The sequence below is a fragment of the Coregonus lavaretus genome, assembly GCF_964263955.1.
Source record: "Coregonus lavaretus genome assembly, chromosome: 26".
In the NCBI taxonomy this organism is placed as follows: domain Eukaryota; kingdom Metazoa; phylum Chordata; class Actinopteri; order Salmoniformes; family Salmonidae; genus Coregonus; species Coregonus lavaretus.
In genome coordinates this window covers 28,553,737-28,625,825 of record NC_140013.1, presented here as the reverse complement: position 1 = coordinate 28,625,825, position 72,089 = coordinate 28,553,737, and the positions used below count along the sequence as shown (strand labels likewise).

The following is a 72,089-nucleotide window of genomic DNA, read 5'->3' as shown; positions in this document are numbered from 1 at the left end:
TCAAAGGGATGATGGACGGGGCCATGTACCATCAAATCTTGGGTGAGAACCTCCTTCCCTCAGCCAGGGCATTGGAAATCGTGGATGGGTATTCCAGCATGACATTGACCCAAAACACACGGCCAAGGCAACAAAGGAGTGGCTCAAGAAGAAGCACATTAAGGTCCTGGAGTGGCCTAGCCAGTCTCCAGACCTTAATCCCATAGAAAAATTAAAATGCAAATCAATTTATAACATTTTTGACATGCGTTTTTCTGGATTTTTTTGTTGTTATTCTGTCTCTCACTGTTCAAATAAAACTACCATTAAAATTATAGACTGATCATGTCTTTGTCAGTGGGCAAACGTACAAAATCAGCAGGGGATCAAATACTTTTTTCCCTCACTGTATTTCAGTTCACACATCAGCAAGTGCGGTTGAGATTATAATGAAGATGAAACCAGACCGAAAGTATCTGTGTTATTTGGAGCTGTGTGCCAATTGACACATTACGACTAAGGGAAGACAACACTGCCTATTTGACACGTGCAATTCAACAGGTCATCCAAATAACTCTAGCATAATAGAGTTAGTCCAAATAACTCCAGTCTAATCCAATTGTTTGTTTAAAAATCATGGCCAAAATAAGGCCATATGTCATTTGGACATTTTGGAAATATGAAATAGACGAGTGAAAACGTGTAGCCTACGTGCAGGAAACAATATACTTGGTAACCAAAGTAACAAGCCCAGTATTGACAGATAGAGCCATAGGACACCCTTTTTATCCTGTTTCACACTCTTAAGACCTGTATTGAGGTAAACAATATATAGTTCAGGGCCTTGCATAGAGCAATTATTCTTACCACACACCTCATGGTAATAGCTGCAGGTAAAACTATTGCAACTGCAAGATTGAGGGCTTTGAAACCAGTTGATTCACCACAGACCTTAAGCATGCTCCTATCTATAAAGCAACGGGCTAAAATGTATAGAGCTTGTTCATTTAAAGATGGAGTGGTTGTGGATCCAAGTGCTGTGCTTTCTAGTGCTCACAGACCTGTTGTGGACTTTACCCATCTCTAAGGAACAATGGCCAAGGCCTGAGGACATGGAACTGGCTGAGGTTTGTGTTTTCATCCAATCTTTAGAAAATCTTCGGGAAAATCCTATATTCATTTTAAAAAACTGTATTGGAGTACATTGATTGTGTTTTGACTAATTGCCCATGTATTGCAGTTCTAGTTATTGTCTGTTTTTCAATGGAGTGTCACGATCGTCATTTGAAGAAACGGGCCAATGCGCAGCGTGGAATGCGAACATCTTTTATTTCTATTTCACCACACGAACAAAAACAACAAAACGATACGTGAAGTCCTTGGGTACATACACAAACCAACACGGAACAAGATACCACACCACACAAATGCCAAACGACTACCTAAGTATGGTTCCCAATCAGAGACAACAAGCAACAGCTGATTCACGTTGCCTCTGATTGAGAACCACCCCGGCCAACATAGAAACACATCAACTAGATCCTGAACATGGAAACACAAAACATAGACTCTACACACCCTGGCTCAGCCTAACAGAGTCCCCAGAGCCAGGGCGTGACATGGAGTATATTTAAGAGGTGGACTTTAGGACAACTAAAAGTTATGACTACTTTAGGTCAAGCAAAAGCTCTCGTTTTCTGGACAACTTAAAGTGACTAGTGTGGAAGCTGGCTAGTGATGGCTTCACCAACACACCTTAAGCACACACACACACTTTTTGTAATATAACATGAATCTTGACTGGGAGTGAATCTTGGTGGAATAGTACTTGTTTTACTCCGAATGAATTCTGGTTCTAAAAGGCAAAAACATACAGTATCTGTAAAGTGTCATAAATCTGTAAAATGAATAAGCATAATATTACACTATTATAACACAGCTATAAACAGGGCTATAAGCTTAGCAGCATACACATGAACCTAAAGATGAACCTCTTGTCGGAGAGAGAGAAACCAATTACTGAGACTGACAAGATAAAGATTTATGGCAATCTCTCTCTGGCCTGGGGCGAGAGCCTGCCCTGCTGAGGTCTTATCTGATTTGCCTCAGTGCCAAAGGGTCGTAAATTACTCTGCGCATGAGCAAGCTCCAAGACCCTTCTGGGAGGGTTCTAGAAGCTCGCCCATGGCAGCGCAATAACCACTTTAATGAAGGCCACTATGAAAAGCGCTTCCCTTCTTTCTTTTCTCTCCAAAACTCTTGAGCGTGCCGTCTCTAGCCAACTCTCCTGCTATCTCTCTCAGAATGACCTTCTTGATCCAAACCAGTCAGGTTTCAAGACTGGTCATTCAACTGAGACTGCTCTTCTCTGTGTCACGGAGGCTCTCCGCACTGCTAAAGCTAACTCTCTCTCCTCTGCTCTTATCCTTCTAGACCTATCCGCTGCCTTTGATACTGTGAACCATCAGATCCTCCTCTCCACCCTCTCCGAGTTGGGCATCTCCGGCGCTGCTCACTCTTGGATTGCGTCCTACCTGACAGGTCGCTCCTACCAGGTGGCATGGCGAGAATCTGTCTCCGCACCACGTGCTCTCACCACTGGTGTCCCCCAGGACGCAGTTCTAGGCCCTCTCCTATTCTCTCTATACACCAAGTCACTTGGCTCTGTCATATCCTCACATGGTCACTCCTATCATTGCTACGCAGACGACACACAATTCATTTTCTCCTTTCCCCCTTCTGATAACCAGGTGGCGAATCGCATCTCTGCATGTCTGGCAGACATATCAGTGTGGATGTCAGATCACCACCTCAAGCTGAACCTCGGCAAGACGAAGCTGCTCTTCCTCCCGGGGAAGGACTGCCCGCTCCATGATCTCGCCATCATGGTTGACAACTCCATTGTGTCCTCCTCCCAGAGTGCAAAGAACCTTGGCGTGACCCTGGACAACACCCTGTCATTCTCCGCTAACATCAAAGAGGTGACCCGATCCTGCAGGTTCATGCTCTACAACATTCACAGAGTACGACCCTACCTTACACAGAAAGCGGCACAGGTCCTAATCCAGGCACTTGTCATCTCCCGTCTGGATTACTGCAACTCGCTGTTGGCTGGGCTTCCTGCCTGTGCCATTAAACCCCTACAACTTATCCAGAACGCCGCAGCCCGTCTGGTGTTCGACCTTCCCAAGTTCTCTCATGTCACCCCGCTCCTCCGCACACTCCACTGGCTTCCAGTTGAGGCTTGCATCTACTACAAGACCATGGTGCTTGCCTACGGAGCTGTGAGGGGAACGGCACCTCCTTACCTTCAGGCTCTGATCAGACCCTACACCCAAATGAGGGCACTACGTTCATCCACCTCTGGCCTGCTAGCTCCCCTACCTCTACGAAAGCACAGTTCCCGCTCAGCCCAGTCAAAGCTATTTGCTGCTCTGGCACCCCAATGGTGGAACAAGCTCCCCCACGACGCCAGGACAGCGGAGTCACTGACCACCTTCCGGAGACACTTGAAACCCTACCTCTTTAAGGAATACCTGGAATAGTATAAAGTAATCCTTCTACCTCCCCCCCTCTCCCCCATAAAAAAATAAAAATAAAAGTGGTTGTCCCACTGGCTATCATAAGTTGAATGCACCAATTTGTGAGTCGCTCTGGATAAGAGTGTCTGTTAAATGATGTAAATGTAATGTAAATGCAGTATCATGCGCATATGAAAACTATGTGTACCAATAAAACAAAGACACCTACACTGCCGGTCAAAAGTTTTAGAACACCTACTCATTCAAGGGTTTTTCTTTAATTTTTGCTATTTTATACATTGTAGAATAATAGTAAAGACATCAAAACTATTAAATAACATATGGAATCATGTAGTAACCAAAAAAGTGTGAAACAAATCAAAACATATTTTATATTTGAGATTCTACAAATAGCCACCCTTTGCTTTGAAGACAGCTTTGCACACTCTTGGCATTCTCTCAACCAGCTTCACCTGGAATGCTTTTCCAACAGTCTTGATGGAGTTCCTACATATGCTGTGCACTTTTCCTTCACTCTGCGGTCCGACTCATCCCAAACCATGTCAATTTGGTTGAGGTCGGGGGATTGTGGAGGCCAGGTCATCTGATGCAGCATTCCATCACTCTCCTTCTTGGTAAAACAGCCCTTACACTGCCTGGAGGTGTGTTGGGTCATTGTCCTGTTGAAAAACAAATTATAGTCCCACTAAGCCCAAACCAGATGGGATGGTGTTTCGCTGCAGAATGCTGTGGTAGCCATGCTGGTTAAGTGTGCCTTGAATTCTAAATAAATCACAGACAGTGTCACCAGCAAAGCACCCCCACACCATAACACCTCCTCCTCCATGCTTTACGGTGGGAAATAAACATGTGGAGATCATCCGTTCACCCACACCACGTCTCACAGCCCTGCAAACAGCGGTTTGAACCAAAAATCTCCAATTTGGACAAATTTCCACCGGTCTAATGTCCATTGCTCGTGTTTCTTGGCCCAAGCAAGTCTCTTCTTCTTATTGGTGTTTTTTAGTTGTGGTTTCTTTGCAGCAATTCGACCATGAAATCCTGATTCACACAATCTCCTCTGAACAGTTGATGTTGAGATGTGTCAGTTACTTGAACTCTGTGAAGCATTTATTTGGGCTGCAATTTCTGAGGCTGGTAACTCTAATTAACTTATCCTCTGCTGCAGAGGTAACTCTGGGTCTTCCATTCCTGTGGCAGTCCTCATGAGAGCCAGTTTCATCATAGCGCTTGATGGTTTTTGCGACTGCACTTGAAGAAACTTTCAAAGTTCTTGAAATTCTCCATATTGACTGACCTTCATGTCTTAAAGTAATGTACTGTCGTTTCTCTTTGCTTCTTTGAGCTGTTCTTGCCATAATATGGACTTGATCTTTTACCAAATAGGGCTATCTTCTGTATACTCCCCCCCCCCCCACCCACCCCCACCTTCTCACAACACAACTGATTGGCTCAAAAGCATTATGAAGGAAAGAAACTCCACAAATTAACATTTAAGAAGGCATACCTGTTAATTGAAATGCATTCCAGGTGACTACCTCATGAAGCTGGTTGAGAGAATGCCAAGAGTGTGCAAAGCTGTCATCAAGGCAAAGGGTGGCTATTTGAAGAATCTGAAATATAAAATATATTTGGATTTGTTTAACACTTTTTTGGTTACTACATGATTCCATATGTGTTATTTCATAGTTTTGATGTCTTCACTATTATTCTACAATGCAGAAAATAGTAAAAATTAAGAAAAACCCATGAATGAGTAGGTGTTCTTGTAGCGGGTGATTTGGACGGAGTCAGGCGCAGGAGGGTAAATCACAGAATAAATGGTTTATTTGGCAGTACAGCGATACGCAGCAATACGTAAAACACTCCACTGGAGAAACAAGGCACACGGGTGAATATCCCGGCGACACAAAATACAATATAGCTCCACCGAGCTATAGTAACCTCCACAATAAACAATCACACACAAAGACAGGGGGGGCAGAGGGAATACTGATACAGGTACTGATGAGGGGATATGAACCAGGTGTGTGTAATAAACAAGACAAAACAAATGAAATGATGAGATGAGGAGCGGCAGAGGCTAGAAGGCCGGTGACGACGAACAAGGAGAGGAGGCAGCTTCGAAGGAAGTCGTGACAGTTCTAAAAGTTTTGACCGGTAGTGTATGGCAACTGGCACAACGCTATATACTATAAACAGCATGCCAAGCAGTATTGGCAACTCCAAATATGCAAGAATAGTAATAGCGGTACAATAGAACATATGGCTGCAAACTTATCAAAGTTACTAAGTAATTTGTGGTAATTACCCATTAATACAGAACATGTAAAAAGAAACCTAATAAACGCCCCTGCAACTTACATTTCGATGTACGCACCACATTCGGGTACTCTTGTTACTGTCCACAATAAAAATAGTTATTTATTCGGACAACGATAACACTCTGACCTGAGTGGGTGGGTGCAGTGTCCAGATGCGCCTTTCCAAACACTCTGATTGGTTGGGAATGGCAGGGCTGATGGGTGATGGATAACTAAGGTAGGCTAAACAGCCAAACTAACGGGACTCAACAGACACTGAAGGGACTGTGAGGGAAATGTAGGTAGAGAGGAGGGGATCAGGATGCCCTTTTTTTACAGTCTCAAAGGTCTCCCTTAGGACTTGCAGCATGACAAGGCTAGATTTGAAACAGAAAACTGTTTCAAAAAACCACTGGACCTAAATTATAGCCCTTCGTCAAAATTGTCGCACTTGCAAAGTTAATTGGCATCTGGCAGTTCTTGTGGTATGCTTTTCATAGTGTTCCAAATGCAGTGGCGTTGCTCTGTGTTTCAGGTCCTAAGTACTGGGTGGTTCGACAGCTTAAGATGAAAAGCCACTTTGGCTCCATATATGACTTTGGATTCCCAGACAGAGTAAGGAACATTGACGCTGCTATCCATATCAGTGAATATGGAAAAACCTTCTTCAAAGATCACGATTACTACATGTAAACATAGCCTCTAACAAACTGGTTTTTGGTAAATGACAAACCTAAAGTGAATGGTTATTACAGTATAATACAATATTCTGTTGCAGAAAATATACTGTTTCCAAAATCCACTGTTTTGGTAAGAGCAGTATGCTTTGACTAACAGTGTTTTGATGAATAGGCATTCCAGCTCCTGAGAGGCAAAACCTGCCATCTAGTGTTCAACAATGAGACATTTGTTAGAAAGCAACTGCATATAAGCTATACATTATTTATAAGTTCAATGTTTATTTGTTATACGTTATATAGATACGATGAACACAGACATAGGATGGATCCAGGATTTCCAAGAAATATCAAAACAGACTGGCCAGGTATTGGGAGGAGGGTTGATGCTGCATTTGAGTTATGTCGCCATGTCACCTTGCCTTCAATTGCATAAATGTTGATATCATGACATGTTTGTGTTATCTTGATTAGCAGGCCCACTTTAACAAAACATTATCATGTTTTCTTATTAACAGGTACTATCTACCTCTTCAGTGGAACAAAGGCATACAACTATGACTACAGACAGAACTGGGTGCTGAGTCGAATCCTAGCGAATGCATGGCTGGGCTGCTAACATATCTGTCAAAGACACTAGATGTGACCCTACACTCCTTCATGAAAAAGAATACTACCTACAGACATTTTACACTTAAGTCATTTAGCAGACACTGTTATCCAGAGTGACTTACAGAAGCAATTAGGGTTAAATGCCTTGTTGGGCACAGACAGATTTTTTTCACCTTGTTGGGTCAGGGAGTCGAACCTACGACCTTTCGGTAACTGTCCCAATCTGTCACCACCTCCCTCCCTGGCAGCTACCATCTAGCTAACTAACTAGATTGCTAGGCTACCTGCTGCCGTTACAATGTTTGTTTCTTTAGTTATGAAACTTAATAGTATTGATTGATACAGTACTTAATAATTTCTGTTAATTCATATACAATTGTGATTACAGTTAATTTAAAGTAATTAGAATTATTAACTTTATTACTATGATCTACAGTAACTTAAAATGTATATAGATTTAACTCATTATGTTTGTCACCTTCGTTTAAGGACGGGTCAGACCAAGGCGCAGCGTGAAAGGCATACATGTTTATTACACTGATAAACACGCGAACAAAACAACAAACAAACGAAACGTGAAGTCCTAAGGCTAAACACAATACAAGCCTCAAACACGGAACAAGATCCCACAACTAATGATAGCAAACAGGCTGCTTAAGTATGATCCCCAATCAGAGACAACGAGCGACAGCTGCCTCTGATTGGGAATCACACCCGGCCAAACATAGACATACAACACCTAGAACTAAACATAGAAAATACAACATAGAATACCCACACCCTGACTCAACATACAAGAGTCAGGGCGTGACAGTACCCCCACCCAAAGGTGCGGACTCTGACCGCACCAACCTGACATGCCAGGGAAGGGTCCGGGTGGGCATTCCTCCTCGGAGGCGGATCCGGCTCCGGGCGTGACGACCACATACTTTCAGCCTCCCTGTTGCGCCCCTGGTCTGGTCTGGACCTCGGCGCGCTGCTTCCCCTCTCCTTCCTCCCACGATGTACCAAGCCCAGTCTGGACCCTGGTGTGGGAGACCCCGAACCTGGAGAGGGGCTGACGTCTGGGTGTGGACTGGAGCCGCTGACCGGAGCTGGACCGGGCACCGGTGGAGCGGACTACTCCGGCTCCGGACTGGAGCCGCTAACCGGAGCTGGACTGGGCACCAGTGGCGCGGACTGCTCTGGCTCCGGACTGGAGCTGCTGACCGGAGCTGGACTGGACCCAGGTGGAGCGGACTGCTCTGGTTCCAGACTGGATCCGCTGACCGGAGCTGGATCAGGCACCGGTGGAGCGGACTGCTCTGGCTCCGGAGTGGATCCGCTGACCGGAGCTGGATCAGGCACCGGTGGAGCGGACTGCTCTAGCTCCGGAGTGGAGCAGCTGACCGGAGCTGGACTTGACATCGGTGGAGCGGACTGCTCTGGCTCCGGAGTGGAGCAGCTGACCGGAGCTGGATCAGGCACCGGTGGAGCAGACTGCTCTGGCTCCGGAGTGGAGCAGCTGACCGGAGCTGGATCAGGCACCGGTGGAGCGGACTGCTCTGGCTCCGGAGTGGAGCAGCCGTGCCATACTGGACACACGCACCACTGGTCTGGTGCAAGGAGCAGGCACGGGCCGGACCGGACTAGGAACACGCACCACTGGCTTGGTGCGAAGAGGAGGATCGGGCCGGGCCGGACTGGCGACACGCACCACTGGCTTGGTGCGAGGAGCAGGAACAGGCCGGGCCGGACTGGGAACATGCACCACTGGCTTGGTGCGGGGAGCAGGCACGGGCCGGGCCGGACTGGGAACACGCACCACTGGCTTGGTGTGGGGAGCAGGAACGGGCCGGGCCAGACTGGGGACACACACCACTGGCTTGGTGCGGGGAGCAGGTACGGGGCGTACCGGGCTGGCAACACGCACCACTGGCTTGGAGTGGGGAGCAGGGACGGGCCGTACCGGACTGGGAACACGCACCACTGGCTTGGTGCGAGGAACAGGAACGGGCCGGGCCGGACTGTGGAGGCGGACTGGAGGTCTGGAGCGGAGAGCTGGCACAACCCGTCCTGGCTGGATGCCTACTTCCGCACAGTACGTGTATGGCATTAGCACAGGACGCACTGGGCTGTGCACGCGCACTGGCGATACAGTACGTGGAACCGGCGCAGGATATGCGGGACAACATACAAGAGTCCCATGAGTCAGGGCGTGACAATGTTTACGTAAACGTAACACACCCCTTTCAAGTAGTTTTACTTGTGTTTTGCTTACTCCCTAGCCATTAACCTGTAATCAATTATTGTAAGTTACGACAACTAATATGCAAATTAAAAACGATAACTTACTTAAATCAAAAGGTAGTTGTACATCTAATCAAAAACGTTGTGGCAATTGATTGCGTAGGTTTTTTTTAGTAGCACCAAGTCAAACAAAATAATTGGCATGTTAATAGAACTAGAAAAACAAAAAAAACATGTACAAATTAATGCTTTTAAACCAGGAATAATATGGATTTATTGTTGCAGTAACAATAACACATTTCCTGAAGAAAAGACTCCTGATCAGAGTACATTTAAAGAGAATACAGTAAAAGGTTCACATGTTAGAGAACATAGTGCAAGGTTCACAATTAAAGAGCACAGATTGGGGTCAATATGGCAATGTCTCAGTGGAGGTCAGGTTTGAGTCAGTCATTTTCAATTCAGTCAATTTGGTAAGTAAACTGAAATTCTAATATTTTCCTCATTGCCTCCTTTGAGGAAAATATTAGAATTTCTGTTTACTTCCTGAATTGACTGAATTTTAAATGGAATTGACCCGACCCTGACCTCCACTGAGACATTGCCCCATATGTAAGCCCCAAAATCAACTTGTCAGTGCTAGGCCTATTCAAGTGCCGTGTTACAAACAGTGGACAAAATGTTTGAAAAAAGTAACAGTGGTAGACCTATTCAAGTGCCGTGTTAATAACGGTGGACAACATGCTTAGAAAAAGTCATCTCAATGCATTTGAGCAATGAAATAATAAGTTAAGGAAAATGTCAGATCTAAGAAACACCATGACCTACAATTATTAACCTACATACTGCAAAGGTTCACTTTTAAAGAGAACACTTCCACTATGGTTGGGGTCAATTCCTTTTTAATTCAGGAAAGTAAACTAACATTTCAATATCAATTCCAATTTTTGATATGAAATTAGAACTGGAATTTCAGTTTACTTCCTGAATTGAAATGGAATTGACCCCAACCCTGGGGAAGGTGCTACTACAATGATGATTAGGGGGGGTTCCTTTACTAAACAATAACAATTTTTCAACAATGTCAACAACTAATAATGTTGAGGTCAGTTTGGGATTATAAAATAGTTAATTATTTAAAGTAAACTGAAATTCCAATATCAGTTGAGACAGCTCAACAGGCACAATACCTTTTAAAATATCATCAAAAACCTGTGATGGGGTGGAAATACTGTAGTGAAGCAACAGTATCACTTTACAGAACATTTTGTGCATTAAAGGCATAGCTGGCTTTTGTTCTCAGGCTAAACTCTTTGCGGATGTGTAGTGACTTGGCTCAGTATTTGGTTCTGAGATTTTGCTTAGAATATCAATGTTATTAAACAGTTCTTGAATCTAAAGTATTGGAACATACACCGTTGTGTGTCCAGGTTGCTCTAAGTCTAAAACATATTGTACTGGCATTACCATGGGATAGTTTCTCAAAATATCTCAGTTTTAGCTGATAAAACAGCTTATATAAAAATGAAATGCATATTAACGATAAAACCAAATGCTATGGAAACTATAACATGAAATAAATATAAGTGTACAGGTGAAGACACAGGAGTACAGTTGAAGAAGGAAGTTTACATACACTTAGGTTGGAGTCATTAAAACTTGTTTTCCAACCACTCCACAAATTTCTTGTTAACAAACTATAGATTTGGCAAGTTGGTTAGGACATCTACTTTGTGCATGACACAAGTAATTTTTCCAAAAATTGTTTATAGACAGATTATTTCACTTATAATTCAGAGTATCACAATTCCAGTGCGTCAGAAGTTTACATATACTAAGTTGACTGTGCTTTTAAACAGCTTGGCAAATTTCAGATAATGATGTCATGGCTTTAGAAGCTTCTGATAGGCTAATTGACATCATTTGAGTAAATTGGAGGTGTAACTGTGGATGTATTTCAAGGCCTACCTTCAAACTCAGTGCCTCTTTGCTTGACATAATGGGAAAATCAAAAGAAATCAGCCAAGACAACAATCCCAGAACAACAGCAAAGGACCTTGTGAAGATGCTGGAGGAAACAGGTACAAAAGTATCTATATCCACAGTAAAACAAGTCCTATATCGACATAACCTGAAAGGCCGCTCAGCAAGGAAGAAGCCACTTCTCCAAAACCGCCATAAAAAAGCCAGACTACGGTTTGCAACTGCACATGGGGACAAAGATCGTAATTTTTTGAGAAATGTCCTCTGGTCTGATGAAACAAAAATAGAACTGTTTGGCCATAATGACCATCGTTATGTTTGGAGGAAAAAGGGGGTGCCTTGCAAGCCGAAGAACACCATCCCAACCGTGAAGCACGGGGGTGGCAGCATCATGCTGTGGGGGTGCTTTGCTGCAGGAGGGACTGGTGCACTTCACAAAATAGATGGCATCATGAGGAAGGAAATGTATGTGGATATATTGAAGCAACATCTCAAGACATCAGTCAGGAAGTTTTAAAACTTGGTCGCAAATGGGTCTTCCAAATGGACAATGACCCCAAGCATACTTCCAAAGTTGTGGCAAAATGTTTTAAGGACAACAAAGTCAAGGTATTGGAGTGGCCATCACAAAGCCCTGACCTCAATCCTATAGAAAAGTTGTGGGCAGAACTGAAAAAGCGTGTGCGAGCAAGGAGGCCTACAAACCGGACTCAGTTACACCAGCTCTGTCAGGAGGAATGGGCCAAAATTCACCCAACTTACTGTGGGATGCTTGTGGAAGGCTACCCGAGACGTTTGACCCAAGTTAAACAATTTAAAGGCAATGCTACCAAATACTAATTGAGTGTATGTAAACTTCTGACCCACTGGGAATGTGATGAAAGAAAGAAAAGCTTAAATAAATAATTCTCTCTACTATTATTCTGACATTTCACATTCTCAAAATAAAGTGGTGATCCTAGCTGACCTAAGACAGGACATTTTTTACTAGAATTAAATGTCAGGAATTGTGAAGAACTGAGTTTAAATGTATATGGCTAAGGTGTATGTAAACTTCCGACTTCAACTGTACATAAATGTGAATTTTATGACATAGGCTTACTAATCTAAGCTAGTACCAGAGTAAGATTTGAATACTTAGCCTTAAATCACTTGTGATTTAAGTAGGAACCTGGTTTAAGTAGGAACCTGGTACAATGGAACCAACGGAATAGTCCCAAAAGGGCAAACTCTCAGGTGCCTTTTAAATACTTACTAAGCCGAGTCCTGGACTATAAAGCAAGCTCAATGGAGAATCCCCATAGAAATGCATTTTAGTCCAGGACTAGGCTTAATCTGTGTCTGGGAAATCTCCCCTCAAGGTTCATTAAGTAGTTGATATTTTTATTGGACCAAGATCTGATTCCAGTGCAATGAACAGTGCCATAATGATCAGAGTCCTTTGTCTTACCTGTAGATCATGACACCTCAGAATGTCAACCAAAACGCTTTGGTTGACATTCTGAGGTGTCATGATCTACAGGTAAGACAAAGGACTCTGATCATTATGGCACTGTTCATTGCACTGGAATCAGATCTTGGTCTAATGCAAATCAGCAGTCCTTCCAGTCTTCGATGCCCTCTGTGTATACAAGGTCATCAACCGAGGGGTGTGACGGTCAATCTCAGCATAGAAGATGTTTAGCAGGTTCTGTTTTGTAATTCTCTGGAACTCTGCATACACCTACATTTGGAATAGACAGACAACAAAGGACAGTATTTAGAAGTTATCACAAGTTTGGAACACAGTATCACAATTTAATTCAGTATAACTACTATAATAAAGCAGGATACATTTCTGTAAAAACAGCATTGCAATTTTACCTATGACTCCATGCGCAGAGCAGGCCAGAGATCAAGGAAGTCCTTTACTGGTGGAGTGTCGGTGACTATACCCTGGCGCCGCAGGGCGAATGTGGTCTGCATCTTCCTATCGATCAGGGGTAAGTTCCTTTCAGTCTTCTGAACTTCTTGGACCCTTTCCTGCCTCAGCGTTTCAAGACTCAGAGTCCTCTCCAAGGGGGAAGTTTGGCAGAAAGTTAACATCAGCCCGCTTAGGTCTCTTTATGTTTGAGTGCAGTGGTTCATTTTCTGGATTGCTTCTTATTATTATTCCTGCGTTTACGGAGACCTCCTGACATCCTGCTCTCCTCAACTTGGTTCTGTAGTTACCCATCTTGAATGTTATGCTGTTCCTCCATCCATTACACCCAGTGTCAGATCCTGCCTCTTTCAGACAGGGGTGTTTCATAACAAGTGCTTCAGCTGCCTTTCCTATCTCTCGGTCATTTGGGTAAGCTTTGAAACTGTACACAGTAGTAGCAACTTTCTCTCAAATGTAATATTTTTGGTCTCTAGACAACTGAATATATTTTCCATTCCTTTCAAAGGCAGCATTTCCTTCTCTAAGCTTCAACTCTACCTCTAATGCAAAAGTAGGCACGGGAAAAACATCTAGCGGCCACCTACTGAGGCGCTCTGCGGAAGACACATCTGAAAGTATTTCTGTGTCAGCTGTAGAACTTGTATCTCCTCCTTCCACTAAAAGGTGTAGTGTTATCTTTTGTGGCAACTCCTCAATGTCCATCAAGCAGGTAAGTTGTCCATCAAAGTCTGTGTCTTCATACTGCAAGTGGAAGTCGTCGTCAAACTCAGCCTTCAAAATGTTTATCAAGTCATCAACAGATGCTGGACGGGAGCTGAGGTTTATCTTCCTTGTATGGTCAGCATCAACAAAGCGAAGTATCATGGCTTGAGGAGCTGCAGCTGCCATTGCTGAGGAAGAATACAACATTGAGAGATTGCACCTGGAATATCAAAACAATACAAATGGTAACACTAGGTACATAATGGCTTCATTAAACAAATAATGACTCACCATAACATGTTCAACTCTGTCTCACTCTAATTAACCTCTTGGGGGTCAATAGCAGCTGGCCATCAATGTTATGTGCAGAAAAGGTGACAGTGTCGTTGAGCTCAGATTGCAATTGGACAGGCTAACTTGTGTAGATAGCTCGTAGGAAATAAAATATGTTCTACATACCATGACTCAAAGTGACTGCAGAGAAAATAAATATATATCTGAGCAATTTTGCAGAACTGAGGCATCCCCCTACTGACTCCAACTGACAAAAACATTTTATGTTGTCCATCTCAGGTAATTTCAACATAAGCTTACCTTTAACTACTGGCCTACTGTCTAGAGCACCAACATCCTTCAGTCAGGCCTGTAGAGAAAGTATCAATAAAGAATTAGTATTACAATTTGTAGTGGTAACATTCTTAGGGTTGGAAACTAGTCTTTACGTCAAAGTATGTAGGCCTACTACTGTTCATTCAGAGAATTACAGAAAATGATATTCATAACTTTAGATTTATGTTTCACACCCAAGCCAAACATCAACGTCAGAAAATAAACATATGTTATTTGAATAGTACATAACTAATTCAGAATTCGTTTTAACTTTCAAAAATCTAAGTACTGCACTGTAATTAGGCAGCATGCCATTGAATCAAACTTAAGCTGCGCCATTTTGTGCACCTGTCACGTTGCACTCAGCAATTGCAGACATGCGCCAAATGAGGTAGCTAGCTAGCTACCTCAGCTAGCAAGCTAGACAAGTAGCGTAGCTAGCAAGCCAACATAGCTCCACATAACCAGGAAACATGGCGTAGCTAATAAGGACATTTTACAAAATATGCTTCAGAAAAAAAATCGCGACACCAAAATCCTTATGTTTAAGCAACTAGCTAGTTAACATTATCCAGCAACGCTTTTTTACAGCGTGTTGGTGAGTTAACTAGCTAGCTAACGTGTTTTACAATTAGGATAGGGATAGAGATCTTGACAATGGATATATTCTCCAAAGAAACACTACCACAAAAATTATGTTCAAACATGAAAATGTATAGCTACCGTTAGCTATCGAAGCAAAGTAATGAACTTACCGCATGAACCCTCATGCCTTGGATAGATTAGTACACTGTAAATTGCTGCATGCCGCACCGGCCGCCCAGAGTGGCTCGCTTTTGGGTGTGCTGGCAGCATATAGCAACACGTTTGAATGTGCGTCAATAATTCAGCATAGCAAATTTGTCTGAAGGTCTGGTTATTAAATGGGTAAATAGTTTAATCCATTCTCCATTTCATGAATTTATTTACAGGTAAAGAGTAATATGCTCTAAACTGCTCTGGTGACAAACAAACTTTGCTGCCCTGTTTCCAATCATCTACATGGCTGGGAGAACCTATTTAAGTAAGTAAATAAATTTCTAAAATGTAAAAAACAACAATGTATTATTAGCTAACTAGCTACAATGCATGCTAACTCAAATGAGCTGCTAATGTAGCTATCTAGCCAACTTTACATACCGTATAGCTAGCTAGCTAAGTTAATTCAATTTCCCCAGCTACCTAACTTCATATAAGCTAGCTATCTTGCATTTGTAGGTAGCTAGCTAACAGCCATGGAGGAGGGTGAAAGGATAGCAGCCCCAACTGTCAAAGTGAGAGAGTAGGCTATTCTGGATAGGGCAGGTACTTTTGTGTAGTTCCAGTACCTAGAAGTGAGGACAGAGATAATAGTAACATAATATTCAGTGCTGTCTAACGAAGTCCGTTTCTTGTGATGTTTTCTGCTCTCAGATACAAAGACCTGTGAAAGCCTGTCTGCAGATGAAGAGGTCCCAAGGAAGAGCAGTGGTTCTCGGTCCTGGTCCTGGGGACTCAAAGGGGTGCACATTTTTGTTTTTGCCATCGCACTACACAGCTGATTCAAATGATCAACTCATCATCAAGCTTCAAGTGGTATTTATGTATTCATTTGTGATGCTAACCTTGATATGAACCTTCTGTTGTCACATGCTACACATGCATGTGTGCACATGCATCTACAGTGCATTCGGAAAGTATTCAGACCCCTCGACTTTTCCACAATTTGTTAGGTTACAGGCCTTATTCTAAAATTGATTATTTTCCCTCATCAATCTACACACAATACCCCACAATGACAAAGCAAAAACAGTTATTTCTTTATTTTTCGATAATTTATTTAAAAAAAAATAATAATAATAATATCACAATTACGAAAGTATTCAGACCCTTTACTCAGTACTTTGTTGAAGCACCTTTGGCAGCAATTACAGCCTTGCGTCTTCTTGGGTATGATGCTACAAGCTGGCACACCTGTATTTGAGGAGTTTCTCCCATTATTCTCCGCAGATCCTCTCAAGCTCTGTCAGGTTGGATAGGGAGCATTGCTGCACAGCTATTTTCAGGTCTCACCAGAGATGTTCGATCGGGTTCAAGTCCAGGCTCTGGCTGGGCCACTCAAGGATATTCAGAGACTTATCCCGAAGCCACTCTTGCGTTGTCTTGGCTGTGTGCTTAGGGTCATTGTCCTGTTGGAAGGTGAACCGTCGCCCCAGTCTGAGGTCCTGAACACTCTGGAGCAGGTTTTCATCAAGGATCTCTCTGTACTTTGCTCCATTCATCTTTGCTTCGATCCTGACTAGTCTCCCAGTCCCTGGCGCTGAAAAACACCCCCACAGCATGATGCTGCCACCACCATGCTTCACCGTAGGGATGGTGCCAGGTTTCCTCCAGACGTTACGCTTGACATTCAGACCAAAGAGTTGAATATTGGTTTCATCAGACCAGAGAATCTTGTTTCTCATGGTCTGAGAGTTTCTAGGTGCCTTTTGGCAAACTCCAAGCAGGAGTCAACTGTGGGACCTTATATAGACAGGTGTGTGCCTTTCCAACTCATGTCCAATCAATTCAATTTAAAACAGATGGACTCCAATCAAGTTGAAGAAACATCTCAAGGATGATCAATGGAAACAGGATGCACCTGAGCTCAATTTCGAGTCTCATAGCAAAGGGTCTGAATACTTATGTAAATAAGGTATTACTGTTTTTAAAAAATTTTAAAAATTTGCAAACATTTCTAAAAACCTGTTTTCACTTGGTCATTATGGGGAATTATGTGTAGATTGCTGAGTATAAAAAAATTATAATAATCCATTTTAGAATAAGGCTGCAATGTAACAAAATGTGGAAAAGGTCAAGTGGTCTGAATACTTTCCGAAGGCACTGTATCTATCCAATGTTATCATAATTTGTTATAAGAGTTATTATACTTCAGTAATCCACAATGACCGATGATGTAAAAGTCTAATAATGACATTATCTTCCATATTCCTACAGATACCTTGCAACTGGAGATTCCTTCAAAATGATTGCCTACAGTTACCGTGTAGTGCACTGCAAGGTTGGGTGACCAGGGCCATCTGGGACTGCCTCCTAGCAGAATTCAGGCGTGTCAAGGCTATCTGTGTCCTGCATAACTTCACGAGGATGTACATGAGGACCAGGAGGGGATCTGCAGAGGAGAGGTCTGCTGCTCTGCAGGATGTTTCAAGGATGGGGGCCAACAACGCAGCATGGGAGGCAATCCATGTGCGGGAGATCTTCACCTCCTACTTATTCGAAGAGGGTGCTGTTCCCTGGCAACACCATAGATTACACTATACACAACCAAAGGCTCTTATAAGAGCCATCCACATTGCAATAAAAGTATTCTTCCATTTACTTAGCTATGTCAACTGCAGTTATTCATTTCCGAGTTTCTCTCCCTTTGATTTCTACTTCTCAGGTGATGGTGCTGTTTAGCTATGGGTGATGTCTGTACAAAAACAAAACAGGCTCTTCTTTAAGAGTCACCGATAGTGACATTTTTTGGAACAATTAGACACCCTATAACCAACACCTACACACTCGTGTATCAATATGATTGATGGATTGTGTTGTGCAGTAAGGACTGTGTATTACTGTGGCTCCTTCCACCTTCAAAGAATAGGCAAGAGGACCAACCATGGAGAATAGTAAGACACTATAACTACGCTATATTGTTTGTCAGTGCATGTTTTTCAGTATAAAGTACTCTGCAGCCACTTAGTGTGGACACCAAGTGAGGCCAAACACACAGATTCCTGTTGAACACTGTCTCTTTAACTACCTAATTTTCTCAATAACAGTCTCTCTCCTTCACTTTATCCCCCCCCCCCCCCTTCTCCCTAAATCCTCTAGGTTAAATCAGCTGTGTCGGTGAACCCCTCCCACATCGGAACAGGCTACCTAGAGAGCACAGCATAATCAGAGGTGAGAGGTCACTTGGTCGGGTCAATGGGAAGTATTATTAAAGAGATGCTTACATTGAAATACAGATAGATGTAGTAGTCCCAGAGTTAATGATCCAAGGTCAGTTTTGCATTTCACCTCCTGATGATTAAGATAACTGACAGTGTTAGAATTAAAAAAACACAAGGCTTAATCATGCTCTCTCGCTCTCCATCTGTCTCTCGTCTGCAGGTCTGTTTTGATGTGAGAGAGGATGCCAACCCCCAGTCCCGTCATCGCCACCTCACCCGCTCTTAAGATAACCTTCGGGCCAACTGGGGGCCCAAGGCTGGTTAGGAGACACAGCTAGAGACACTATTATATAATTGTGATGAACTGAGATAATGTTTTAGTTTAGTAGCACTGTAATTCATTAATCATATACAGTCTTCCCTGCTCCTCTGTTCCTTCCTCTTTCCCTTTCTGTCTTTTACACTCTATCACACCTCTCGCCCCACCTACTCTTTCTTCCTCTGTTTATATAATGGACACCAGATGTGCATTGAAGTACAGATTGAACTTTTATTTATAATATTACAATTATAATATGTATAATGCATATATTATGTGTTTATAACACTTGGATAATGAACTTCTTTCAATAAAGCGTTTCACATTTCTATACTGGTTGAAATTAAGTCTCATTTGATGAAATGCTACACCTATCCTGTGTCCTCAGATCAGTGCAGATGAAGGAAATTAGATATTGAGATGAACCGGTTTTAGAATATTTACATGATGCATAGGAAGTGTAGTGTACTGTTTTTTAAAATTCTGTTTCGGTATATATAAAATACAAATAAGCCTTTAACTAGTTAAATCACGTTTCTAGTCTATTGCATAGTTACAATGTGTAACCATTGATGTCCCAGAAGCAGGATTGGTAAACACTGTTGAAGTGAATAATTTTAATACATACATGCAGACACAGCATCATTCAAAGACTGGAGTTTGATACTCCTGGTATTGGATATGACTGAAAAAGAATGTCTCACAGACTTTCATACCTGAACTGCACCTTTATTTGCCAAGGTAGAGTACATGATCAGTGAATATATTCACTGTACAGGCTACAATGTGGGGATCTCATGCTTGGTAATAACTACATGTACAGTTGAAGTCGTAATTTTACATACACCTTAGCCAAATACATTTAAACTCAGTTTATCACAATTCCTGACATTTAATCATAGTAAAAATTCCCTGTCTGAGGTCAGTTTGGATCACTACTTTATTTTAAGAATGTGAAATGTCAGAATAATAGTAGAGAGAATGATTTATTTAAGCTTTTTTTTCTTTCATCACATTCCCAGTAGGTCAGAAGTCTACATACACACAATTAGTATTTGGTAGCATTGCCTTTAAATTGTTTAACTTGGGTCAAACGTTTCGGGTAGCCTTCCACAAGTTTCCCACAATAAGTTGGGTGAATTTTGGCCCATTCCTCCTGACAGAGCTGGTGTAACTGAGTCAGGTTTGTAGGCCTCCTTGCTCGCACACGCTTTTCAGTTCTGCCCACACATTTTCTATAGGATTGAGGTCAGGGCTTTGTGATGGCCACTCCAATACCTTGACTTTGTTGTCCTTAAGCCATTTTGCCACAAATTTGGAAGTATGCTTGGGGTCATTGTCCATTTGGAAGACCCATTTGCGACCAAGCTTTAACTTCCTGACTGATGTCTTGAGATGTTGCTTCAATATATCCACATCATTTTCCTTCCTAATGATGCCATCTATTTTGTGAAGTGCACCAGTCCCTCCTGCAGCAAAGCATCCCCAAAGTATGATGCTGCCACCCCCGTGCTTCACGGTTAGGATGGTGTTCTTCGGGCTTGCAAGCCTTCCCATTTTTCCTCCAAACATAACAATGGTCATTATGGCCAAACAGTTCAATTTTTGTTTCATCAGACCAGAGGACATTTCTCCAAAAAGTACGATCTTTGTCCCCATGTGCAGTTGCAAACCGTAGTCTGGCTTTTTTATGGTGGTTTTGGAGCAGTGGCTTCTTCGTTGCTGAGCAGCCTTTCAGGTTATGTCACGACTTCCGCCGGCACCGGCTTACTAGCTACTGCCGATCCATTTATCATCACTCCATTTGTCTTGTCTTCAATCACACACACCTGGTCCTTATTCCCTCATTAGTCATGGTATAAGTGTTCCCTCTGCTTCCTTGTCTGTGTGGGTGATTGTTTATTGTGGAGGTTAGTGAAGCTTGTGTATTTTGTATCGACGGGAGTATTTCCTGTGTGCCTTGTATTTTCCAGTGCGCCTGTTTTGTGCCCTGGAGTGTGTTTGACGCATTTCTGTGTAAACCTGTATTTTGCGGATTAAAGCCTGTTATTCTGTGATTTACCCTCCTGCGCCTGACTCCTTCAACACTACCTCATCACAGGTTATGTTGATATAGGACTAATTTACTGTGGATATAGATCCCTTTGTACCTGTTTCCTCCAGCATCTTCACAAGGTCCTTTGCTGTTGTTCTGGGATTGATTTGCACTTTTCGCACCAAAGTACGTTCATCTCTAGGAGACAGAATGCGTCTCCTTCCTGAGCGGTATGATGGCTGAGTGGTCCCATGGTGTTTATACTTGAGTACTATTGTTTGTACAGATGAACGTGGTACTTTCAGGCGTTTGGAAATTGCTCCCAAGGATGAACCAGACCTGTGGAGGTCATGAAGTTATGCAGGACACAGATAGCCTTCACACGCCTGAATTCCGCTAGGAGGCAGTCCCAGATGGCCCCGGTCACCCAACCTTGCAGTGCACTACACGGTAACTGTAGGCAATCAATTTGAAGGAATCTCCAGTTGCAAGGTATCTGTAGGAATATGGAAGATAATGTCATTATTAGGACCTCTTTTTTATGAGGTCTTGGCTGATTTCTTTTGATTTTCCCATGATGTCAAGCAAAGAGGCACTGAGTTTGAAGGTAGGCCTTGAAATGCATCCACAGGTACACATCCAATTGACTCGAATGATGTCAATTAGCCTATCAGAAGTTTCTAAAGCTATGACATCATTTTCTGGAATTTGCCAAGCTGTTTAAAGGCACAGTCAACTTAGTGTATGTAAACTTCTGACCCACTGGAAATGTGATACAGTGAATTATATGTAATACCTTGCTAAAACCAAGTATAGAGTTTATTTGTTATAATTCATTGGTATTAGATGTAAAGGTGATCGAATAGCTCCTGATTTGTAATGTCATTAATGCATTTATTTTGAAGCAATGTTTTAAAAAAATGTACAAGTGAATAGGTTGGTTTACTTTTAAGTTTAAGTTTCCCCACGTATCTCGTTAAAGTTTTGACCAATGAGGTAACTTGTTAAGTTGTGGCCAATGGGAGAGTGGACTGGTTGCTGGGAAAGAAAAGAGAGGAAAAGGTTGAAAGAAGGGAGAGGAGAGAAGTTAGTGTGGTTGGTGAAGGAAAAACGACCAAAGGAAACGATAAAGAGAGAACAAAACCATACCTACAGAGTTTTTTTGAAGGGAAATCCTGATTTTATTTCTATAAGAGAGTGTTTATTATTTCGTTAAGAAAGACCTAGTGGAGACTGAAGCTGCCGTCGCATTGTGGAGACATTCGACATCCTAGAGGTTAGCCTAGCATCGTGCAAGACTTGGAGAGAATTGCTTGTGACGATCAACGAGTTCGGGTTTCCAACGGATGTCTGTTGCTGCTACGGAGTACTGGCTGCATTGATAGCTGTGTTCGCTGTGGATCTTGTGAGGACACCTGCACGGAACTACTATATTTTGCTGAGGCATTATCTACAAGTAGTGCGTAACTACAAATGTGGGGTGGACTTCGGGACTTTATGTATGTCGTCATTTTTTAATGAGCTCCAACGCGCGCCCAGGGTTTAAGCAAGCTTGCAAATAATTTGGACATGGGTTGTGGAAAAATCATTGGGGTTTCTTATTTTTATTTCCTTTGATGTGATACATTGAAAATTTGATTAATATAGATCTTGAACCTTATGTATGTATGTTGTATTGGTGGAGTCATTTACTGTTTCAGTTTCATTTAATGCATGGGAAAGCATATCCTTATAATAATAACCAAGTCTATAATAATTATATCTGAAGTTAATACCCTATTTGTCATTCACCCTAGCAAGTTTACAATAGGGATTCTTATTGGAGATGTCCTTCTCACCTAATATCCCATGCTGTTCAGATATTCTAAATAAGCTAATATTGTGAGAGTCAAATTCGAGCCTGGTGAGAGGGTTACATTTAAGTGAAATAATCTGTCTGTAAACAATTGTTGGACTTGACTTGACATGACATTACTTGTGTCATGCACAATGTAGATGTCCTAACCGACTTGCCAAAACTATAGTTTGTTAACAAGCAATTTGTGGAGTGGTTGAAAAACTAGTTTTAATGACTCCAACCTAAGTGTATGTAAACTTCCGACTTCAACTGTATATACAACTTGCATCCTTGGCACAAAGTTATATTATATTCTACTCAATCCATAGGCTTCATTAATGTCATTCAGACTGTTTTGAAGTTGATACAACCGGCATTGATAGCTGAGGTTCATTTCTAGGTTCTGAACTAATATTTATACCAAACGTTTTAGGGTCCATACACAGATCGGCTACATAGCCAGCTACACATCCATAGGCATACAGGTATTTTTATCCTCCACTGCACAATAAGCAAGAAAATAGCTAGCTATGTTACTTTAGCTGCCTTGCATTGCAAATATCAGCAAGGCAAGCTTACAACATTTTACATTCAATTTGCAGTAAATGCTTTAGCTAGCTAGATTTATTACATCCACTGTTTCACAAGATGACAGCCTGGTTTGCTGGTTGTTTCAGGAGTCCCTAAAACATTTAACAACCAGAATTACAATTTCATACTCATGTCACAATGCCCATAAAGCTAGCCAGGTAGCTGGCTAATGTTAGCTAGTCAGCTAGTTTGCTAAATAGTGATTTTCGTTAATGAACTTTATGACCAAAAATTCTGCATAATCGTTTGTCTCTACATTAACTAACATATTCCTCTCAACTGTACATTTTGTGCATTATTCATTATGACGTTATAATTACATACATTTGCTTCCATCCTAGTAATTTTGTAAGACATCTTTTCTGAAGAAAGTCTCCAGCCTCAGGTCGCATAGCATCAAATTCGTCATGGTAACCACTCGATATGATTGATCATAGCCCAGCGGTCGCCGCTGGTGATTTACATAAAGTTGGGAAACGCTTAACTTTTTCACTGCATCCCACGCCACGTTCGCGCCGCCCAAAGGTCCCCCGCCCAGTGTTGCCAACTTAGCGACTTTGTCGCTATATCTAGCGAGTCTTCAGACCCCTCTAGTGACACATTTTCAAAAAAGCAACTAGCGACAAATCTAGTGACTTTTTCTGGTGTCAGGGCGGGATTTAAATGTAGTGTGTTTTTTACTCACTTTTTGTCTCTCCCACGATGTTATTCCTCTCTCCTACAGCGTCCATCACAATTACAGTGAGGGGAAAAAGTATTTGATCCCCTGCTGATTTTGTAGGTTTGCCCACTGACAAAGACATGATCAGTCTATAAATTTAATGGTAGGTTTATTTGAACAGTGAGAGACAGAATAACAACAAAAAAATCCAGAAAAACGCATGTCAGAAATGTTATAAATTGATTTGCATTTTAATGAGGAAATAAGTATTTGACCCCTCTGAAAAACATTACTTAGTACTTGGTGGCAAAACCCTTGTTGGCAATCACAGAGGTTGGCTAGGCCACTCCAGGACCTTAATGTGCTTCTTCTTGAGCCACTCCTTTGTTGCCTTGGCCGTGTGTTTTGGGTCATTGTCATGCTGGAATACCCATCCACGACCCATTTCCAATGTCCTGGCTGAGGGAAGGAGGTTGTCACCCAAGATTTGACGGTACATGGCCCCGTCCATTGTCCCTTTGATGCGGTGAAGTTGTCCTGTCCCCTTAGCAGAAAAACACCCCCAAAGCATAATGTTTCCACCTCCATGTTTGACGGTGGGGATGGTGTTCTTGGGGTCATAGGCAGCATTCCTCCTCCTCCAAACACGGCGAGTTGAGTTGATGCCAAAGAGCTCCATTTTGGTCTCATCTGACCACAACACTTTCACCCAGTTCTCCTCTGAATCATTCAGATGTTAATTAACAAACTTCAGACGGGCCTGTATATGTGCTTTCTTGTGCAGGGGGACCTTGCGGGCGCTGCAGGATTTCAGTCCTTCACGGCGTAGTGTGTTACCAATTGTTTTCTTGGTGACTATGGTCCCAGCTGCCTTGTGATCATTGACAAGATCCTCCCATGTAGTTCTGGGATGATTCCTCACTGTTCTCATGATCATTGCAACTCCACGAGGTGAGATCTTGCATGGAGCCCCAGGCCGAGGGAGATTGACAGGTCTTTTGTGTTTCTTCCATTTGCGAATAATCGCACCAACTGTTGTCACCTTCTCACCAAACTGCTTGGCGATGGTCTTGTAGCCCATTCCAGCCTTGTGTAGGTCTACAATCTTGTCCCTGACATCCTTGGAGAGCTCTTTGGTCTTGGTCACTCCCTTTAATAGTGTGCTCCTAATCTCAACTCGTTACCTGTATAAAAGACACCTGGGAGCCAGAAATCTTTCTGATTGAGTGTCACGCCCTGACTCAGGGGACTCTTATATGTTGAGTCAGGGTGTGTATATTCCTTGTTGTGCTTTTTCTATGTGTGGTATTCTAGAATGTGTATTTCTATGTTGGCCGGTGCGGTTCCCAATCAGAGGCAGCTGTCGCTCGTTGTCTCTGATTGGGGACCATACTTAGGCAGCCTTTTGGCACTGTCTAGTTGTGGGATCTTGTTCCGTGTAAGGTATGTTGTGTGATAACTTATCAGTTGAATGTTGATGACAGTGTTGCAAGAAGTCAAATTGCATCAACAAGCAACCATCTTCAAGGCCTGTTCACTTAAATCCCAGTGGTATCTTACTGTATGTGTACAGAATATAAATTACAAATGGATTCATTTTATTATAATGTAGTAACAAGTATTTAGAAGTTTGATTTTTAATACATGTGCTTCCATTGACTGATCAAAGTTATTCAAACTAACAACTGTATTATCCTGACAATATTAACTAATGTGTACCTACAGTATGCCTAAACCTCACCCTAACAATCACCCCAAACTCTACACACCACCTCCAACAATGTTATCAGGAGGACGATCCCTCTTCCTTGAGGATATGGGCTTGTCATAACGTTTCCAGGAATGTTCAAGAGCACAAAGCCTACCTTGGCATCTCACACATGTTCTGATTGGAACCATGTACACCACAGGTTGTTAGGGATCATATAAAAGAGAGTGTGGACAGGGCAGGGTGGTAGAGAGGGAGTCTCCCGTCTTTGCATTACCACAGGTTTGTAAATGATGGGTCTTTCTACGGGTTCTGCGGTCCTGTTTCTGGCCTGTTTGGGTCTGTGTCAGGCTCCCCCACCAGCGCTCCAGAGGTGCAAACATCACCAGAGGACGACGAGACAGTTGCTGAGGTAATTTAGCATCACATGGCTCAGTGTGTTGCTGAGGTAATTTGCATCACATTGCTCAGTGTGTTGCTAAGGTAATTTAGCATCACATTGCTCAGTGTGTTGCTACCCGTATCGTCAGTATTATCTCAGAATGAGGCGAGAAAATAATTGTTAGCCTATTTGTTATGCTTGTACTGTTTTGCATGAGAGTCCCAATAGGCATGACGAAACTGATAGTTTAAAATGTTGTCTCTACCTGTCTCAATACTACACAGATGTGGGGTTGACAAACTGATCTTTCCAGAGTATTATCAAGCCTGACTTCAACAAGAGCCTGGAGGCCATGCAGGCATTCTTTGGCCTGGAGGTCACTGGGGTTCTGGACAAAAACACTCTGGAGGTAATGAAGTCCAGGTGTGGAGTGTCTGACATCAGCAGATATGGACACTTCCACAGGAAACCAAAATGGGAGAAGAGCACTGTTACCTACAGGTATAGTAAAAGCTCTGACTGTAGATGAGCAGTTTGACTGTATTTTTAAGTGCATTAAGTTTGACAGCTACAATCAAGGAAAATAATATGGTATTCATGGATAATTGTTGATCATCTGCTAAAAATGTCAAATCCATTGTTGCCCAGCCTGGGTCATTGTGCAATGCCTGGGCTGCACTGTACTGCAGGAGTAGAATGGGGCCCTTTTACTTGTCAGGTAATGTCAATGAGTGAGTGCTGAATTACTTGTGTTTGACAGAATCACTCAGTACACACCAGACCTGAGGCAGAGTGATATAGATGCAACTCTAGCCCAGGCCTTCCAGATCTACAGTGATGTAATCCCTCTGGACTGCCGACATCATGATCCTCTTCAAGGGTGGATGTGAGTATGGACTATGACAATGGTATGGACTCAATACCATCTCTGTATACTACTGATAAACGTCTTAAATCTTGCTTGTCCAAACACAGATCATGGGGACTTCTATCCTTTTGATGGGCCCGAACGGTGTCTTAGCCCATGCCAACTCCCCTGGACGGGACCAAGGTGGGGACACACACTTTGATGACGATGAAACCTGGACACTGAGCCAGAGGGGTAACCATCTGAACACACAACAATATTTAAGACATAGTGTAGCCCGATTAACTGATTCAACAGACTCACATGTAATGTCCTCAGGAGTGAATCTGCTTTTGATGGCGGCCCATGAGTTTGGTCACGCTCTGGGGCTGGACCACTCCAGGGACAGGAGAGCTCTGATGTTCCCCACCTATCAGTATGTAAACACCAATGGATACACACTGCCTGATGATGACAGACGTGGGGTCCAAGTCCTATATGGTAATCAAACACATTGACAGCATTTCTATAGAATAATTCTGTTCACTATATGTGTTTTTTATTACTATATTTATGGAATCCTATTTATATGTTTGTGCGGCGTGTGTTATCTTAAAGGTACCCGTACACCTGATCCCAAACCAGGACCAGAGCCAGAGCCATAACCCGAGGAGCCAACAGAGAACCCCAAGCCGGATCCCAAGCCAGACCCCAGACCCAACCCCAAAGACAAGAAGTGCAACCGGGATCTGGTGTTTGATGCAGCCTCCTCCATCAGGGGAGACCTGTACTTCTTCAAAAATGGGTGAGCTGGAGCCTTGCAAACATTTCCATTACAAGACAATTTGACCATTGTCTTGTAAGAAAAGGCCTGTGTGAATGGAGCCTGTGTTTCAAGCTGATTCACTGTCATTATAGGTACTACTGGCGGAAGAGCACAGCTGTCCAAGGAATTAGACTGACTAAAGTGAGCTCGAGATGGGCTCAGATTAACTATGTCGATGCTGCCTATGAAGTCCCAGCTAAATATGTGGTGTATCTGTTTGAAGGTACAGTAATGACAGGAATGTCAAAAGCACCAAAAATGACAGCTAAATATGATTTTTGTACTCCCACTCCCAAACTCTCTCTCGTACAAACAGTATTTCCTTCGCCTCATATTTCCACAGGTGACAAATACTGGAGAATAAGAGCTTATGCAAAGACAATCCTGTCTGGTTATCCAAAGTCAATCTCCAACCTGGGCTTCCCCTCATCAGTGACTAAGTTAGATGCATCTGTGTATATGCCAACCAAAGGGAAAACCTTTTTCTTTGTGGGCAACAAATACTGGAGGTGACTTTAGAACATGATTTAATTAAGATGCCAATAATTGATATGTCATGAATTTTTCTGTATGATAATATGAATCTTTAGATTTAATAATAAAAAATATAATAAAAAATTATTGATAATTATGTTTCAGCTTTGATGAGGCAAGACGCTAAATGGACTATGGATATCCTCGATCCATAACTCAGGATTTCCCAGGCATTGGCTCCAAAGTGGACGCTGTCTTTGAGAACTTTCGTGAGAATTTGTTTTGCAATGAATACTGCAAAACTATCTTCATATTATTACATACATTAGTTTATAAAGCCTTCAGCAAAACTTTTGCTCTGGACAAAAAACTTTTGCTGATAAAGCCAATGCTTCCTCCTATAGGTTACCTTTACTTCTCAGATGGTCCAAGGCAGAGTGAGTACTATCTTGCGTACAAACGGGTGATACTGTTCTCCTGAACTACGGCTGGCTGGATTGCTACTAAGATACTACTACTATTGATAATAACATTTAGTTGTCATGAACATTCTTTATGTTCCCACAAAACATTACAAACTGCAGTATTTCGCTAATTTTCTATCTCTGTAAATAATGTAATAATAACTGTATCTTGCTTGTCTATCACTACTAAACAAGGAAAAGCTGTATGTCTTTGATATTTATCCATAAATATGAATATGTATATTGATGTGTATTGTATTGATGTGTCATTTGATCATATCTGTTGTCAGAGAGCGAGAGATCGAGTCGAGATGTTCGTTGATAAAACATTTACCATCGTTAAATAAATGTAATTGATTAAAATATTGTTTAGTATTATTGTGACCTTAGCTCATGCTCAGTTCACAGCTACAGATACAATATATTTGAGCACATCATCAGTTGACAACAGGCTGCATAAATAACTACATTTCCCTAATCTAAAAAAGTAATTTAATAAAGATAGCCCGTACGACAGGAAAGGCATTGTGCTCGTTTTAATACCTCCGAAGCCTAGTTTCCTGAAATGGTTCAGGCAGTAAAAACAAGTCGACTGCACAACGCTTTCGATGATAATTGGTGGATTTTTGCAAACCTTTCGTCATAGTAATTGTTGAGATTAGAAACAAACATACTCTCCGGGAAACTTGTTTGTTTGCTAGCGTCAAGCTTTTGCTGCAACGTGTAAATTATGTAAACAATGCAATGGAGACGAGCGAAGAAGTGCTTCAGGGTTCTCCGATGATTCACGGAAAAGAGGAAGCGCGAGCACGAATTGACAGGAGTGGGGTAAGCTTTTTCAAAATATAACGAATACTCGTACAAACTTTCATTATTCTTCTTCTTCTGTAGGTTTTATGGCGCACTACATCCAAAAGTTGTATTGCCGCCACCAACTGGACGGTTTGAAATCAAACATAAAATCAAAATGAATAAATCCATACTTAATAGTGATACTAACAATCCACCCTAATAAAAATAATACATTGCCAAAACAAACAAAACTCCCACTTCTTCCTTTAATTAGGTCTCCATATCTCCCTTCTCAGGCTCTAGGTCCTAAGAATGTGGTACGGCTTTTGCTAATATTCCATGTAACTCCTTTGCTGTGAAATCTTTCAGCCCCAGGAACCGCTCCGCCGCAATCACAATGATTTCTATCTTCCTAGATCTTTTCTCCACCTTGGCAGTGCCATTTATCACCATTGCGATAAAGGCCACAAAGTCCACCTTTTTAACCTTTAAAATGTCAGGAACCTCTTGGTGTAAGACAACCCCTGCAGCAAAGGCCTATCCACTACCATGGACTCTTCTGGTGCAACATTCAAACCCTCAACCCTTTTCACAGCTTCTCCATATGAAATGCTCTGTACGACCCTGACTTTGGTCAGCTCATTCTCCTTTACCCTTGTGGAGCATTCAGAAGACGTGGCTTCATGGTTCCCACCGCAATTACAACATGTCACATTTTCTACACTTTTATAACACATATTATGATCTTTTCCACATCTTGTACATCTCAGCTTCTCCCTTTTGCAAACACTTTCTACATGACCAAAAGCTTTACAATGTTCACACTGCATTGGTCTTGGGATAAATGCTCTAACTCTGTAGTTAATATACCCTAACCGCACTTCATTAGGGATAAACTTCACTTTTTCCCCATTCACCACACGATTCATCCAACGTGCTTCAATCACTCCAGGAATATTTTTAATCTCTTCCCAATCAACTTCCCACGGAACGCCAGATATAACCCCCTTGAGGGGTGCCCGGTTCCGAAGAGACACACACAACACTTCAAACTTATCAAATCGATTAAGACACAATGCACGTTCCTTCTGATCCGCAGAATCACAAAAAATCAAAACAAGCCCGCCTCTCGTGATCCTCACAGCCTTCACTTTACCCAGCACTCTCTTCGCCAGTTTGGATAACTCAAATGGTTTCTTCAAGATTGGTCCTCTGCTCAGCTGCTCCTCATTAACAAACCGTACTCCTACTAGATACGAAGGGTTATTCTCATCACTGTACCCTACTTTGCTCCATTTTCCATTCTTCTGAACAATACTCCAATTCTACCGCCATTGTATTCAGAATCCACTTCATCATCCGCTTCCACCATCTTCCTCCTTGAACCAACTCTCTGTTCCAGGATCTTCGGCGTGTCCAGCATTTCCAAACATTCATTCGCATAAACTGCAGAGTTATCTACTTCCTACAAACCTCTCGCCTGTGATCATTGATTGATAGTTAACTAGCTGGTAGTAGCTGTGCATGCACTGTCGCCGAAAACCAAAGACGAGCTAATTTCCAAAGCATCCTCATGCCTCTTCTTATTTTCCCAGGCAGTAGCTATGTTCTGCAAAATTCATCTAGATGACCAGAGTTCTTGGATGTGTGTTTTCATTTTGTTCCAGCCCTCAATGAGCAGAAACCAGACCACAGGAACTCCTCTCTCATCTATGGACCCACTGAACACACTGTCCAACTTTGAGTCAGAGATGGAGCCAGACAGACAGGGAAACTACTCCCTCTTCCCTGCCTTGGACAACATGGCCAGTCTGGCAGGAACTGCCGAGGCTCTAGAGAGGTAAGCAATGCCAAATTAACAGCATGCACACACACACATACTCATTCTGTTGTTTATGGGAAGACAAATAGGCTGCCCCTACACTGGAAAGATAATGTTGGGTCTTTCTGCTAGTACGACATGAGGATAAGTCTCTTACTTGAATATGTAAGCAGGTAGCTTAGTGGTTAAGAGCGTTGTGGCAGTAACCGAAAGGTCGCTGGTTCTAATCCCTGAGCCGACTAGGTGAAAAATCTGTCTGTGCCCTTGAGCAAGGCACTTAACCCTAATTGCTCCTGTAAGTCACTCTGGATAAGAGCGTCTGCTAAATGACGTAAATGTATTTGCTTTGTCTTAAACTATGTCTACTGTTAAGTTGCGTCAATTCAAATCTGGTATTAGGAACAAAAGAGGTCAACACGACTTCTAAGATATACTAGTATTTTAATTAATGCAAAACTTTCAATGGTAAATATGATGTTCGTATATACGGGTCCACTGAAATACCACGCAGGGCACTCAGAGAACTAATCCATTGTTACAGGTTCTTCTTCAAATACTCTGACAGAGATATTTCCCACTCCCTGCTGGCCAATCAGAGTAGAGACTGAGCGTGGTTTAGACTTACTCAGCCAATCCGTTGGCGCACCGGCTGGTCCCAGCCCCTTGGCGCTCCCTTGTTGCACACTGTTGCCAGGCATACGTTTTTATCATAACAACCTGTGGAGTCAGCACCCAAAAGACTGTACGTTCCTACGTCCAAGGACGGTTCACAGACAACAAAGAGGCAGTGTTCGTATCTGTAAGAAATACAAGTCTTATCTGTCCTACCCCCTAACGTTCCTTACATGAATCACAGCCTGTTATGTGAAACAATTTATATCAGTATAGTACAAACCTATGCTTATCATCAATGCATTCCTTCTAAGCTATTCATCACATACAGATCCAATTATGAGAAAATAGAACCCCACACTACCTAAATATGAATAAGCCTATTTCTTTCTTTCCACAGTGAACCACCTAACGATGTTGCAGACAAGCCCAATCTCACATGGCTTGATGCTGCGCAGGTAGAGTATTTTTTAACACAGCACTGTCTGTAGGCTAACTGTATTTGACATTTAAAATCAGATTGCTGTCTGTCAGTGAAATACAGCAGCAATACACCAGTCTGCTCTTTCCCAGATTGTACTGGAGGCAGCTGGATGCCCAATGCACATCAAGGAGATCAAACAGAAAATCATTGACAGGGGATTGGTTCAGTCCAAGTACAGTACAACATTATCAATTCATAAGACAAACTCTTTAAAGCCATCTATAGATATACAATGCATTTGAAAAGAAAGCCAAAATGTGTCAACTGCATTAAAAACAAAATATTTTAAACTTTCAAAAACATTCCTGACAGATCAACAGCATGTTATTCCCAGTAAACATTCCTCAACAATCCACAACCACAATTATATTCTATTTCTGGACAGTGTGAAGTCGAGCCCTGAGGCTGTCATGTACCGTGAGGTAAGGCTAATGAGTGAGACATTTCAATGGCCATGATAGGCCCAAAGCTCATAGCATCTCCATTTTCTTTGCTGTGCTCCAATGGACTCCACACCACGGCCACTATAAATTAAGCTTTTCACATTATTTTTGTTATTTGTGCTGTACATTATCGAAGTGGATATTTCAGTATTAGAAATCTGAATTTTTTTGCTTTTTGCATATTATCATTTCACTCTGTGTTGCTTTCCTCTTCCTTTTGTTATTGAACGACAGGCCATTAGTTGAACGTAGGACAGGTTTGCACATCAAAGGCCTGTGCCTTGAACCAGAGAAAATCCAATAGTACGCTCTCTGCTACAGTGTGCCAGGACTAGAACATTCAACATGATGCTCTCTAAGTAGCAGTTAACATAGGCTAGATCTTTGTCATTCAAGGTTACAACAGTGAGACCCACCCTTAAGACATTTGTCAGTTCCCCAACACCTAGGCTTGGCCTTATTATCCCACTATGTTGCAGACACAGAAAGGCAGCAGGAGATTCAAGAGGATTGAGAACAGAAATTGAGTCTTTTCACTGTTGGTAAGTTATCATTATGCAAAGGATGTCAGCAGAAATCAGTTTAGTTCAATTCTATCACTGCTGATCTGACAAATATAGACATTTAGGAGAGTGCAGTTGAAGATCAATGTATTTGTATAATTAACATTATTTAATATTTCCTTATATAGTCATTGTAGCTATGTTACTTTGTAATGTCACAGTTTTAATTTTGAGTTGCATCATTAACTTTTCCAGATATACCTCATTCACATAACATTCTCATTGTATGCACAATCATATGATGTAGATCGTGGCCTACATTGCCACTAGTATTTGAATGTGGTGTTATAATGCAATGCCCACTGAGTTTAGTCTCTCTCCATCCACAGACAGATGATGAGGGGCAGCAGGCTCTACAGTCCTTCACCACCCAGTCTTTCATGGCGTCTCCACCCCTAGTCAATCTTCTCCAGCTCGGACTCTGCAGCCTCTCTGCCTCCCTTCCCCTCGGGTCTCTCTGAGACCAGGCCCAAGACCAAGAAAGGCCCACGCAAGAACCAGAACGAAAAGTACAGACTAAAGTACCTCAGACTACGCAAAGCAGCATGGGCCTTGATATCTGTGAGTAGTCTACATACTAAAGACAATCACTTGAATCAGTATTATTCAAGTTATTTCTTTAACACAATGTTTTCAGATGCAACATGCTTCTCCCATTACACTTAGATGTATGGAAGAGAAATGTTGGAGATGTGTAGTAGACTAGGGTATTATAAGCTGAGGGCTGAAGTCACATGGTATATAACCCACAGGAGAATGCGGCTCTCTGTGATGAAGTTGCCCACTTAGAGGAGAAGTTTGTGCGAGCAAAAGAGGAGCGCAGGTGAGTACACGTATGGCTATGTGTGCGACCCAATACCTTCCCTTTAACTGTGTTAGATTTATGCAATAAAAAAAAAACCTTCGGACACTGATTGACAGGTACTTTGAAAACTGTTTGTTGTCTAATCTCTTGTGCTTTGTTTTCCAGGTTCTTACTGAAATCACTGTTACAGTACCAGTCTGTGTCAGAGGGGGAGCTGCTCACCACTGCTAGTACCAGCTCTCACACCCCTGTGACATTCAGCTCCGGCCCAATGGGGGCGCCAGTCCTGCCTGGGGGTCATATCCTGGCCCCTGGGACCTCTGGGGCAGAGGAGGGCCTTCCTAAGAAGCCCAAGAAGGAACGAAAGGAACGAGGCAGGGAGAATGGAAAAGAGGACGGTGGGTAGAGCCATGTTTATACCAGCCTACCTGTAGATTAGACAGATTCTTATGTCTTGTGATGACGGGTAGCACAATGTTTTTGGTCTTCCAGTATTTTCTTTATGACTCCATAAAATAAATTTTCCTCAGGTCGAAAATGAATGTCGAAAAAGCGGAAGCTTGCTGAAGGGGGGTCTCGTAAGCTGGTTCAGCCCATCACTCTGGACTCCTCAGGACGTCCTGTCTTCCCCATAGTACTTGGAGGTCTAACTGTGTACAGTCTAGGGGAGGTCTGTGTCTCAACTCATACTTATGCCTCACATTTGCTCTGTATAAACACTGTCCAAATTATCTTACAAGGTTCTCCTTTCCTGTTCCTGTACGTACCACTGTGTAGTTAGTACTATAAACTGGGTGGTTCGAGTATGACAAAACATTACTTGTTACTGTTCTAATTACGTTGATAACCAGTTTAATAGCAATAAGGCACCTTGGGGGTTTGTGGTATATGGCCAATATACCACAGCTAAGGGCTGTCCAGGCACTAAGTGTTACGTCTCGCTTTAGAACAGGTGTGGTATATTGGCCATATTCCACACCCCCTCCTGCCTAGGAGAGGGGAGGGGCGTGCTAGTTTCACTCCTTGCCAGCCAGCGATTGAGAGTGAAGGGAGGTGCAGGTAGAACCCCATCAGCACTGTTAATAGGACATGCCTTAAAGTCACAAGGCCAGTCCCTCCATGCGTAGCGCAATCCGGCTACATCGTTCATGAAACAGTTAGCGGTGGACACTTGGACGGCGCTAACACTCCACTGCAGTATGGGAGCTGGGATCCACAGTGACAGAGCGTTACAGGGTGCCCTCACCCCTGAGCAGCAAATCTGAGGAAGAAAAAGTCTGTTTAAGAAATGGTTTCCCCTGACACTTTTCTTTTAGCAATGTGGAAAAGCCTGCATGACAACATGCAGAGCTGCTGACAATAACAAATAAATAATTCAGATCCAGCCCATACTGGATCAAGCCCCATGTAGCTCAGTTGGTAGAGCATGGCGTTTGCAACGCCAGGGTTGTGGGTTTGATTCCCACGGGGGGCCAGTATGAAAATGTATGCGCTCACTAACAGTAAGTCGCTCTGGATAAGAGCGTCTGCTAAATTACTAAAATGTAATACTGTTTATGGTCAGTAGAAACACTACACCATACCTTAGTACACATTACAAGTACAGCAATCAGACTTACCTGAAAGATATCTTTGGATTGAGTGACTGAGATTCTCTGAGCATAAATAATGTTGAGATACTGGTCTGAGACCAGGATCCGGTTAGGGAAAGGCCCCTGGAATGAGACGCCCTCCTCCCCATAAGCCACAGCTCTCGCCCCTAGAGACAGTCTGTAGGCCACGTCCTGCTTGTCCCGGGGATGGATACTGGAACATAAAGTCACTGGTAAACCTCTTGTTCCACATTCTAATACAACACTAGCTTAGGGCCGGAACGATACCAGGATCGCAATACTCGTTAGTATCGTGGCAGGGAAACAAAACACAAAACAGGTTGAGCTTCTTTCGGAAAACATTATGTTGTCATCATTTATTTTCCAAGCTATAGCACACAATATTTTACATACAGCAGGTTATTAAAGGAACAAAGAGTTGTCTGCTTCGTGTTTTCATTTTGGTCATGGAAAAATATATTGCAATACTGGTATCGCCCCTGTCCTAATTAGCATACTACTTAGAAGGAAGCATACTAAGTGGTATCCACAAGTAGCCTTGTGTTCTCACAGTATTCATATGTGAACTACGTAACACTTTAGAAGAGTACATGCCTATCGAATACTGTGGTATCCATTCTATGACTGTTACTTACCTGCCATAAGGAGACATTGTATCTCCTAAGTCCATAGCAACGGCCATGAATGTGTTCCTCATACGCAGGTTGGGAGCAAAGCCATAGTCTCCAGTCTGGTGCCAGCGTATGTTTGGAAATCCCTCACTTAAGGAGGCCTTTCTATACGTAGAGAGCTGAGGACAAATATATAGACAGGGTCAATGTAACAGCGTTAGCAGCAGTTGGTAACACATCCTGGTGTGATACATTGTCAAAGCAATGTAGTGATTGCTAATATGCGAGATACATTCACAGGGGATTAGGTGTTGTCACGATTTCATTTGGTGAACAAAATCAATCTGGTTTATTTCAAGAATTCAGGGAGAACACCTCCAGAGCAGAAGCAAAGAAAATGTCTAACGGGCCTTCTGCAAGAAGGACCTTATCACACAGCACTGAATGTTCTGTAAACACCAGCCTAGAGGCTTGTAGGACGTCACAACATCAGCTGATACAGAATCACAGATATGTTAACAGTGTGCCCTCGGCTCAGTCTGGTGTCAAACTTTAACCATAACATTTAGTCAGTACCTGTACAAATCCAAAGGGGAAATCTGGTGCCGTCTGCCCCGCTGAACTCTGGTGGAAAGCCATCCTCCAGTCATCAATCATGGAGGGAAAGGAACAGGAGTATTTCTTCTGATTGTACTCTGCATTTGCCTCGCCTATCACAGGGGCCAGGTCAGAGGTCAGACATGTTGTTAATACTGTCTTCAGTTTCTATGCTGTTACTGTATGCTCAAAGATGGGAGAAAACAAATGTGACTCCAAGCTGTTTTACCTTGGTACCAGATAGCTCCTTTGATGGTCATGTTGAGAAGTGGATGGATCATGGCATTCCACAACACAGAGTTAGTCCTCTTAGACAAATACATTGGAGGTGTATGTGGCATGGGGAACCTGGGTGAAAAGAACAGGACATAGGCCAACTGATATCAAGTACCATAGCTGAGAGGATATTTTAAGGTGCATGCTACCTGTATATTTCTGTAACAATGCTCACATGTTAACTTAGTTTTAAAGCCACAAGACATAAATATTCACTAGTCTATCTACAATCCATAAGAAAAGTTCAATATTTGCAGATGTAAAGTAGCATTCATAACAAACATCTCTATTGCAAGAGTAAAGCTCTAGGGTCCCTGTACACTTACCCCTTAATCCTGTCCAGGTCACAGTGTTGGAGTGCTCGTGGGGAGGACCATGCCTCTACAGGTGTGCCTCCCCAGCAGGACGTCACTAGGCCGATGGGGTACTTCAGCGTCTTGTACAAGTGGCGCCCAAACATCCAGCACACTGCAGAGTAGTGCTTGAAATCCCCACCACCCAGCAACTCTGTTCAGGGTTCAGGAGGGTTAAGATGAATACCCATCATCAAAATGTATTGATACTATTTCACAGTCAATTGGCTGACAGCTACCATTTACATGAAATTTCACATGTAATTTAGCCAATATTAGAGACTGTGTGGAGCCTGTCCATACCTGCTGTGGGGACGGACCAGGGCACCTCCACTCCAGCCAAGTCAGTCAGCTCAGTGTAACTCTGCTCCAAGGCAGCCATAAAGATACGCACCTGAGGGAACTTGGAGGCCAGACCTAACTCTTCTGATGCATTGAACACCTTGAGAACAAGACACAATAATGGTATAGCTTAGTTGGTAGAGCGTGGTGATTGCAACACCAGGGTTGTGGGTTTGATTCCCAAGGGGGACCAGTATGAAAATGTATGCACTCAATATTCTAAGTTGGTCTGGATAAGGGCGTCTGCTAAATGACTTAAATGTAAAGGTATTAAAACTATGCAGACTGACCTATTTTAACATTGCAGAGTAGTCGCAGAGGTAATCTTTGGAATCATGAAGTACTCACCTGAGAAGTTGTGAAAGCCATGTTGCTCTGTCCCCCACACAGCCAGACATCCCCAAACAGCACATCTGTGAGAGTGATACTGTGGTTGTTCTGGAGGACTGCAGTCACATTGTAGGGACCGCCAGCTTCCGTTGAGACAAGGGTCACCCTCCATATCCCTGGGAAGACATCCAAAACCATGCATCAGTGAAGCTTACGCTTACAGTGGGGAAAAAAAGTATTTAGTCAGCCACCAATTGTGCAAGTTCTCCCACTTAAAAAGATGAGAGAGGCCTGTAATTTTCATCATAGCTACACGTCAACTATGACAGACAAAATGAGGAAAAAAAATCCAGAAAATCACATTGTAGGATTTTTAATGAATTTATTTGCAAATTATGGTGGAGAATAAGTATTTGGTCAATAACAAAAGTTTCTCAATACTTTGTTATATACCCTTTGTTGGCAATGACACAGGCCAAACGTTTTCTGTAAGTCTTCACAAGGTTTTTACACACTGTTGCTGGTATTTTGGCCCATTCCTCCATGCAGATCTCCTCTAGAGCAGTGATGTTTTGGGGCTGTCGCTGGGCAACACGGACTTTCAACTCCCTCCAAAGATTTTCTATGGGGTTGAGATCTGGAGACTGGCTAGGCCACTCCAGGACCTTGAAATGCTTCTTACGAAGCCACTCCTTCGTTGCCCGGGCGGTGTGTTTGGGATCATTGTCATGCTGAAAGACCCAGCCACGTTTCATCTTCAATGCCCTTGCTGATGGAAGGAGGTTTTCACTCAAAATCTCACGATACATGGCCCCATTCATTCTTTCCTTTACACGGATCAGTCATCCTGGTCCCTTTGCAGAAAAACAGCCCCAAAGCATGATGTTTCCACCCCCATGCTTCACAGTAGGTATGGTGTTCTTTGGATGCAACTCAGCATTCTTTGTCCTCCAAACACGACGAGTTGAGTTTTAACCAAAAAGTTATATTTTGGTTTCATCTCACATTCTCCCAATCCTCTTCTGGATCATCCAAATGCACTCTAGCAAACTTCAGACGGGCCTGGACATGTACTGGCTTAAGCAGGGGGACACGTCTGGCACTGCAGGATTTGAGTCCCTGGCGGCGTAGTGTGTTACTGATGGTAGGCTTTGTTACTTTGGTCCCAGCTTTCTGCAGGTCATTCACTAGGTCCCCCCGTGTGGTTCTGGGATTTTTGCTCACCGTTCTTGTGATCATTTTGACCCCACGGGGTGAGATCTTGCGTGGAGCCCCAGATCGAGGGAGATTATCAGTGGTCTTGTATGTCTTCCATTTCCTAATAATTGCTCCCACAGTTGATTTCTTCAAACCAAGCTGCTTACCTATTGCAGATTCAGTCTTCCCAGCCTGGTGCAGGTCTACAATTTTGTTTCTGGTGTCCTTTGACAGCTCTTTGGTCTTGGCCATAGTGGAGTTTGGAGTGTGACTGTTTGAGGTTGTGGACAGGTGTCTTTTATACTGATAACAAGTTCAAACAGGTGCCATTAATACAGGTAAGGAGTGGAGGACAGAGGAGCCTCTTAAAGAAGAAGTTACAGGTCTGTGAGAGCCAGAAATCTTGCTTGTTTGTAGGTGACCAAATACTTATTTTCCACCATAATTTGCAAATAAATTCACAAAAAATCCTACAATGTGATTTTCTGGATTTTTTTTCTCATTTTGTCTGTCATAGTTGACGTGTACCTATGATGAAAATTACAGGCCTCTCTCATCTTTTTAAGTGGGAGAACTTGCACAATTGGTGGCTGACTAAATACTTTTTTTCCCCACTGTATGTCTTCATGTACAAGGCAGAAAAAGTGGGACACTGAGCACAATTAACTTCAAACAATTGGTGCTTTTTCTGTTCCTCACACTTCCTCATAGCTTTTTCCTAATTCTAACAAACGTGTCACTGTCACCTTTACAGTACGACGTTAACATTTGTTAGAAAAGTAACTTGACAAGAGCTTAGGGTTTTATCAACTCTCCTCTTTGAAATTCTGCTAACTTCATCCTCAACTTCATGACATGACAGTATACGCATGCTAAACTAAGGGCATTGTTGGGATCAGATAGCTCACCGGCAGCCACACTGACAGCAGGTGTTTTGTTAGTGACTGGTCCTCCTGATAGAAAGACCGTGACCTCAGCATCATCGGGTCCATAGCCCCACAACACAGCCCTCTCTGGGGCCTTCTGCAGAACCATGTGATCCCCATAATAGGAGGCAAAGCGGAACCCGCCATCTGGAAACAAAAGATACTATTAACTGTATAAAAAAGTACAAAATAAATCTCCCACAGTCACTATTCAAGGCAATTAAACTAAATCATATTACGCATATTCAAAGTTAGACTGTCAAATAACATTGAAAGATTACCCATACAGAAAAATTATATTTAAATATACACTGAGTGTACAAAACATTAGGAACACCCTAATATTGAGTTGCAAAAGCTTCAATTCGTTGGGAAATAGACTTTACAAGGTGTTGAAAGCGTTCCACAGGGATGCTGGCCCATGTTGACTTCAATGCTTCCCACAGTTGTGTCAAGTTGGCCGGATGTCCTTTGGGTGGTGGACCGTTCTTGATACACACGGGAAACTGTTGAGCGTTAACAACCCAGCAGCGTTGCAGCTCTTGACACATTCAAACCGGTGCTCCTGGCACCTACAACCATACCCCGTTCATAGGCACTTTTATCTTTTGTCTTGCCCATTCACCCTCTGAATGGCACACAATCCATGTCTCAATTGTCTCAAGGCATAAAAATACTTCTTTAACCTGTCTCCTCCCCTTCATCTACACTGATTGAAGTGGATTTAACAGGTGACATCAATAAGGGATCATAGCTTTCACCTGGATTCAAATGGTCAGTCTATGTCATAGAAAAAGCAGGTGTTCAGATTGGCTACCGAAGTACATTATTTCTAGCAAATCATATTCATATATTTTCCCTCCTGCAGTGGATCCTTCTGGTCTGGAGCCTCAACTGTCTATGGACAGACCCCAGCCAATCTAAGTAGTATTTCGTATCATTTAGCTAGATAGTTCCCAATGAAATTAAAATGTGTTCATGAACATTAACCCCTTAATTATTCTTCATCTTGTGTGGAATTGTTTCACTGACTCTCTGTCTCTGCATTACCCACAGGGTAACTGTCAACTTGTGAGTCTGCAATGGGCACTGGAGGTGAAGGAATCTGCATTGTCATCATCAATTTGATGTTCATGAACTTTAGCCCCTAATTCTTTATCTTTTGTGGAATGTTTTCACTGACTGTATTATCCACAGGGTAACTGTCAACTTGTGAAAAAGGACACTGGAGATGAAGGAATCTGCATTGTAAGTATCAATTTGTTGTAAAAAAAAAAACAGATGTTAAGTGCACAGAAATAATTTGTAGATTATATTTTGTGTTTCAGATGCGACCTTCCAGTGACTCCCATGCGACAACTAAATAATGGACCAAGTTATTTGAGCAAAAAATAAAGATTGAAAGCACTCTTTTAGTTGTCAGTCATGAGTCATTCATACAACAGAGTGCTATTGTGATGTAATGCTTTGCATTTTAATGTAGCCTAGCTACAGTATTTAAGGTAAAAAGCAACATTTTAAATTCATTAAAATACTTGGCAACAGATCTATGAAATATATTTTACCAGCTCCACAGCACGGTGTCAAAATATATTTCCACACCATATTTAAATATATAAACATATGTAGAAATTATGAAAATGCCCAATTTTGTAATATGTCGATACATTTTATTTTATTTTATTTATTTATTTCACCTTTATTTAACCAGGTAAGCCAGTTGAGAACAAGTTCTCATTTACAACTGCGACCTGGCCAAGATAAAGCAAAGCAGTGCGGAATAAACAAAACGTACAGTCAACAACACAATAGAAAATCTATATACAGTGTGTGCAAATGTAGTAAGTTATGGAGGTAAGGCAATAAATGGGCCATAGTGCAAAATAATTACAATTATAATTTAGTATTAACACTGGAGGGATAGATGTGCAGAAGATGATGTGCAAATAGAGATACTGGGGTGCAAATGAGCAAAATAAATAACAATGTAAATAACAATATGGGGATGAGGTAGTTGGGTGGGCTAATTACAGATGGGCTGTGTACAGGTGCAGTGATCGGTAAGCTGCTCTGACAACTGATGCTTAAAGATAGTGAGGGAGATAAGTGTCTCCAACTTCAGAGATTTTTGCAGTTCGTTCCAGTCATTTGGAGCAGAGAACTGGAAGGAATGGCGACCAAAGGAGGTGTTGGCTTTGGGGATGACCAGTGAGATATACCTGCTGGAACGCATACTACGGGTGGGTGTTGCTATGGTGACCAATGAGCTAAGGTAAGGCGGGGATTTGCCTAGAAGGGATTTATAGATGACCTGGAGCCAGTGGGTTTGGCAACGAATATGTAGTGAGGGCCAGCCAACGAGAGCGTACAGGTCACAATGGTGGGTAATATATGGGGCTTTGGTGACAAAACGGATGGCACTGTGATAGACTACATCCAATTTGCTGAGTAGAGTGTTGGAAGCTATTTTGTAAATGACATCGCCGAAGTCAAGGATCGGTAGGATAGTCAGTTTTACGAGGGCATGTTAAGCAGCATGAGTGAAGGAGGCTTTGTTTGCGAAATAGGAAGCAGATTCTAGATTTAACTTTGGATTGGAGATGCTTAATGTGAGTCTGGAAGGAGAGTTTATAATAATAATATAATATGCCATTTAGCAGACGCTTTTATCCAAAGCGACTTACAGTCATCTGTGCATACATTTTTACGTATGGGTGGTCCCGGGGATCGAACCCACTACCCTGGCGTTACAAGCGCAATGCTCTATCAATTGAGCTACAGAGGACCACAGTCTAACCAGACACCTATGTATTTGTAGTTGTCCACATATTCTAAGTCAGAGCCGCCGAGAGTAGTGATTCTAGTCGGGCAGGCGGGTGCAAGCAGCGTTCGATTGAAGAGCATGAATTTAGTTTTACTAGCGTTCAAGAGCAGTTGGAGGCCACGGAAGGAGTGTTGTATGGCATTGAAGCTTGTTTGGAGATTTGTTAACACAGTGTCCAATGAAGGGCCAGATGTATACAAAATGGTGTCGTCTGCATAGAGGTGGATCTGAGAGTCACCAGCAGCAAGAGCGACATCATTGATATACACAGAGAATACAGTCTGCCCGAGAATTGAACCCTGTGGCACCCCCATAGAGACTGCCAGAGGTCCAGACAACTGGCCCTCCGTTTTGACACATTGAACTCTATCTGAGAAGTAGTTAGTGAACCAGGCGAGGCAGTCATTTGAGAAACCAAGGCTATTTAGTCTGCCAATAAGAATGCGGTGATTGACAGAGTTGACAGAGTCAAAAGCCTTAGCCAGGTCAATGAAGACGGCTGCACAGTACTGTATTTTATCGATCGCGGTTATTATATCGTTTAAGACCTTGAGCGTGGCTGAGGTACAACCATGACCAGCTCGGAAACCGGATTGCATAGCGGAGAAGGTATGGTGGGATTCTAAATGGTCGGTGATCTGTTTGTTAACTTGGCTTTCAAATACTTTCGAAAGGCAGGGCAGGATGGATATACAGTGGGGAGAACAAGTATTTGATACACTGCCGATTTTGCAGGTTTTCCTACTTACAAAGCATGTAGAGGTCTGTAATTTTTATCATAGTTACACTTCAACTGTGAGAGACGGAATCTAAAACAAAAATCCAGAAAATCACATTGTATGATTTTTAAGTAATTAATTTGCATTTTATTGCATGACATAAGTATTTGATACATCAGAAAAGCAGAACTTAATATTTGGTATAGAAACCTTTGTTTGCAATTACAGAGATCATACGTTTCCTGTAGGTCTTGACCAGGTTTGCACACACTGCAGCAGGGATTTTGGCCCACTCCTCCATACAGACCTTCTCCAGATTCTTCAGGTTTCGGGGCTGTCGATGGGCAATACGGACTTTCAGCTCCCTCCAAAGATTTTCTATTGGGTTCAGGTCTGGAGACTGGCTAGGCCACTCCAGGACCTTGAGATGCTTCTTACGGAGCCACTCCTTAGTTGCCCTGGCTGTGTGTTTCGGGTCGTTGTCATGCTGGAAGACCCAGCCACGACCCATCTTCAATGCTCTTACTGAGGGAAGGAGGTTGTTGGCCAAGATCTCGCGATACATGGCCCCATCCATCCTCCCCTCAATACGGTGCAGTCGTCCTGTCCCCTTTGCAGAAAAGCATCCCCAAAGAATGATGTTTCCACCTCCATGCTTCACGGTTGGGATGGTGTTCTTGGGGTTGTACTCATCCTTCTTCTTCCTCCAAACACGGCGAGTGGAGTTTAGACCAAAAAGCTCTATTTTTGTCTCATCAGACCACATGACCTTCTCCCAATCCTCCTCTGGATCATCCAGATGGTCATTGGCAATCTTCAGACGGGCCTGGACATGCGCTGGCTTGAGCAGGGGGACCTTGCGTGCGCTGCAGGATTTTAATCCATGACGGCGTAGTGTGTTACTAATGGTTTTCTTTGAGACTGTGGTCCCAGCTCTCTTCAGGTCATTGACCAGGTCCTGCCGTGTAGTTCTGGGCTGATGCCTCACCTTCCTCATGATCATTGATGCCCCACAAGGTGAGATCTTGCATGGAGCACCAGACCGAGGGTGATTGACCGTCATCTTGAACTTCTTCCATTTTCTAATAATTGCGCCAACAGTTGGTGCCTTCTCACCAAGCTGCTTGCCTATTGTCCTGTAGCCCATCCCAGCCTTGTGCAGGTCTACAATTTTATCCCTGATGTCCTTACACAGCTCTCTGGTCTTGGCCATTGTGGAGAGGTTGGAGTCTGTTTGATTGAGTGTGTTTACAGGTGTCTTTTATACAGGTAACGAGTTCAAACAGGTGCAGTTAATACAGGTAATGAATGGAGAACAGGAGGGCTTCTTAAAGAAAAACTAACAGGTCTGTGAGAGCCGGAATTCTTACTGGTTGGTAGGTGATCAAATACTTATGTCATGCAATAAAATGCAAATGAATTACTTAAAAATCATACAATGTGATGTCTCTCACAGTTGAAGTGTACCTATGATAAAAATTACAGAGCTCTACATGCTTTGTAAGTAGGAAAACCTGCAAAATTGGCAGTGTATCAAATACTTGTTCTCCCCACTGTAGGTCTGTAACAGTTTGGATCTAGAGTGTCACCCCCTTTGAAAAGGGGGATGAACGTGGCAGCTTTCCAATCTCTGGGGATCTCAGACGATACGAAAGAGAGGTTGAACAGGCTGGTGATAGGGATTGCGACAATTTCGGTGGCTAATTTTAGAAAGAAAGGGTCCAGATTGTCTAGCCCAGCTGATTTGTAGGGGTCCAGATTTTGCAGCTCTTTCAGAACATCAGCTATCTGAATTTGGGTGAAGGAGAAGCGGGGGGTGGGGGGGGGGGGGGGGACATGGGCAAGTTGCAGCGGAGGGTGCAGAGCTGGTGGCCGGGGTAGGGGTAGCCAGGTGGAAAGCATGGCCAGCCGTAGCAAAATGTTTGTTGAAATTTTCGATTATCGTAGATTTATCGATAGTGACAGTGTTTCCTAGGCTCAGTGCAGTGGGCAGCTGGGAGGAGGTGCTCTTATTCTCCATGGACTTTACAGTGTCCCAAAACTTTTTGGAGTTAGTGCTACAGGATGCAAATTTCTGTTTGAAAAAATTAGCCTTTGCTTTCCTAACGGATTGTGTATATTGGTTCCTGACTTCCCTGAAAAGTTGCATATCGCGGGGGCTGTTCGATGCTAATGCCGTACGCCACAGGATGTTTTTGTGCTGGTCAAGGGCAGTCAAGTCTGGGGTGAACCAGCGGCTATATCTGTTCTTAGTTCTGAATTTTTAGAATGGGGCATGCTTACAAGACCATGGTGCTTGCCTATGGAGCAGTGAGGGGAACGGCACCTCTGTACCTTCGGGCTCTGATCAGTCCCTACACCCAAACGAGGGCATTGCGTTCATCCACCTATGGCCTGCTGGCTCCCCTTCCTCTGCGGAAGCATAGTTCCCGCTCAGCCCAGTCAAAACTGTTCGCTGCTCTGGCACCCCAATGGTGGAACAAGCTCCCTCACGACGCCAGGACAGCGGAGTCACTCACCACCTTCCGGAGACATTTGAAACCCCACCTCTTTAAGGAATACCTGGGATAGGATAAAGTAATCCTTCTACCCCCCCCCCCCCCCCCCCCCCCCCCAAAAAAAAATTTGTAAAGTGGTTATCCCACTGGCTATAGGGTGAATGCACCAATTTGTGAGTCGCTCTGGATAAGAGCGTCTGCTAAATGACGTAAATGTGCCCTTGAGCAAGGCACTTAACCCTAATTGCTCCTGTAAGTCGCTCTGGATAAGAGCGTCTGCTAAATGACTAAAATGTAAAATGTAATGTAATGTAATATTTAAGATGGAGAGGAAAGCACTTTTAAAGAACAACCAGGCATCCTCTACTGACGGAATGAGGTCAATATCCATCCAGGATACCCGGGCCAGGTAAATTAGAAAGGCCTGCTCGCTGAAGTGTTTTAGGGCGCGTTTGACAGTGATGAGGGGTGATCGTTTGACCGCGGACCCATTACGGACGCAGGCAATGAGGCAGTGATCGCTGAGATTCTGGTTGAAGACAGCGGAGGTGTATTTAGAGGGTAAATTAGTCAGGATGATATCTATGAGGGTGCCCATGTTAACGGATTTAGGGTTGTACCTGGTAGGTTCCTTGATAATTTGTGTGAGATTGAGGGCATCTAGTTTAGATTGTAGGACGGCCGGGGTGTTAAGTATATCCCAGTTTAGGTCACCAAGCAATACGAACTCTGAGGATAGATGGGGGGGCAATCAATTCACATATGGTGTTCAGGGCACAGCTGTGGGCTGAGGGGGGTCTGTAGCAAGCGGCATCAGTGAGAGACTTATTTCTGGAAAGGTGGATTTTTAGAAGTAGAAGCTCAAACTGTTTGGGCACAGACCTGGATAGTACGATAGAGCTCTGCAGGCTATCTCTACAGTAGATTGCAACTCCGCCCCCTTTGGCAGTTCTATCTAGATGGAAAATGTTGTAGTTGGGAATGGAAATTTCATAATCTTTGATGGCCTTCCTAAGCCAGGATTCAGACACTACTAGAACATCAGGGTTGGCTGAGTGTGCTAACGCAGTGAATAACTCAAACTTAGGGAAGAGGCTTCTAATGTTAACATGCAAGAAACCAAGGCTTTTGCGATTACATAAGTCAACAAATGATAGTGCCTGGGGAGCAGGAGTGATACTGGGGGCTACAGGGTCTGGGTTAACCTCTACATCACCAGAGGAACAGAGGAGGAGTAGAATAAGGATACGGCTAAAGGCTTTAAGAACTGGTCTTCTAGTGCGTTGGGTACAGAGAAAAAAAGGTGCCGATTTCCGGGCGTTGTAGAATAGATTCAGGGCATTATGTACAGACAAGGATATGGAAGGATATGAGTACAGTCAAGGTAAACCTAAGCGTTGGGTAAAGATGAAAGAGATAGCATCACTGGAGACACCGATTGAGCCGGTCTCCGCGTGTGTGGGGGGTGGGACAAAGGATCTATCTGAGACAGGTTGAGCAAGACTGGGGGCGCTACATTGAAAAAGTACAGTTAGAACTAACCGGCATATTGACATGGGAGATAGGCATAAAGCAGTCACAGGTGTTATTCGAGAGAGCTAAGACAACAGCTGGTAATGGTGACGAAAGTTTGAGCTGAGGCTAAACAGGTCAACAGGATGGGGTACCGTATAAAGGAACAGTCCAGCAGGCATCAGCTGTGTAGCTGAATGATCATAAGGTCCAGTGAACAGCAATAAGTAAGTCAGGGAGCAGTTCAGTGGCTGCTATGCTACAGGCGCGCTGGAGGCATGGCTGTTGATTGCGTGTGCTAGCGGGCCGGGGCTAGCAGATGGATCTTCGTGGTCGTCGCAACGGGAAGCCTGTTGAAACCACATCAGACGATTACGTCGGAAGACCAGTCGTGATGGATCGGCGGGGCTCCGTGTCAACACTAGGAGGTCCCGTCCGGTTTACAGAGAGGTAGATAGCCAGGAGATGGGCCTGGCTCGAGGCTAGCTCAAGGCTAACTAATATAGCCCTTGGTTCTCCTCAGACTTGACTGCCCTTGACCAGCACAAAAACATCCTGTGGCGTACTGCATTAGCATCGAACAGCCCCCGCGATATGCAACTTTTCAGGGAAGTCAGGAACCAATATAAACAATCAGTTAGGAAGGCTAGCTTTTTCAAACAGAAATGTGCATCCTGTAGCACTAACTCCAAAACGTTTTGGGACACTGTAAAGTCCATGGAAAATAAGAGCACATCCTCCCAACTGCCCACTGCACTGAGGCTAGGAAACACTGTCACCACCGATAAATCTACGATAATCGAGAATTTCAACAAGCATTTTGCTACGGCTGGCCATGCTTTCCACCTGGCTACCACTACCCCGTGCCACCAGCTCTGCATCCTCCGCTGCAACTTGCCCATGCCGCCCCAACCTCTCTTTCGTAACGTCTGAGATCCCCAGAGATTGGAAAGCTGCCGCAGTCATCCCCCTCTTCAAAGGAGGTGACACTCTAGATTCAAACTGTTACAGACCTATATCCATCCTGCCCTGCCTTTCGAAAGTATTTGAAAGCCAAGTTAACAAACAGATCACCGACCATCTCGAATCCCACCGTACCTTCTCCGCTATGCAATCCGGTTTCCGAGCTGGTCATGGGTGCACCTCAGCCACGCTCAAGGTCCTAAACGATATTATAACCGCGATCGATAAAAGACAGTACTGCACAGCCGTCTTCATCGACCTGGCCAAGGCTTTCGACTCTGTCAACCACCACATTCTTATTGGCAGACTAAATAGCCTTGGTTTCTCTAATGACTGCCTCGCCTGGTTCAACAACTACTTCTCAGATAGATTTCAATGTGTCAAATCAGAGGGCCTATTGTCTGGACCTCTGGCCGTCTGGTGCCACAGGGTTCAATTCTCGGGCCAACTCTATTCTCTGCGTATATCAATGATGTTGCTCTTGCTGCTGGTGACGCTCGGATCCACCTCTATGCGGACGACACCATTTTGTAAACATCTGGCCCTTCATTGGACACTGTGTTAACCTCCAAACGAGCTTCAACGCCATACAACACTCCTTCTGTAGCCTCCAACTGCTCTTAAACACTAGTAAAACTAAATGCATGCTCTTCAACCGAACGCTGCTTGCACCCGCCCACCCGACTAGAATCACTACTCTCGGCGGGTCTGACCTAGAGTATGTGGACAATTACAAATACCTAGGTGTCTGGTTAGACTGTAAACTCTCCTTCCAGACTTACATTAAGCATCTCCAATCAAAAGTTAGATCTAGAATCGGCTTCCTATTTCGCAACAAAGTCTCCTTCACTCATGCTGCCAAACATGCCCTCGTAAAACTGACTATCCTACCGATCCTTGACTTCGGCGATGTCATTTACAAAATAGCCTCCAACACTCTACTCAGCAAATTGGATGTAGTCTATCACAGTGCCATCCGTTTTGTCACCAAAGCCCTATATACTACCCACCATTGTAACCTGTACGCTGTTGTTGGCTGGCCCTCACTACATATTCATCGCCTAACCCACTGGCTCCAGGTCATCTATAAATCACTGTTAGGCAAATCCCTGTCTTACCTTAGCTCAGTGGTCACCATAGCAACACCCACCCGTAGTCTGCGCACCAGCAGGTATATCTCACTGGTCATCCCCAAAGCCAACACCTCCTTTGGCCGCCATTCCTTCCAGTTCTCTGCTACAAATGACTGGAACGAACTGCAAAAATCTCTGAAGCTGGAGACACATCTCCCTCACTATCTTTAAGCATCAGTTGTCAGAGCAGCTTACCAATCACTGCACCTGTACACAGCCCATCTGTAATTAGCCCACCCAACTACCTCATCCCCATATTGTTATTTATTTTGCTAATTTGCACCCCAGTATCTCTATTTGCACATCATCTTTTGCACATCTATCATTCCAGTGTTAATACGAAATTGTAACTATTTTGCACTATGGCCTATTTATTGCCTTACCTCCATAACTTACTACATTCGCACACACTGTATATATATTTTCTGTTGTATTTTTGACTTTATGCTTTGTTTACCCCATATGTAACTCTGTGTTGTTGTTTTTATCGCACTGCTTTGCTTTATCTTGGCCAGGTCGCAGTTGTAAATGAGAACTTGTTCTCAACTGGCTTACCTGGTTAAATAAAGGTGAAATAAAAATAAATAAAAATAAACTGGGGTTAGCTTCAGGACAGTGGTGATTAGTGATGATTAGCCAACAACGACAACAGCCATTCGGTTGCAGCTAGCTAGTTGCAATGATCCGGTGTTAAGGTCCAGTGATTCAGACATAAGGCTTAAACATACACTGAGTATACTAAACATTAGGAACACCTTCCTAATATTGAGTATCTTGACACATTGATCAGTTCACGGTTGCCTTGACAGTCAAATGTATCATTCAATGTAGCTACAAACAATGACACATTATATCAAACCTCTGAAGAGAATAAAAAGAAGAAGAAACTATACTATACTATGAAACAAAGATAAATTACATAAAACATTATAGTAAAAAGCTTTGGAGCTCCATCTTTCATTGAATCAGAAGGCTCATTCATCACAAAACCCACTGATATTGCCAACTACTTGAATGACTTTTTCATTGACAAGATTAGAAAACTTAGGCATGACATGTCAGTAACAAACGCCGACACTACACATTCAAGTATAACTGACCAAATTCTGAAAGTAATTTTTTATTAAGTAACGTGAGTGAGAAAGAGGTGATTTTTTTTTTGTTGTCTATCAACAATGACAAGCCACCGGGGTCTGACAACTTGGATGGAAAATTACTGAGGATAATAGTGGATGATATTGCCACTCTTATTTGCCATATCTTCAATCTAAGCCTACTAGAAAGTGTGTGCCCTGAGGCCTGGAGGGAAGCAAAAGTCATTCCACTACCCAAGAATAGTAAAGCCCCCTTTACTGGCTCAAATAGCCGACCAATCAGCATGTTACCAACACTTAGTAAATCTTTGGAAAAAAATGATGTTTGACAAGATACAATGTTATTTTACAGTAAACAAACTGACAGACTTTCAGCACGCCTATAGGGAAGGACATTCAACAAGCACAGCACTTACACAAATTACTGATGATTGGCTGAGAGAAATTGATGATAAAAAGATTGTGGGGGCTGTTTTGTTAGACTCCAGTGTGGCCTTTGACATTATCGATCATATTCTGCTGCTGGAAAAATGTGTGTGTTATGGCTTTACACCCCCTGCTATATTGTGGATGAAGAGTTACCTGTCTAACAGAACACAGAGGGTGTTCTTTAATGGAAGCCTCTCCAACATAATCCAGGTAGAATCAGGAATTCCCCAGTGCAGCTGTCTAGGCCCTTTACGTTTTAAAATCTTTGAGTAAAGCCAGTGTGTCTATGTATGCGGATGACTCAACACTATATACGTCAGCTACTACAGCGACTGAAATTACTGCAACACTTAACAAAGAGATGCAGTTAGTTTCAGAATGGGTGGCAAGGAATAAGTTAGTCCGAAATATTTAAAAACTAAAAGCATTGTATTTGGGAAAAATCATTCACTAAACCCTAAACCTCAACTAAGTCTTGTAATGAATAATGTGGAAATTGAGCAAGTTGAGGTGACTAAACTGCTTGGAGTAATCCTGGATTGTAAACTGCCATGGTCAAAACATGTTGATACAACAGTAGCTAAGATGGGGAGAAGTCTGTCCATAATAAAGCGCTACTCTGCCTTCTTAACACTATCAACAAGGCAGGTCCTACAGGCCCTAGTTTTATCGCACCTGGACTACTATTCAGTCGTGTGGTCAGTTGCCACAAAGAGGGACTTAGGAAAATTACAATTGGCTCAGAACAGGGCAGCACAGCTGGCTCTTAAATATACACGGAAGAGCAAACATTAATAATATGCATGCCAATCTCTGATGGCTCAAAGTGGAGGAGAGATTGACTTCATCACTACTTGTTTTTGTAAGAAGTGTTGACATGCTGAATGCACCAAGCTGTCTGTTTAAACTACTGGCGCACAGCTTGGACACCCATGCATACCCCACAAGACAAGCCACCAGAGGTCTCTTCACAATCCCCAAGTTCAGAACAGACTATGGGAGGCGCACAGTTCTACATAGAGCCATGACTACATGGAACTCTATTCCACATCAGGTAACTGATGCAAGCACTAGAATCAGATTTTTTTTAAAAATTAAAAATACACCTTATCGAACAGAGGGTACTGTGAAGAGACACACACACAGGTACAGACACACGCATACGCACACACACGCTAGCACATGCACTCTACACACGTACATTGTAATGTTATATGATGTACTGTTTTATCTTTTGTTTTATGTTTGATGTAAGTGCCTTAATGTGTTTGGACCCCAGGAACAGTAGCTGCTAATGGGGATCCCTATTAAATACAAAATGTATTAGGCTACAGTTGCCACATCCTTTTAGAAGGAATAAAATAGTCATAGCTACAGCTCATGCTGCACATTCTGACAGGTAGACCACTGCAATCAAAAATATGGATTAAACAAGAAATGAACAGACTCACCAGAGGCATACAAGGATCCTAAAATAGTGAGAAAACACAAACATATCCTCAGACGCATTGTCTAACTTTACTTACTAGCTAGCTAGGCTACACTACAAACAAGGAAGAAATAGCCTTTTAAAAGGACCACCTCAGAGGAAGTTGCTACACCTTTTTCGAGTATTTCCTGTCCTAGAGCGGAAATTCTGGTTTAACCTCTCCAGACCCTTTTTTTTCAATTTTCGCCTAAAATGACATACCCAAATCTAACTGCCTGTAGCTCAGGACCTGAAGCAAGGATATGCATATTCTTGATACCATTTTAAAGGAAACACTTAGAAGTTTGTGGAAATGTGAAATTAATGTAGGAGAATATAACACATTAGATCTGATAAAAGATAATACAAACAAAAAAAACATGCATCTTTGAAATGCAGCAGTGTGTGTGCAAAGTTTCAGATTGATCCAGTGAAGCATTGTAATTCTGACTATTTTGTTTCAAGTCTGCCCAAATGTGCCGAATTGGTCAATTGATACATTTTCAAGTACATAACTATAGAGAACATACAAAAATTATATGGTAATACAAAATGTAAGTTTACACACTCCCAGGAATGTCATACATGATGGATCATTAGCTTATACACTAACTTTCACACATTTATACTTCTCCCATGGGCAAAGAAATTCAAAAGGGGTGATGATATTAATTAATAGTAATTTCGATCCGAATGTGCAAATTGTTCAAATATATACGCAAGGTAGATGGATTATTTTAAATATGTTATTGGACCATAAACAGATATGGCTCATTAACCTTTACGGACCAAATAATGATGATCCACAATTATTTGACAATATATATAATAAATTATCAAGCCTGCAAGCAACTCAAGACAATATTATTATGGTGGGGGATTATAATACTGTTTTAAATAGCTCAATGGACCGTAAAGGAAATCACACCACAAACAATCACCCACATGCTCTTAAGGAAATTGTGAATGTCATGGATACATTAGAACTAGTAGATATATGGAGGCTTAAATATACTGATCTAGTGAGATATACATGGCGGAGACTGAATCAAGCTAGTCGTCTTGACTTCTTTCTTATCTCATTCTCGTTGGCACCAAAAGTAAAAAAAGTGTTGATAGGGGACAGAATGCGGTCGGACCATCATATAATAGGCATATACATTACTCTTACTGAATTTCCACGTGGGCGAGGATATTGGAAATTGAATCAAAGCCTATTGGATGACAATTTATTCATAATTAGAACAAAGGAATTTATAACTGACTTTTTCCAACATAACATAGGTACAGCGAATCCCCTTATTGTATGGGACACCTTTAAATGTGCCTTTAGAGGCCATGCAATTCAGTACTCATCTCGAAAACAAAAGCAATTTAGGTCAAAAGAGTTTATACTAAGAAAGGAAATAGAAAATCTAACAGAACAGATAGATGGCAATAAAAACTGTAACAGAGGCTCAGAATAAATTAGAGGAAAAACAAAAAGAAATGGAGAAACTTATTCAAGAAAGATCAAGTGTAATATATTATAAAAATAAAGCAAACTGGATGGAATATGGGGAAAAATGCACAAAATTCTTTTTTAATCTTCAACATAGGAATGCTACCAAAAAGAACTTAATGAAACTGGTTACAATTGACGGAGTCACCCATAATTCACCAAATGATATTTTGAAGGAAGAAACAAAGTACTTTAAGCATATGTTTTCTTTTCAGTCGCCTCCATCTCCTCTAACTGAAGCTAATTGTAGAGATTTTTTTTCTATTGATAATGTCAAATTAACAGCCACACAGAAAGACTCATGTGAAGGTGAAATTACAGAGGAGGAACTTCTGGATGCAATTAAAGACTTTAAGTCCGGGAAAACTCCAGGGTTGGATGGCATACCAGTCGAGGTATACCAAACCTTTTTTGATATACTAAGCGGACCGTTATTAGCATGTTTTAACCACTCCTATGTAAATGGTAGATTATCTGACACTCAAGAAGAAGGTCTGATCTCATTATTATTGAAACAGGATACAAGTGGAAAATATAAAGGTCCAGTCCAATTACAAAATTGGAGGCCCATTACACTTCAGTGTTGTGATGCAAAAATCCTAGCAAAATGTATAGCGCATAGAATTAAAAAGGTATTGTCGGATATTATTAATTCTAATCAGACAGGTTTTTTACATTGAAGATACATTGGAAACAATAGAACACTATGGAAAATATGGGAAACCAGGCCTGCTATTCATAGCAGACTTCGAAAAGGCATTTGATAAAGTTCGACTTGGGTTTATATATAAATGCCTGGAGCATTTCAATTTTGGAGAATCTCTTTTAAAATGTGTCAAAATCATGTATAGTAACCCTAGGTGTAAAATAGTAAATAATGGCTATTTCTCAGAACGTTTTAAACTGTCAAGAGGAGTGAAACAAGGATGTCCACTATCGGCATATCTATTTATTGTGGCCATCGAGATGTTAGCTATTAAAATCAGATCCAATAATAATATCAGAGGATTAGAAATACAGGGCTTAAAAACAAAGGTGTCATTGTACGCTGATGATTCATGTTTTCTTTTAAATCCACAACTAGAATCCCTCCACAGCCTCATAGAGGATCTAGATACATTTTCTAACCTCTCTGGATTACAACCAAATTATGACAAATGTACTATATTACGTATTGGATCACTAAAAAATACAATTTTTACATTACCATGTAGTTTACCAATAAAATGGTCTGATGGTGATGTGGATATACTCGGAATACATATCCCAAAGGAAATAAATGATCTCACTTCAAAAAAATTTAATAGAAAGTTAGCAAAAATAGATAAGATCTTACTACCATGGAAAGGAAAATACCTGTCAATTTGTGGAAAAATCACCCTGATTAACTCTTTAGTATTATCCCAGTTTACCTATTTGCTTATGGTCTTGCCTACGCCTAGCGAACAGTTTTTTAAATTATATGAGAAAATAATATTCAATTTTAATTGGAACGGCAAGCCAGACAAAATTAAAAGAGCATATTTATATAATGAATATGAATTCGGAGGACAGAAATTATTAAATATTAAAGCATTAGACCTATCACTAAAAGCTTCAGTCATACAAAAGTTATACTTAAATCCGAACTGGTTCTCAAGCAAATTAGTAAGATTGTCTCACCCAATGTTCAAGAAAGGCCTTTTTCCCTTTATTCAGATTACAACCTCTCACTTTCAGTTATTTGAAAAGGAAATAATCTCCCAAATGTCACTATTTCTAAAACAAGCCATAGAAAGTTGGTTGCAATTTCAATTTAATCCTCCAGAAACGACAGAACAAATAATGCAACAAATATTGTGGTTAAATTCAAATATACTAATTGACAAAAAAATAATATTTTTTGACAGAATGTTTAAAAAAGTTATAATCTTCGTAAATGATATCATCGGTAGGACTGGTGGAGTTATGTCGCACATGCAGCTAACAAAAACATATGGAAATGTCTGCTCTACCCAAAATTACAACCAAATAATTGCAGCCTTACCGCAAAAGTGGAAGAGGAAAGTGGAAGGGGGAGAAAGTAAGGAACTTGTCTGTCGGCCTTGCATTAAAGAACATAATTGGTTAAGGAAAACTGTGATAAATAAAAAAGTATATCAGTTCCACTTAAGGACCAAAGGATTGACAGCCGTCCCATATAGATTGCAAAATAGTTGGGAAGAGATCTTTGACGTACCGATCCCATGGCATAGTGTTTATGAACTGACACGCAAAACGACACCGGATTCAAAAATTAGAATCTTTCAATTTAAATTATTATATACAATTCTTGCTACCAATAGAATGTTATTTATATGGGGGATACAATCTTCCCAGCTCTGCAGGTTTTGCTGTGAAGAGACAGAATCATTAGATCATTTGTTTTGGTTCTGTCCATTTGTAGCTTGTTTTTGGACACAGGTCCAGGAATGACTAAAGGATTGCAATATTTACCTGGAACTAACCTTGCAGATAGCATTACTGGGTGATCTGAAAAGTCATAGTCAATCAATCAATAATATAATAATACTTTTAGCAAAAATGTTTATTTTTAATTCACAATCTGTAGAAGCAATGAGAATAGAAAGGTTCAGAATGTTTGTAAAACATCACAGTACGGTCGAAATATATATGGCAAATTGAAATCCTATATGGATGGTGTTAAGAGATAGATGGGAGGTATTGAATAGAGTTGAAGGATGGGACTAATAACAAATAACAACAAATAATAACAAAGATAGCTAATAATGTTTTATTACGTTTGCAATCGCAACAAATAATCTGCTCAGACCCCAACCAAGGAGCATCAAAAGTCGTGCTATAAATTCTCAGACAACACAAAAATTCATTGATGCCCTTCCAGACTCCTTCTGCCTACCCAAGGACGTCAGAGGACAAAAATCAGTTAACCACTTAACTGAGGAACTCAATTTAACCTTGCGCAATACCCTAGATGCAGTTGCACCCCTAAAAACGAAAAACATTTGTCATAAGAAACTAGCTCCCTGGTATACAGAAAATACCCGAGCTTTGAAGCAAGCTTCCAGGAAATTGGAACGGAAATGGCGCCACACCAAACTGGAAGTCTTCCGACTAGCTTGGAAAGACAGTACCGTGCAGTACCGAAGAGCCCTCACTGCTGCTCGATCATCCTACTTTTCCAACTTAATCGAGGAAAATAAGAACAATCCAAAATTTCTTTTTGATACTGTTGCAAAGCTAACTAAAAAGCAGCATTCCCCAAGAGAGGATGGCTTTCACTTCAGCAGTGATAAATTCATGAACTTCTTTGAGGAAAAGATCATGACCATTAGAAAGCAAATTACGGACTCCTCTTTGAATCTGCGTATTCCTCCAGGGCTTAGCTGTCCTGGATCTGCACAGCTCTGCGAGGGCCTGGGATCGGGAGAGACACTTAAGTGTTTTAGTACTATATCTCTTGACACAATGATGAAAATAATCATGGCCTCTAAACCTTCAAGCTGCATACTGGATCCTATTCCTACTAAACTGCTGAAGGAGCTGCTTCCTGTGCTTGGCCCTCCTATGTTGAACATAATAAACAGCTCTCTATCCACCGGATGTGTACCAAACTCACTAAAAGTGGCAGTGATAAAGCCTCTCTTGAAAAAGCCAAACCTTGACCCGGAAAATATAAAAAACTATCGGCCTATATCGAATCTTCCATTCCTCTCAAAAATTTTAGAAAAAGCTGTTGCGCAGCAACTCACTGCCTTTCTGAAGACAAACAATGTATACGAAATGCTTCAGTCTGGTTTTAGACCCCATCATAGCACTGAGACTGCACTTGTGAAGGTGGTAAATGACCTTTTAATGGCATCAGACCGAGGCTCTGCATCTGTCCTCGTGCTACTAGACCTTAGTGCTGCCTTTGACACCATCGATCACCACATTCTTTTGGAGAGACTGGAAACCCAAATTGGTCTACACGGACAAGTTCTGGCCTGGTTTAGATCCTACCTGTCGGAAAGATATCAGTTTGTCTCTGTGAATGGTCTGTCCTCCGACAAATCAACTGTACATTTCGGTGTTCCTCAAGGTTCCGTTTTAGGACCACTATTGTTTTCACTATATATTTTACCTCTTGGGGATGTTATTCGAAAACATAATGTTAACTTTCACTGCTATGCGGATGACACACAGCTGTACATTTCAATGAAGCATGGTGAAGCCCCAAAATTGCCCTCGCTAGAAGCCTGTGTTTCAGACATAAGGAAGTGGATGGCTGAAAACGTTTTACTTTTAAACTCGGACAAAACAGAGATGCTTGTTCTAGGTCCCAAGAAACAAAGAGATCTTCTGTTAAATCTGACAATTCATCTTGATGGTTGTAAAGTCGTCTCAAATAAAACTGTGAAGGACCTAGGCGTTACTCTTGACCCTGATCTCTCTTTTGACGAACATATCAAGACTGTTTCAAGGACAGCTTTTTTCCATCTACGTAACATTGCAAAAATCAGACATTTTCTGTCCAAAAATGATGCAGAAAAATTAATCCATGCATTTGTTACTTCTAGGTTAGACTACTGCAATGCTCTATTTTCCGGCTACCCGGATAAAGCACTAAATAAACTTCAGTTAGTGCTAAATACGGCTGCTAGAATCCTGACTAGAACCAAGAAATTTGATCATATTACTCCAGTGCTAGCTTCCCTACACTGGCTTCCTGTTAAGGCAAGGGCTGATTTCAAGGTTTTACTGTTAACCTATAAAGCGTTACATGGGCTTGCTCCTACCTATCTTTCCGAGTTGGTCCTGCCGTACATACCAATACGTACGCTACGGTCACAAGACGCAGGCCTCCTAATTGTCCCTAGAATTTCTAAGCAAACAGCGGGAGGCAGGGCTTTCTCCTATAGATCTCCATTTTTATGGAACAGTCTGCCTACCCATGTGAGAGACGCAGACTCGGTCTCAACCTTTAAGTCTTTACTGAAGACTTATCTCTTCAGTAGGTCATATGATTGAGTGTAGTCTGGCCCAGGAGTGTGAAGGTGAACGGAAAGGCTGGAGCAACGAACAGCCCTTGCTGTCTCTGCCAGGCCGGTTCCCCTCTCCACTGGGGTTCTCTGCCTCTAACCCTGTTGCAGGGGCTGAGTCACTGGCTTGCTGGTGCTCTTTCATGCCGTCCCTGGGAGGGGTGCGTCACTTGAGTGGGTTGAGTTACTGACGTGATCTTCCTGTCTGGGTTGGCGCCCCCCCCTTGGTTTGTGCTGTGGTGGAGACCTCTGTGGGCTATACTCGGCCTTGTCTCAGGATTGTAAGTTGGTGGTTGGGGATATCCCTCTAGTGGTGCGGGGGCTGTGCTTTGGCGGAGTGGGTGGGGTTATATCCTTCCTGTTTGGCCCTGTCCGGGGGTTTCTTCGGATGGGGCCACAGTGTCTCCGGACCGCTCCTGTCTCAGCCTCCAGTATTTATGCTGCAGTAGTTTATGTGTTGGGGGGCTGGGGTTAGTTGGTTATACCTGGAGTACTTCTCCTGTCTTATCCAGTGTCCTGTGTGAATTTAAGTATGCTCTCTCTAATTCTCTCGTTCTCTCTTTCTCTCTGAGAACCTGAGCCCTAGGACCATACGTCAGGACTACCGGGCATGATGACACCTTGCTGTCCCCAGTCCGCCTGGCCTTGCTGCTATTCCAGTTTCAACTGTTCTGCCTGCGGCTACGAAACCCCTACCTGTCCCAGACCTGCTGTTTTCAACTCTTAATGATCGGCTATGAAAAGCCAACTGAGAGACCTGAGCCCTAGGACCATACGTCGGGACTACCGGCCGTGGTGACTCCTTGCTGTCCCCAGTCCGCCTGGCCTTGCTGCTATTCCAGTTTAAACTGTTCTGCCTGCGGTTATGGAACCCCTACCTGTCCCAGACCTGCTGTTTTCAACTCTTAATGATCGGCTATGAAAAGCCAACTGAGATTTATTCCTGATTATTATTTGACCATGCTTGTCACTTATGAACATTTTTGAACATCTTGGCATGGTTCTGTTATAATCTCCACCCGGCACAGCCAGAAGAGGACTGGCCACCCCTCATAGCCTGGTTCCTCTCTAGGTTTCTTCCTAGGTTTTCGCCTTTCTAGGGAGTTTTTCCTAGCCACCGTGCTTCTACACCTGCATTACTAGCTGTTTGGGGTTTTAGGCTGGGTTTCTGTACAGCACTTCGAGATATTAGCTGATGTAAGAAGGGCTATATAAAATAAAATTGATTGATTGATTGAATGTAAGCATACTGTGTCCAAAATAAGTATATAGGTTGTATGTTGGGAGCTTTTGGGAAGGAGCACAGTTAGAAAGATATGGCGTATAGAAGCAAACCGGATGGACACCATGAAAATGATCGGAGAGGTTGAGAGTAGAAGAAGTTCAGGAGCAAAAAAAAAAAATATATATATATATATATATATATACATATAATAGAATTATTGTAAAATTAACTCTGTCCATAAAATGTGTAGATAGTAAGTATAGACCGTAAGTAGAGGCCTGGGCATTGTTGTTCACTAATTTACTCCAAGTAGGGAAAGGATGGTGGGGTTGAAAAGTAATAAAGGGGAGTATATATATAAAAATTAAAAAAACATGGGGGATTGGAAGTGATGCAGACAATTACATTGATGGAAGATACAATCTATCTGCAATATTAAGCTGATCCATTCCCCCTGAAAAAAATGTTTTACAGTGGGGAAAAAAAGTATTTAGTCAGCCACCAATTGTGCAAGTTCTCCCATTTAAAAAGATGAGAGAGGCCTGTAATTTTCATCATAGGTACACGTCAACTATGACAGACAAAATTAGAAAAATAAATCCAGAAAATCACATTGTAGGATTTTTAATGAATTTATTTGAAAATTATGGTGGAAAATAAGTATTTGGTCAATAACAAAAGTTTCTCAATACTTTGTTATATACCCTTTATTGGCAATGACACAGGTCAAACTTTTTCTGTAAGTCTTCACAAGGTTTTCACACACTGTTGCTGGTATTTTGACCCATTCCTCCATGCAGATCTCCTCTAGTGTGTTACTTTGGTCCCAGCTCTCTGCAGGTCATTCACTAGGTCCCTCCGTGTGGTTCTGGGATTTTTGCTCACTGTTCTTGTGATCATTTTGACCCCACGGGGTGAGATCTTGCGTGGAGCCCCAGATCGAGGGAAATTATCAGTGGTCTTGTATGTCTTCCATTTCCTAATAATTGCTCCCACAGTTGATTTCTTCAAACCAAGCTGCTTACCTATTGCAGATTCAGTCTTCCCAGCCTGGTGCAGGTCTACAATTTTGTTTCTGGTGTCCTTTGACAGCTCTTTGGTCTTGGCCATAGTGGAGTTTGGAGTGTGACTGTTTGAGGTTGTGGACAGGTGTCTTTTATACTGATAACAAGTTCAAACAGGTGCCATTAATACAGGTAACGAGTGGAGGACAGAGGAGCCTCTTAAAGAAGAAGTTACAGGTCTGTGAGAGCCAGAAATCTTGCTTGTTTGTAGGTGACCAAATACTTATTTTCCACCATAATTTTCAAATAAATTCATAAAAAATCCTACAATGTGATTTTCTGGATTTTTTTTCTTCTCAATTTGTCTGTCATATAGTTGACGTGTACCTATGATGAAAATTACAGTCCTCTCTCATCTTTTTAAGTGGGAGAACTTGCACAATTGGTGGCTGACTAAATACTTTTTTTCCCCACTGTAGATGGCCGGGCAGGGTGGGTGTGGAGCCAGAGACAGCAGGGGTTCAAACTGTAGAACCCAGTTCCTACATTTGAATATAAAAATTGATTTTATCAAACAAAACTATGCTACATTTTATCTCTGGGACCATCAGGATGACAAATCAGAGCAAGATTACTGAATGTTAGTACATTATTTACCTTCAGAGGTGAATGTATCAAACCAGTTGCCGTGATAAGTTTTTTGTTGTTGTGCACTCTCCTCAAACAATAGCATGGTCTTTTCTTCACTGTAATAGCTACTGTAAATTGGACAGTGCAGTTAGATTAACAAGAATTTAAGCTTTCTGACCATATAAGACATGTCTATGTCCTGGAAAGTTTGCTGTTACTTACAACAGTCATGCTAATCACATTAGCGCACGTTAGCTCAACCGTCCCTTATATACGGGACACCGATCCCGTAGAGGTTAAAGTTCCACCGTGAAGATTGACGCAGGCTGCTAACACATATTCAGGAATTGGGGGTGGGAACGTTGTAATGATTTCCATGTGTAGCAGAGAAATAACAACAAATAGGGCACTGACTGACAGCTGTCAGTGTAACTAGCTAGCATGTTAACCTTAGCCAGCTAATGAAAGTAATGTGAGCACCATTTCAGTTAAGACGGGCATACTGAAAGTCAGGAGAAAATAATTATTTCAGAAAAAGACTACCAGCCAACCTGTCACGAGATGAGTCTTAGCTAAACCGTGCCTATACGAGCTGTTGACATATTGAGGGTTGACGAATGTCTGACTCTTGCCGTTTGATAATTCAAGTGAAACTGTGTCCGATTCCAGATATCATTAATATTTGGACATGCACACGGACATTATGAAATAGCTATATTCTTTGTTCTCTATGTTATAATTTCAGCAGGCTAGCTACTGTTTCTATATATCAATGCATTAGGGTCTTTCTATAAATAATGGGGCCAATGTGTGACATTGGGATCAACATTTCAAAATGGTTTGAAACAAAAATAAAGATTTTTATGCAGTTTCACATGTGTACTTAGAGGAATATATGCAAATTAGCCCATAACTCCACCCTTACAACAACATAGGCCTAAGACTATACATCCTTTAAGGAGGGTTCATACAGACATTGACAATTAAAATTCCAGGACTTTCAGTGACTTTGTCAAGTACTTAATTGTAATTTTCAAGGGACTCAATGTTATACAATTGTATAATTTATATAATTGTACATATAGGGCCTAATATAGCAACCAGTATTCAACGTCCATCCATGTCTGAGGACGTCGGGAGATTACGTGGAAACTGGCCCCTAGGGGCAACAGTGAGCGCTGTTCCCTTCAAGTAGGTTTTGGTGTTGTGGGCGGGGCTGGCGGATAGACGTAAGCACCTGCCTCTGGTGCCAAAGGTTGTATGTTCTAATCCAGAGATATAACGTTTTTTTTAAAGATTTTTGTTTTAAGCATATCCCAAACCTTAACCATTACCTTAACCATTCAGAGTTAATGTCTAACCTTACGATTTCAGAGTTAAGGACTAAACATAACCCTAACCTTAAACATTCTGAATGAATGCCTGAACTTAACCTTAAACACGTTTGGAACAACTTTGAAATTTGACATTTGAGAAACATGGATGAACGTCTAATTCTGATGTGAGTTGCAGCTAGAGCATTTTATTGAATATAGCTATGTTCCCCCTTATATCTTAATGTAATTACATGAACAAATTGGCAGATTATTATCAATGACTTGTAACAAGTTGTCCAGCGTAGGAAATCCTCACTCGTACCCTAGTTTATAGAAAGACCCATTATCTAAATTGCGCAGCTATTATCAATGCATTACCTAAATTGCGGCGATTGGTTTTGTAGATCATTATGTAGTTATATTCAAGAGAATTCAAAGATGCACACAATGAACTATTGGCAGCAGTTTCACACTGATTACTCAAGAGGAAACCAAGGGGCCAGGGGGCCAAGGTTCCAGTCTAGAAGTACGGTTTCAACTGCTCTTACAGTTTTGCTTCAGTACTGCAGTTTAACTGACGCGGACCCAGAAATAAGAATTCCATAGACGGCCACATAGAGAAGTCAGATTAGAAAATTCCTAATTAGACACTTTAGTCATCACCTTTGTGCACAAAGCATCCATTGAATTATTCAAATAATTTATCACAGCTGAAGATATAAAAATGTAAAATTCATCCAATGTCTGCCATGTTTTGGGATAATGTGATGATGTCGTCCCTGCTCGCGCTGCTCCCTGTGCACTAGAGCCCTGCACGGGCATACATTTTAAGCCCTACCCACGACGTTCAGGCCCTACCCTACCCAGGCCCGATTACTTCTGCCAAATTTAAGGCCCAGCCCTGCCCGAAATAACTTCCTCCATTAGTAAATCCATTAGATGCTCCTCTCTTTGTCACTCGCAGGCAGCTCGCTCTGCATGCACTCTGCTCATGGGGGCTCTGAGAATGTGAGTATCCATAGCAATGGCTCCTCTGTTCAATGAAGAGACAGGAGAGAGCAGTTAGCTGTTAGCTACTTTTCATCACTCTAAACTCCAACAAAACTCAAGGAACATTATTATTTTCTGTGAAATAATCTCTCCTGTTTTACAGTGCCTTCAGAAAGTATTCATACCCCTTGACTTATTCCACATTGTTGTGTTTCATCCTGAATTCAAAATGGATTAAATTGATTTTTTTCTCACCCATCTATCTACACACAATACCCCATAATGACAAAGTGAAAACATGTTTTAGAATTTTTTTTATAATTTATTGACAATGAAATACAGAAATCTCATTGACATTCCAGGGGCCTTTCCCTAACCGGATCCTGGTCAATGACCAGTATATCAACGTTACCTATGACCAGAGAGTCTCTGTCACTCAACTCACATATATTTTTGAGGTAAGTCTGATCGCTGTAGTTGTAATGTGTACTTAGGTATAGTGTAGTGTTTCTACCGACCATGAACTGGATGGGCTGGATGAACTGGTTCTGTTGAATAATTTCTTTGTTATTGTGTCAACAGCTCAGCATGTTGTCATGCAAGCTTTTACACCTTGCTTAAAGGGAAATGTAAAACATGTTCAACTTCATATTCATAATTTCTAGCACCACCAACATCAACATGTGAAAATGGCGCGTTTCTATGTTTTGTAGTAAAAAAAAAGAAGATAACTGTTTCCAATGACATCATCGACCAATTAGTAGACAATAAGTAGGCAATGCCTACTGATAAATGGTTAAAAATCACGATGCACACTGATGATGCCATTGGAAACACTTATCTTTCTGTCTTTATTACTAGAAAACATAAACGCACCATTTTCACATATGCTGATTTGTGGTGGTGCTGGAGATTATGAATATGAAGTTTGATTTAAAAAAAATATTCCTTTAAAGGGATAGATCGGGATTTTGGCAATGAGGCACTTTATCTACTTCCCCAAAGTCAGATGAACTGGTGGATACCATTTTTATGTCTCTGTGTCCAGTATGAAGAAAGAGGTAGTTTTGCGAGTCAATGCTAACTAGCATTGGCGCAATGACTGGAAGTCTGAAGAAACAGCTAGCTAACGCTAGTTAGCAACTTCCTTCAAACTGCACGCAGATACACTTCCGGTCAAAAGTTTTAGAACACCTACTCATACATTGCAGAATAATAGTGAAGACATCAAAACTATGAAATAACACATATGTAGTAACCAAAAAAGTGTTAAACAAATCCAAATATATTTTATATTTCAGATTCTTCAAATAGCCACCCTTTGCCTTGATGACAGCTTTGCACACTCTTGGCATTCTCTCAACCAGCTTCATGAGGTAGTCACCTGGAATGCATTTCAAACAACAGGTGTGCCTTCTTAAAAGTTAATTTGTGGAATTTCTTTCCTTCATAATGCTTTTGAGCCAATCAGTTGTGTTGTGACAAGGTAGGGGGGGTATACAGAAGATAGCCCTATTTGGTAAAAGATCAATTCCATATTAAGGCAAGAATAGCTCAAATAAGCAAAGAGAAATGACAGTCCATCATTTCTTTAAGACATGAAGGTCAATCAATATGGAACATTTCAAGAACTTTGAAAGTTTCTTCAAGTGCAGTCGCAAAAACCATCAAGCGCTATGATGAAACTGGCTCTCATGAGGACCGCCACAAGAATGGAAGACCCAGATGATACGTTTATTAGAGTTACCAGCCTCAGAAATTGCAGCCCAAATAAATGCTTCACAGAGTTCAAGTAACAGACACATCTCAACATCAACTGTTCAGAGGAGACTGTGTGAATCAGGCCTTCATGGTCGAATTGCTGCAAAGAAACCACTACTAAAGGACACCAATAAGAAGAAGAGACTTGCTTGGGCCAAGAAACACGAGCAATGGACATTAGACCGGTGGAAATGTGTCCTTTGGTCTGGAGTCCAAATTGGAGATTTTTGGTTCCAACCGCCGTGGCTTTGTGAGGCGCGGTGTGGGTGAACGGATGATCTCTGCATGTGTATTTCCTACCGTAAAGCATGGAGGATGAGGTGTTATGGTGTGGGGGTGCTTTGCTGGTGACACTGTCTGTGATTTATTTAGAATTCAAGGCACACTTAACCAGCATGGCTACCACAGCATTCTGCAGCGATACACCATCCCATCTGGTTTGGGCTTAGTGGGACTATCATTTGTTTTTCATCAGGACAATGACCAAACACACCTCTTTTACCAAGAAGGAGAGTGATGGAGTGCTGCATCAGATGACCTGGCCTCCACAATCCACCAACCTCAACCAAATTGAGATGATTTGGGATGAGACGGACCGCAGAGTGAAGGAAAAGCAGCCAACAAGTGCTCAGCATATGTGGGATCTCCTTCAAGACTGTTGGAAAAGCACGGTGTAGGCAGTCATTGTAATTAAGAATTTGTTCTTAACTGACTTGCCTAGTTAAATAAAGGTTAAATAAAATAAAATATATATTTTAAAAAATCCAGGTGAAGCTGGTTGAGAGAATGCTAAGAGTGTGCAAAGCTGTCATCAAGGCAAAGGGTGGCTATTTGAAGAATATAAAATATAAAATATATTTGGATTTGTTTAACACTTTTTTGTTTACTACATGATTCCATATGTGTTATTTCATAGTTTTGATGTTTTCACTATTATTCTACAATGTAGAAAATTGTAAAAATAAAGAAAAACCCTTGAATGAGTAGGTGTTCTAAAACTCTTGACCAGTAGTGTACATGTATTTTTAATCCACGAGTTAATCTGACTCAGGGGAAGTAGTTATAAAGGGCGTCATTGCCAAAATCCCAAACTATCCCTTTAAGCAAGGTGTAAAAGCCTGCATGACAACATGCTGAGCTGTTGACACAAGAACAAAGAAATTATTCAACAGAACCAGTTCATCGAGCCCATCCAGTTCATGGTCGGTAAAAACGCTACACTATACCTAAGTACACATTACAACTACACAGTGGCGTGAATTAATGGAAGCCAAGGGAAGCCAGGCTTCCCCAAAAAATTTACCAAGACAAAAATACATATATAATCTTTTTCGTCTCTCTGTTTCATAATTTGCAAGAGGCTTAATGTATCGCACCGGAGAAGGCATCAGAGCAAGCGAAAAAGCTCCCCTCTGTCTCTGTATGTGTAGCCCATTTATCTGATGCTGTCTGGTCAAAAATAGTATGACATTATTGCCGTCCGTAGCATTGAATGCGAAGGAAGCCAGCAAGCATTCGGCCTCCCTTGATAATAAAATAAGTGAATAATAGCCAATCAGCGTTGAAGTAAACTGAGTGAGCTCAACCGTGAATGGTCCTGGCGCACCAAAAAATAAGTGTCAAGGAAGCCAGTTGGATTTGGCTTTACACTAATCAAGTCACATCAGAAGCCAAACGTCATTGACAGAACAAACTTAAACTGTTGCATCTTGTTGTGTCGTTGTCCTCCCGTGGCTAGCTAGCTAGCTAAAATTGTCCCTCTCCTAAATTAGCCATGGATGAAAATAGGAATTTGGACTTGTGGTTTTAATTAATTCTCCGTACTGGCCAATGATTATAACGGCGATTCTGATCCAACCATAAATTCATACATTGTGCCCCTGGCCTGAGAAGATGGAAGTTCAATAAGTAGCTAGATGTAGTAGGCTAATGTTAACTAGCTGGCTCATCGTTGCCCATGGAAGGAAGTTAGGCTAGCGAGTAAGCATTTTATCCAGGTAGCCTAGGACAACAAAAACTTAAAAGTGTGTACTGCAGGGGTAGGCAACCCAGTTCCTGGAATACCGTAGGTAATTCGTTTTTGGTATCTTTTAGATGTCACTGTATTAGACTAAGCATAGGTGATTTGATGATGTTGAAATGTTGAAGTTGAAATGGTGCTGGAATAGTGGAGGTAGCTCCTATTTTCTTTGCGACGTGCAGTAACTCTCTGTGGTTCCAAATCAATAGGCCTAGTTGTTTAGTAGTCCGAAAATGTCGGAAACATTAACTTGCTTAATCATGCTATAGGTAATGTAACTGTTCGTTACATGCGATATGCTTTGTGGACTTCACCAGAGAGATGTTGCTCTCCGGTTTTGTGATGAAACAAAGGTGAGGTTGAATGTGCCACTGTCTCTTCTTATTGTCTCGGCCTTAGGCCTATATATAACGATGGCAAGGCATATGAATTAACAGATTATAGAGCAAACAACGCAATTGTCACAATCCATAGGTGGTAATTTGGCATCCTATAAGTTGTAATATGGCATTTTTTTCCCCTGGCTTGGCTTCCCAAGGGATTTTACCCAGGCACCGCGACTGCAAGTACAGCCATCAGACTTACCTCAAAGATATATGTGGCTTGAGTGACAGAGATGCTCTGGTCATAGGTAACATTAATATACTGGTCATTGACCAGGACCAGGTTAGGGAAAGGACCCTGGAATGAGACGCCCTCCTCCCCATAAGCCACAGCTCTCGCCCCTAGAGACAGTCTGTAGGCCACGTCCTGCTTGTCCCGGGGATGGATACTGGAACATAAAGTCACTGGTAAACCTCTTGTTCCACATTCTAATACCCACACTAACATACCACTTAGAATGAAGCAATGCATGCATCGTAAGTGGTATGCTAGTATCGATATTGGAATATAGCTTTGTGTTCTCACATTATTCATATGTGAACTGCCTAACACTTTAGAAGAGTACATGCCTATCGACTACTGTGCTATGACTATGTTACTTACCTGACATAAGGAGACATTTCAAAAAGTTGATCCGACCACCCTCTGCAGGTCCCTTTGTGTAGAGCACCTTCAAGTTGGCCACTGTACGTACCACTGTGTAGTTTGTACTATGAACTGGGTGGTTCGAGCGCTGAATGCTGATTGGCATATCAGACCGTATACCACTGGTATGACAAATCATTACTTTTTACTGTTCTAATTACGTTGGTTACCAGTTTAATAGCAATAAGGCACCTCGTGGGTTTGTGGTATATGGCCAATATACCACAGCTAAGGTCAGTGTCCAGGCACTAAGTGTTACGTCACGCTTTAGAACTTAGCTGTGGTATATTGGCCATATTCCACACCCCCTCCTGCCTTATTGCTTAACTATAGTTGATTTGGTAGACAATGTAGATGGACTACACCTGGCATTTCAATAAAAAACCCACTCATTTATTTCATTGATCATCAAATATTAATAATAATAATAATAATAATAATATGCCATTTAGCAGACACTTTTATCCAAAGCAACTTACGATTTGTGCATACATTTTTAGGTATGGGTGGTCCCGGGGATCGAACCCACTACCCTGGCATTACAAGCGCCATGCTCTACCAATTGAGCTACAGAGGACCACAAGGTAATAATGATTATTGCTCATATTGTATAATTCAAAAACACATTTCCCACTGCGTAACTAAATGTAGAATACCATGTGAAAACAAATTATACTAAAATTCAGCTTCAGTGCAATTGTAAACAATCCATAGAGGATATTGGTTTTGTAGATAATTATGTTCAAGAGAATTCAAAGATACACACACTGAAAGACTGCCATCAGTTTCACACTGATGCCTCAAGAGGAAACGGTTAGCATTTCATTTCCAGTCTTGACACTAGTGCATCTTGTTAACCACCACACCATATTTGGGTGGACTAATTCATTCCTAGGAGAGGGGGGTTCTCGTCTCACTGCCACTTGCCTGGCCAGCGGTTGAGAGTGAAGGGAGGTGCAGGTAGAACCCCATCAGCACTGTTAATAGGACATGCCTTAAAGTCACAAGGCCAGTCCCTCAAGCGTAGCGCAGGCCGGCTACATTGTTCATGAAACAGTTAGTGGTGGACAATTGGACGGCGCTAACGCCCCACTGCAGTATGGGAGCTGGGACCCACAGTGACAGAGCATCACAGGGTGCCCTCACCCCTGAGCAGCAAATCTGAGGAAGAAACAGTCTGTTTAAGAAATGGTTTCCCCATATACTTTTCTTTTAGCAAGGTGGAAAAGCATGCATGACAACATGCCGAGCTGCTGACAATAACAAAGAAAGAATTCAGACCCAGTTCATCCAGCCCATCCTGTTCATGGTCAGTAGAAACACTACACCATACCTTAGTACACATTACAAGTACAGCAATCAGACTTACCTGAAAGATATCTTTGGATTGAGCGACCGAGATTCTCTGAGCATAAAAAATGTTGATATACAGGTCAGAGACCAGGATCCGGTTAGGGAAAGGCCCCTGGAATGAGACGCCCTCCTCCCCATAAGCCACAGCTCTCGCCCCTAGAGACAGTCTGTAGGCCACGTCCTGCTTGTCCCGGGGATGGATACTGGAACATAAAGTCACTGGTAAACCTCTTGTTCCACATTCTAATACCACACTAGCTTAGGGCCAGAACGATACCAGTTTCACAATACTCATTAATATTGTGGCAAGGAAACAAAACACAAAGCAGATTTTACTTCTTTAGGAAAACAGCCCTAATGTTGGAAACAAACATCATTATGTTGTCATCGGGTCACATTTATTTATTTTCCAAGCTATAGAACACAATATTTTACATACAGCAGGTTTTTAAAGGAACAAAGAGTTTGGTCTGCTTTGTGTTTTCATTTTTGTCATGGAAAAAATACTGCAATACTGGTATCGTCCCTCTCCTAACTAGCATACCACTTAGGAAGCAATGCATCCTAAGTGGTATACTAGTATCGATATTGGAACGTAGCCTTGTGTTCTCACAGTATTCGTATGTGAACTACCTAACACTTTAGAAGAGTACATGTCTATCGAATACTGTGGTATCCATTCTATGACTGTTACCTGCCATAAGGAGACATTTTATCTCCTAAGTCCATAGCAACGGCCATGAATGTGTTCCTCATACGCAGGTTGGGAGCAAAGCCATAGTCTCCAGTCTGGTGCCAGCGTATGTTTGGAAATCCCTCACTTAAGGAGGCCTTTCTATACGTAGAGAGCTGAGGACAAATATATAGACAGGGTCAATGTAACAGTGTTAGCAGCAGTTGGTAACACATCCTGTTGTGATACATTGTCAAAGCAATGTAGTGATTGCTATTATGTGAGATACATTCACAGGGGATTAGGTGTTGTCACGATTTCATTTGGTGAACAAAAAGGAGAGCAGTTGTTGATAAAGCCAATCAAAATCAAAATGGTTTATTACAAGAATTCAGGGAGAACACCTCCAGAACAGAAGCAAAGAAAAAATCTAACGGGCCTTCTGCAAGAAGGACCTTATCACACAGCACTGAATGTTCTGTAAACACCAGCCGAGA

At 42.1% G+C, this 72,089-nt stretch overlaps 2 protein-coding genes and 2 pseudogenes across 4 annotated transcripts in view; 2 read left to right on the top strand and 2 right to left on the bottom strand.

Moving 5' to 3' along the window:
- Nucleotides 1-17,725: 17,725 nt before the first annotated feature.
- Nucleotides 17,726-28,706, top strand: LOC311101973 (collagenase 3-like; annotated as a pseudogene). Its single transcript has 11 exons — nt 17,726-17,864; nt 26,021-26,082; nt 26,270-26,553; nt 26,813-26,938; nt 27,028-27,154; nt 27,239-27,400; nt 27,518-27,704; nt 27,818-27,948; nt 28,069-28,234; nt 28,365-28,468; nt 28,604-28,706. The product of its transcript is annotated as a collagenase 3-like (transcript).
- Nucleotides 28,707-29,407: 701 nt separating this feature from the next.
- LOC311101972 lies at nt 29,408-34,973 on the top strand (annotated as a pseudogene). Its single transcript has 11 exons — nt 29,408-29,491; nt 31,123-31,295; nt 32,290-32,347; nt 32,463-32,545; nt 32,759-32,795; nt 33,296-33,358; nt 33,709-33,940; nt 34,132-34,202; nt 34,350-34,582; nt 34,715-34,854; nt 34,962-34,973. The product of its transcript is annotated as an uncharacterized misc_RNA (transcript).
- A 154-nt stretch (nt 34,974-35,127) lies between these two features.
- On the bottom strand, nt 35,128-53,110 carry LOC311101970 (sialate O-acetylesterase-like; the record flags this gene model as incomplete). The annotated part of the gene is made up of 10 exons (XM_084143199.1): nt 35,128-35,445; nt 35,804-35,990; nt 36,433-36,587; nt 36,985-37,118; nt 37,235-37,353; nt 37,608-37,788; nt 37,938-38,076; nt 38,325-38,482; nt 40,412-40,576; nt 53,053-53,110. The coding sequence occupies 10 exons, from the start codon at nt 53,108-53,110 to the stop codon at nt 35,128-35,130; spliced, it is 1,614 nt and encodes a 537-aa protein (XP_083999325.1).
- Nucleotides 53,111-71,954: 18,844 nt separating this feature from the next.
- Nucleotides 71,955-72,089, bottom strand: part of LOC311102258 (sialate O-acetylesterase-like) — an 8,109-nt gene continuing 7,974 nt past the window's right edge. The window contains exon 10 of the mRNA XM_084143537.1: nt 71,955-72,089. This exon is cut by the window's right edge and continues 1,620 nt beyond it. The gene's annotated coding sequence lies outside the window, so the exon portion shown is untranslated.